The sequence below is a fragment of the Peromyscus leucopus genome, unplaced genomic scaffold (genome assembly GCF_004664715.2).
Source record: "Peromyscus leucopus breed LL Stock unplaced genomic scaffold, UCI_PerLeu_2.1 scaffold_319, whole genome shotgun sequence".
In the NCBI taxonomy this organism is placed as follows: Eukaryota; Metazoa; Chordata; class Mammalia; order Rodentia; family Cricetidae; genus Peromyscus; species Peromyscus leucopus.
In genome coordinates this window covers 1-71,896 of record NW_023505199.1, presented here as the reverse complement: position 1 = coordinate 71,896, position 71,896 = coordinate 1, and the positions used below count along the sequence as shown (strand labels likewise).

General features: G+C 44.4%; 3 long non-coding RNA genes across 3 annotated transcripts; 2 read left to right on the top strand and 1 right to left on the bottom strand.

The window, feature by feature from the left end:
* The first annotated feature begins 36,317 nt into the window (after positions 1-36,317).
* Positions 36,318-45,342, top strand: LOC119087212. Its single transcript, XR_005090651.1, has 4 exons — positions 36,318-36,338; positions 40,376-40,484; positions 41,449-41,498; positions 45,285-45,342. It is a non-coding gene; the product is annotated as an uncharacterized LOC119087212 (long non-coding RNA).
* Positions 45,343-50,354: 5,012 nt separating this feature from the next.
* Positions 50,355-66,636, top strand: LOC119087210. The gene is made up of 2 exons (XR_005090649.1): positions 50,355-50,441; positions 66,578-66,636. It is a non-coding gene; the product is annotated as an uncharacterized LOC119087210 (long non-coding RNA).
* LOC119087211 lies at positions 63,475-64,918 on the bottom strand. Its single transcript, XR_005090650.1, has 2 exons — positions 64,877-64,918; positions 63,475-63,904 (listed from the first exon to the last, which is right to left on the bottom strand). It is a non-coding gene; the product is annotated as an uncharacterized LOC119087211 (long non-coding RNA).
* Positions 66,637-71,896: the final 5,260 nt, after the last annotated feature.

Genomic DNA, 71,896 nt, shown 5'->3' with positions numbered 1-71,896 from the left:
GAGAAATGAGCCACTAAATTTCCCTGTTACATAATATTTGTAGGAGAGGCACTTTCCGTGTGGGCATGCATGAGCTTCATGTGTGTGAGCAAGGCAGGTAAGCTTGTGTTTCAGCTCAGTTTGCTGCACAAGACACACAGACAAACTGCTGGGATTGTGAACCAGTGTCTGCAGGGTAGAACTCTTTGCAGCTCACTTGCCTTAGCAAGCATCAGGGAGACAGAGGGGGGCGGTTCTCTGTGAGTTCGAGGCCAGCCTGGTCTTCAGAGTGAGTTACAGGACAGCCAGGGCTACACAGAGAAACCTGTCTCGAAAAAACCAAAGCACAACAAAGAAAGAAAGAAAGAGAGAAAAGAGAGAAAGAGAGAAAGAGAGAGAGAAATGGGGACACTATGGCACCTAATGAACTCGTATTTGTTTTGCAGCAGCAAGGTTTTATGCATTTCCTGAATGACTTTAGGTGGTGAAGTCTTCAGCAAGGAATAGTATCCTTACTAACAAGGGCTGTAGCATCCTGTTTAACTCCATTTGAGTAGCAATGGAAACTGGGGAAAAGTTAGCCACTATTCTTTTGTTCCTCTATCATTCTGCACATCTCTAATTAAACACTTATTATATCATTATAATTAATCACTGAATTGCACTAGCTTCTGTGGTGATATATTGTGTACCCTGACAAAATTTGCCTGAAGACCAGAGAACAGAACAAGCCACTAGATTAAACATAGAGGCCAGGCAGTGGTGACATACACACTCGGAGGCAGAGATCTGTCTGGATCTCTGTGAGTTCAAGGCCACACTGGGCTACATAAGATTGACTCAGTCTAGAGAAAAACAGATCCAGGTATTGGTGGCACTTGCCTTTAATCCCAGTACTTGGGAAGCCCACATGCCTTTAATCCCAGGAAGTGATGGCTGAGTGGAGAAAGGTATATAAGTCCTGAGGCGACAGGAACTAAAGGCTTTTCAGCAGAGGCATGCCTTTCAGCAGAGACTTTTTCGGGCTAGAGCCTTTTAGGCTGAGGAAGCTCATTCGGCTAGAGGCCTATCTGCTGAAGCTTTTTCAGGCTGAGGAGTCCTAGAGGTAAGACGTAGCTGTTGCTTTGTCTCTCCGATCTTTCAGCGTTTACCCCAATATCTGGTGCCGGTTTTTTATTGAAAGACCATTTTACATTCGAATTACAAGCTTCCTTTATAACTGATACTCTTATTAGAGGTGGTGGTGTCTTTGTTTTCTAAGTGGCCCGATCGATGCCTACATGACATTCACCATTTGTTCGGTTCTTTTTATTTTCTCTTCTTTTTTTTTTTTTTTTATTATTAAGAGATTTTCTATTCATTTTACCTAGTGACCACAGATCCCCCTCTCCTCCCTCATTTATTAGGTTCTTACGTCTACTGAGCAAAAGGAAAGAAAGCAGGTATCTGAATGCTTTGCTTCTATTGGCTGCATTTGTATATAGATTCCCTAGTCAGCTGATGTCTGACTTAGTGTCTCAAGTAGGCAGATGACCTAGTCTTTTGCTCTGTGTGTGTGTTGTGTGTGTGTGTGTGTGTGTGTGTGGCGCCGCAAAAAAAAAAATATTTATTTGAGACAGGGTCTCACTAAGTAGCCTTGGGCAGACCTGGCACTCACCTCAGGAAGTGGTCTCCAAATCAAGAGATCTCTGCTGGTCTCCTTGAGTGCTGAGATTAAGGCGTGGGTGCTACACTACTAAATTTTTTGTTTTTTTTGACAAAGACTGGCCTGGAATGTTCCAAGTAGGCTAGGCTGGCTTGCAAGTAGGCCTCAGGAATTCTCCATCTCCACCCCAGTGTTCACCTAAGGCCGAGGTAACAAGTCCAAGCCACCACTCTTGTTTTGTGTTTTGTTGTTTTGTTGTGTATTTTTATAAGGGCTCCAGGAATTGAACAATTCTGACCCACATGTATGGCAAGCACTTTATCAACTGAGCCCGTTTGCCTCTTAAATCTGTAAAATTAATGTTTGGAGTAGATTGGGCATGTGTTAACCAGGGCTCATTGTGCTTCAGAGTTCTTTTTTTGTTTTCATTTATCTATCTATCTGTCTGTCTGTCTATCTATCTATTTATTTGAGACAGGCTTTCTCGGTGTAGATCTGGCTGTCCTGAACTCCCTTGGTAGACCAGGCTGGCTCGAAGTCACATAGACCCCCTGCCTCTGCCTCCAAGTGCTGGGACTAAAGGCGTGCAGCACCACAGCTAAATTTATTTTTAGTTTTTAAATTCTATGCATGTGTCCGTGTGTAAGCAGCACAGGAGTGCTGCAGGGCTCCACGGAGGCCAGGGTGCAGGATACCCCGAGAGCTGGAGTTACAGGTGCTCCACGGAGGCCAGGGCGTAGGATAACCCGAGAGCTGGAGTTACAGGTGCTCCACGGAGGCCAGGGCGTAGGATACCCCGAGAGCTGGAGTTACAGGTGCTCCACGGAGGCCAGGGCGGAGGAGACCCGAGAGCTGGAGTTACAGGTGCTCCACGGAGGCCAGGGCGTAGATACCTCGAGAGCTGGAGTTACAGGTGGTCATGAGCAACCTGGTGCTGGTGCTGGGAACTGAACTCAGGTCCTCCGGAAGAACAGCGTGCACGTCACCGCTGAGCCATCTCTGCAGCCTGTGCTTCAGCTCAGGCTGGTTTAGAACCCACCATGTAGTCCAAGGCTGTTCGGAAACTTGGGCTTCCTCCACCCACCCTCAGCCTCTTGAGTATTGGAATTACAGATGTGCATCACCACAACTAGTTTGGCTCCAGATTGTTTTTAGCCTACCCATGCAAAGTTAAGGAACATAAAACTGAGCACCTGGAACTCACTCTGGAGACAGGTTGGACTGAAACTCATAACGACCCATCTAGCTCTTAAGTGCTGGGATTAAAGGAGTGTGCTACTACATCTAGCAACTTGTTTCTTTTTAAAAAGACAGTGTCTTGGTGTACATCCAGGAGAGGTTAGAACTTAGAGTTACAGTGTGTGCACTATACATTGTTCAATATCTTTTATATTCTTTTTTTTTCTTAAAAAAGATTTATTTATTAGGTATACTGTTCTGCCCGAGTGCCAGAAACAGGACACCAGAGCTGTGAGCCACCATGTGGTTGCTGGGAAATTGAACTCAGGACCTTTGGAAGAGCAGCCAGTGCTCTTAAGCTCTGAGCCATCTCTCAGCCCTCTTTTATATTTCTATATAAAGAAGAGTGTCCAGGGGAGAGCAGTTTGGAGCACTTGCTCTTACAGAGGGCCCGAGCTTGGTTTCTAGCACCCACATGGTGGCTTACAACCATTCACAAACTCCCAGTTCTTGAGGATCCGATGTCCTCTTCTGACTTCTGCTGGCACCAGGCATGCATACAAGTGCATATACATGCAGACAAGACACACACACACACACAATCAATCTAAAAACATTAAAATTACATTGAAAAGAACATTGCTAGCATCTTTAAGGCAGCAGGTGGAGGGCACCAGCACCCATTCAGCTTGGTGTAGGCCTTAGTACTCGGGAGGCTGAGGCAGGAGGGTCCAGAGTTGGAGGCCAGCAGAAAGCTTCATAGCCAGATCTTGCCTCAGTAAAAATAAAACCGTGCAAAGCAAAAGAACAAGGATCAGATGGAGATGCATGACTTGGCCGGCACATACTGTAGTACAGTCAATTTATGACCGGGGACTGGAGCGATAAACGTGTGGAAGCCGAGACTGTGTCCTGCCTGTAGTGCCCCATCTAAAGGCGCGGGCACAAGCTTGAGGTGGTTCTGCCTGTTCAACGATCTGCTTGGCTTTAAAGGATGTCAGGAAAGGACAGACTGCGGTTAATATTTTCAGTGATTTAGTCTAAATCTCGGCTTCTACCAGGGGTGTCCAACCTTTTGATTGGGACATGATTGTCTCTACAAAGTTCACAATCCAGGTTTTAAAAATAATGGCCAAAACAGAACTCATGTTTAAAGTAAGTTCCTCGGCTTGCATGTGAGATGGACATGCGTACGAGGGAGCCCTTCTAACCTCTCTCTCCTGACAGCAACCCCGTAAGACGCTAACTCAAAAGACACATCATCAAATGCTAGGGATGATCCTGGCCCTGGAGAGGTGGAGATTTGGAGTACTGATTACGAAGATAGGTATTTAACAGAAAGGTTTGGACAACAGGCGTTCCTAAGCACTGCCACGTAGAGGGCTGTGAGGTTGTTGGCGCGTACATCCATCCTGTTTCCTGACCCTCTCCCTCTAGGCTGGGTGGCCCGTGGCTCTGGAATGACCTTTAGGAGCAGAAGGTGAGTCCGGCAGGGGTCCAGAGTTCAAGGGCGTCGTCGTGAGCGGTAGAATTGTCCGCGGCAGAGAGGACTGACCTCCCTGCGGACCCGGAGCAAAAAGCGCTAGGCTCCCCTTTGGGAACCTTCGGCCACCTCCGGAGAGTTTCGGCTCTTTCCGCCAGTTCCCGCTCGCTCGGCTCTTCACTTACCCCGGCCGCTTCCTCTGGCCTTTCGGCGGTCCCGCACGCGGACGCCGGTCCGCGCCCCACCCTTGTCGCCGTTCCTTCTCCGTTTGGCCCCTGACCCGCTCCTTCAACCCTCAGGAACTTCCGGTCTCCCGCAACTCGGGGGGCGCGAACGTGGCGGGAAGGAGGAGCGCCCGCGGGGACCGGTCCTCCCCCGCCGCCTGCCCCGGCGGCCCGCGCCTCCCGCCAAGGGGCCCGGGCTCAGGCCCCCGTCGCGCCCCCTCGCGCAGCTAATCGCGCGCGCAGCGGCGCGCGCGGGCGCATCGGCGTCGCGCCGGCGCGGGCAGCGCCCTGCGCGCCGGGTCGCTAGCTGGCTGGCTGGGGCGCACGCGCACGCGCGGGCTCCGAGGGGGGCGAGCGGGCGGGCGGGCGAGCGAGCGAGCGAGCGGCGCGAGTGCGGGGGCGGGCGAAGAGCGGGCGGGCGAGCGGGCGAGGGTCGCTGTGGATCCGCGGCACTCCGGCCCCAGCCCGCGCCTGCGAGTCTCTGCCGCCGCCGGCGGACGAGGAAGCGGGGAAGGCGGGCGGTGGGGGCGGGGCGGCGCGGCGCGGGCCTTGGGCGAGCTCGGCGGGGGGGAGGAGCGCGGCAGGGAGGCGGCGGCTCCCGGGGACGAGGACAGAGGAGGAGGAGGAGGAGGCTCTTCTTTCTCACCCAGACCAGGAGCGTCCGGGACGCAGAGCCCGGAACTGGGGGGACGCGGCGACTGCGGGGAGCCCGGCTAGGTGAGGCTGAGGGTGTTGGGTGAAGTGGGTGGCGGGGGCCGGAGGTGGAGGGAGGGGGCTCGAGGTGAGGAAAAAGAGGGAAGGAAGGGAAGTTGTTGGGGGTTGGGGTACCGAGAGGAGGGGACCGTGAGCCCTGTGGGACCTGCAGTGTTCAGAGGGCCGAGGGGTTTGCGGGGGTTAATGGGCGCGAGCGGAGCACGGGGGTCCCGAGTTGGGGAGTTTCCAAAGGATAGGCCGGAGAAACAATGGAGCGAGGGAGACTCTGGCGTGAGCGTGTGTGCGGGACTGGATTTAGGGAACTACGTGCGGGATTGAAAAGAATGAAATGATGGGTCATTGGAAATGTGAAGTGCAGCGAATCGGGCGTGTGTAAAGTCTTCTGCCTGGGTGTCGGCGGTCCTTAGGACGCAAGTGCCAGCATGGGACTCGAAGGGTAGAAGGACAGTTTCGGAATTTGAGAAGAAACGGACCAGAAAAGGCAGAGCCATAGGAGTTTGGTCTTGAATTAAAGCTCAGTATAGGATAGGTGCACTAGAGAGGTAGTCGTCTCTCGATTCATCCAAGATGATCGAATTTTTTTTTTTAGAAAGTGGGTTAGTATCAGACTTGGCCCTTGCTAAGGCATGCAAGCCAGTCTTTCAATATTTTTTTGATATTTGTGGTCTATTGTAAGGGAAAGCTGTGATATTTATTCCCGATCAGCTCAGCAGACTGCTGTACATAATGTCTCAGTATTTATTGAAACAGGAGAGGACACGTTACCAGAAATACCTTGCTAGGAGTAAGGTCAGTGATACTGCAGAGTTCAAGGTGTTCGGACTGGAAAGTATTGAATAGCTGTGATTAAAAAATCTAAATTGTTTGTCCTTTGTTAGAACTTCAGTTTCCCACTGAGAAATGTTCATAAACCATCTAATTCTGGTTTTGTGCTTGGGGAAAAGAATTGGGGTTTGTGTTTTGAGAAATTGTTCAGTGATGTGAATTCCTAATGATCAAGCTGCCTCAGTACCTTCCAGTTCCAGTTAAGGTGACTTGGGAATGCTGTGAAAAAGTCTTTTTGAGGTGTGGAATTTGTGTAGCAACCCCCCCCCACACACACTTTGGAGGGTCTTATTCTGTAGCCCAGGCTGGCTTGGAACCAACTATGTTGCTCTTGAAGTGGTACTCTTGCCTCAGACTCCCCAAGTACTGAAATTACAGGTGTGAGCCACTATGCCGGATTTGTGTTTTCTTGATACTTGGATTTTAAGACCGAATCTGATCTAGCACTGACTAGAAAAGACCCTTGGTTTCGAAGCTGTCATTATTATTACATATTCATAGGTGTCTCTGTTAAGCTCTTCATTGTGTGTGATGTTATGTTTTGCTGACTCATCTGAACTAAACATTTCTGGGCATTTATCAGTTTACATTTTCCAGCTATGTTTCTGATAGCAGGCAGTACTAGGCTACCTTATAAATGTCCAAAGATCATGATCTAAATTATACTTTTAAAAATCCCTTCTGGGGGGTGGGGTGGTGGCGCACGCCTGTAATCCCAGCACTCGGAAAGCAGAGGCAGGCGGATCTCTGTGAGTTCTAGGCCAGCCTGGTCTACAGAGCGAGTTCCAGGACAGTTACACCGAGAAACCATGTCTCGGAAAAAAAAAGTTCTGTGTGTGTCAGTGTTTGCGCGTGTGAGTACAGTGCTGCAGAGGCCAGAAGAGGGGCCGGGTTCCCTGAAACTGGAGATACAGTCAGTTTTTGAGCCTCCTGAAGTGGATTCTGGGAACTGAACTCTGATCTTCTGCAAGAACAGTACATGCTCTTCACCACCAGAGCCATTTGTCAGGCCTTTAAATCGTTCTTAAATTAAAAAATATGTCTATATTTTGAGATGATAGCACTCTATATCTGGTCTGTAATTCATAGTAATTGAGTCTGTCTCAGGCTCCAAAGTTCCAGGTTTACACACAAATGAAGCAATCATGCCTGGCTTTTATAGGCTTTTTCTAAAGCCCAGACTCACTGGGAACTCTGATCCTCTTACTCAGCCTCCCAATTGTTAGAATCCCGGGAATGAACTGGTGTATCCCCTTATCCTTTTGGGGAAAAAAAAAAAAGTGCGTGTGTGTGATGCAGGCCAGAAGAGGGTGTCAGATCTTCTGGAGCTGGAGTTACAGGCAGACAGTGAGCTTCCTGATTATGGGAGCCAAACTCCTGTGGAAGATCTCCTAACTGCTAAGCCATCTCTCAGGCTCCTCTCCTCCTGTCTTGGTTGTTGTGAAGCAGTATGAACTGGTGGAAACTTGAGTCGGGTATGACAATAGTGATTTGTTTACTTCTTGCCTTCTGTCTCTCGCCATCCTCTGTCATCCTCTGGTTTTTGGAGATGGTCTTGTAATATAGCCCAGGTTCTCCTTAATCTTTTTGCCTTAACCTCCCAAATGTTGCGATTACAGCATGTACCACCATGTCTGACAGCAAGTGACGCTTCTGCTTAGGACTGGTTTGTAGAATAATTCCATCTGTAGAATTTTTGACGTTTATTGCTTCTTTGGTTTTAAAGTTTCTAGGTCCTGGTTTTAGTGCTAAAACCATGTCACTAAGTTTCATCCTGTGATCACACTTACTTTGCTGTCTAGTCTAGCTGAAGTAGTGTGCAGTGCACGGCACTCACACCTACAGAAGTCAAGATAGCCAGCTGCAGAGCCAGAGCTAATCATCTTGGGAAAACAATTGAAACCTGCTCAGTGCTCAAGTGCTCTCCAAGCACCTGTTGATCCCACAGTTGATGCTGGCATTACTTCTAAATATAGACAGAATACTGTTAGAAACCCAGAATGCATAGAACAGAGGAACAGCTGGGGCCTGAGGGAGGAGCTGGAGGTTACCGTCCAAAACATCAGCATAGTCAGTCCATGGGGAGGCTGATCGGGATACAGAGGCTAGTTAGTAACAGAAGGAGAGGGGAAGGGAGGGGGGAGAAAGGTATCCTCTTTTGCTGAGATTTTATGTATTCAGGTGCTGTACTATATAGTCACTCAATATTGGTATCAGAAGAAATTCATATTAACTACTTTTTAAATTGCTGCTCGTAGTTTCCCGATGCAGAACCACCACATTAAAGCTGGGAATGAAAGAGACAGCATTCATTTGGGCCGCTTTTCTTCTCTTTTAGAAGTACATCTGCTTGTGTCAGTCTCTTATGTCTGCATTCACTTGGGACTGGAAGGAAAAGCCTTCTGTTCAGGGAAGGAGGAGTCCTTCCTTATGTGACTCAGAGACCTTGTAGAAGAGCCCTCGGCCTTAGCTGCTTAGTGTGTGTGCTCAGTGTTATGAGGATGGCCTGTCCATCCCTTTGTACTGAGGTCCTGATTTTTTGGTAAATCATCTGGACTCTAGACAGGGAAACATGACTGGTCACCTTACCACTTTCCTTGATATGTTTTGCCACAAAGGGTTTATTCTTTCTTGGTGGTTTTATTTTTTTTTATTACTGTGGTAAAATATGCTTCTAGGTCAGTCAGGTCTACACAAAGAGACCTCATCTCAAACAAACATACTGCAAATTTTACTATTTTATTGATTAAACCAGAATCAGATTAGAGGACATTATAACCATTTTGAGTGTACAGACCACAGCATTAGTGCTTTCACATGATTGGATACCATCTTGTGAATTTTCTTCTGAAAGGGGAACTCATTGTCAAACAAACAGCAACTCCTCATTCCCTCTGAGCCTCTGTCAACCACCATTCTCCATCTTCCTCCATGAGTTTGACTATTCTGTGTATTTCATAGATAATGAAATCCTGTATAATGCCCCCATGCACGTGTGTGTGTGTGTGTGTGTGTGTGTGTGTACATGCACATGCTCATGTGCACTGGGGATTGAATTTGGGGCCATATGCACTATACCATTGAAGTCCTGGGTTCGGTATGTCTTTGGGCCATTGTGAGTAACATCTACTCAGGTTCTTTCAGTGATATTGCGGAATCAAGCCAGGTATGGTGCCTGTACCTTCAGTCCAGATCTGGAGACGGAGTCCTCAAGGTCAGCTTGGGCTGTAGCACTAGACTGTCTCACAAAACACAACTACAACAACAAAGAATGACCATATGATCCAGCCAATTTTTTTTTCCTTTGAGACCAGGTCTCAAATTTAATATGCAGCTTAGAATGACTTTGAATTCTTGATCCTCCTGTCTCTACTACCCAAGTACTAGGTATAAGCATGTGCCACTCTACCTGGCTTTTTGTTTGTTTGTTTGTTTTTCTTTTTTCGAGACAGGGTTTCCCTGTGTAGCTTTGCGCCTTTCCTGGAACTCACTTGGTAGCCCAGGCTGGCCTCGAACTCACAGAGATCCGCCTGGCCTGCCTCCCGAGTGCTGGGATTAAAAGGCGCCGCCTGCCTGGCTCTACTTGGCTTTTTGTCTGTTTTTTTTATGAGACAAGATCTCACTATGTAGCCCAAACTGGCACGGAGTTCAATATGTAATCTAGGTTGGCTTTGTGTTCATTTGTTTGTTCTAAGACAGGGTCTCCTTGTGGAGCCCTGGCTGCCCGGAGCTCAGTGTGTAGATCAGACTGGCCTCGAACTCACAGAGATCTGCCTGCCTCTGTCCTCATTAGCACTGGGATTAAAGGTGGGAACTACCATGGCAGTCTTCCTGGTTGGTCTTGAACTCAATATTGTCCTCTTATCTTTCCTTGCACAGACATGTGCCATGTGCTTGGCTCTCTGAATTTCATGTTTTGAGGAAGCTTAGTTACTTCTGAATGGGAATTTCATTACCTGCTCACCTGAAGATAGCATTCTACCTTATGTATAAGGGTGCTGCTTACTCACTGACTCTGTCTATATTGGCAGAATGATTTCAAAGAAAATGTTTTGCTCAGTTTTCATCTTTCTAATGTAGAAGGAACCATTTATGCTATACGGATCTTTTTATCCACATATGCAAATATGATGCCATCTTCAGAGTGTTGTATCTGTATAAATAGTGTCCATAGTGTAGAAAATTTCCAGTACACTTGCTTGGGTACACGTTTTTTTTTTTTCTTATTTAAAGAGGTTTTACATGTATCAGTTGCTGGTTACTGTTGATCCCTTTTGTTTACATGTTTATTTTGTTTGCTTGTTTTGAGACAGGGTTGTATCTCTGGTTGTTCTGGAACTTGCTTTGTAGACCAGGTGGCCTCAAACTCACTGATCCCACCTGCCTCTGCCTCCGCCTCCCGAGTGCTGGGATCAAAGCTCTCTCAGACTACTGTTGATGATCTTTTATATCTGGTTCATCATTGAAAATGATCTGACTGCCTGGCATATGCTTGACATTTTTTGTTTAGTTTTGTTTTTGTTGTTAGATAAGGTCTTGCTGTGTAGTCTAGGCTGATCTATCAAGACTGGCTTGGAAACTTGAGGCAATCCTTCTGCCTCAGTATCCTGAGATTACAGACGTTTGCTGCCGTACCCAGCTACTTCAGATATTTGTAATAGCCGGAATGTTGGAGCCGAGCAGGAAGTTGGGTTGAAGTAGTTTGATTCCATTTTCTTTCTTCTCATGGGTACGAGTTGTCACATAACACCAAATATAAAGGTTGAATAGTGATAACAAATGTCCCTTAGGATGGCCTCACCTCCCATTTTATTTTTTTCTAAATGTCCTTTGGAGGTAATTATCTTTACATCTTGCTGTGGTGGTATTGTGTTCACCAAAATATTGTGTACTCTAATAAATTTATCTGGGGTCAGAGAACAGACAGCCACTAGATACAAAGGCTAGAAAATGGTGGCACTCACACCTTTAATCCTAGCATTCCAAGATAGAAATCCCTCTGGATCTCTGTGAGTTCAAGGCCACATTGGAAACAGCCAAGCATGGTGACACACGCCTTTAATCCCAGAAAGCCAGCCTTTAATCCCAGGGAGTGGTGGTAGAAAGCAGGAAGATATATAAGGCGTGAGGGTGAGAAACTAGAAGCATTTTGGCCTGGTTAAGCATTTGGCTGGTTAAGCATGTGGCTGGTTAAGCTTCAGGCTTTTGAGCAGTAATTCAGCTGAGACCCATTCCGGATGAGGACTCAGAGGCCTCCAGTCTGAGGAGACAAGACCAGCTGAGGATCCGGCGAGGTGAGATAGCTGTGACTTGTTCTGTCTCTCATCTACCAGCATGGACCCCAATAACTCGCCTCGGGTTTGATTTTATTAATAAGAACTTTTAAGATTCCTGCTACATCTTGCCTATGATTATTGGGCCTCAAAGTGGCTTTAGGTTCATATGCTGTTTGCCTGGAGCTTTGTGGAAACTTATGAGGCCACACTCACTGTGGAGGGGTCTGTCTGAAGCTCAGGCCAACTTCTTGATAGCTGAATTAGTCCTGAGCTATTTTACATATTTGAGGTTTATAAACCCTTTGTCCTTAGATTGCTGAATAGTGAGGATTCACCAGAGGCCAGCATTACTGTCAGTGATCATGTACAGTATGGCAGCTCGTGGGAGTGGGTTGTGAAGTGTGCTTCATGCTGTACACTTCTGTGGTAAGCCCCAGCCTTTAAGACACTCTTTCAGGGTGAAGATGTAGCTTAGCTTCAAGTTATTTTCTCTAGCCAATGTCCTATGACAAATTTGTGGTTAGGTACAAGTTCATTAGAAGTTTTGGGGCTTTTCACAAGTTGCACGAGGCTTTTTTACTAATCTTAACATTGGATTGCTGGTAAGGTGGAGTTTTCTGACATTACTCAGTCAGCAGAATGACATGATTATTGGCAGTGGAGTGTATATATGTGTGCATTCTTTAGGTAGTCTAAAGAGTGTTGACAGTGAGGAGGAGGTTTAGACCTGAGGATGAGGTAAGACTGTTATATAATGTATTTTCAGTGAGGATATATATTAATGAAAGAACATTTTAAACTTGCAAATCCTGCTGATATGAGTTCTTGTGAGTCTAGGTAGCAGTGAAAACATGGGTTTGTAAAATCTGCTCTGTCTTCTGTGTTGAATACATGGGTCTGTTCGGTGGTAATTGCTTGCTACTGTTGTAAGCCGACTCTTAACCATACAGCACTTCTTTCCCTTCAATTACCCTCTTGGTCTGTGATTATAGCTTGTTGATGTGGTTAGCACACAGCTGGCTCTTGCTGACCAGCTGTTACTCAGATTCTAAATATGCATTAGTGTGTGGCAGAAGTGTTTTTTCTGCTTATTTTGTTTGGTTATACCGTTCTAATCAATTGCCTTTGTAAGCCTACCTGCATATTCTGAACAAAACCTTTAAGGATTTCAGCATGAGGGGCTCTATTATATTTTAATTAATGAGTTAAATTTACTTTTGTGACAGGATCTCACTGTTCAGTCCTAAATGGCCTGGAACTTGCTATGTAGACCAGGTTGGCCTTGAACTCACAGAGATCTGCTGCCTCTGCCTCCTGAGTGCTGGGACTAAAGGTGTGCATCACCACATGCATTGGGTCTGTGGTACTTAATAAAAGTAATGAAATTTGTTTACAGCTGATATGGAAGGACAAGGAGCTGATGTGGTTCTGTGCTGAATGATGGGTGATGCAGAGCCACCATAGGACTAAGTCAGCATTAGCTCAGACCCAGACTTGATGGTAGGTTAGATCCAAACATTTTTCAGAGAGTTTGCCTAATTTCTTGTTGACAGTGCTTGCAATAAGGTTCAGTTGTATAATATTTTTTTTCTTTCTTTTAAAAATAGTTTTATTTATTTTTATTGGATGTGTGTAGGTGTTATACCTGTGCGTGTGTGCATCATGTGCACACACTGCCTGTGGAGGTCAGACAGATTCAGACCCGGGACTGGAGTTCCAGAGGGTTGTGAGCTGCCATGTGTATGCTGGGAACTGAACCTGGTCCTGTCTAAGAGCAACAAGAGCTCTTTGACTGCTGAGCTGACTCTTCAGCCCTTGAAGTCTTGCTCTTATTGGCTGTGTGTAGGTGTTGGCCTGCATGTGTGTCTGTGCACTGCATGTGTGTCTGTGCACTGCATGTGTGTCTGCTCTTGGAGGGCAGAAGAAGCCGTCAGATCCTGGACCTGGAGATGGTTGTGAGCCTCCATGGGGTGCTGGGAACCTAATCTGGGTCCTCTGTAAGAACAGCAAGTGCTCTTAACTGCAGCTCTCTCTCCAGCCCTACATTTTTGATTGGACAATGAACTGAGAACATAGAATTCTTACATATTCTACTGGCACTGTGAAATAGCCAAAGTATATTATTATTTTTTATTATTAATTTTCTTGATAGCTGAAGTTTTTTGTTTTTGTTTTTGAGACAGGATCTTCCCATAGCCCTGGCGTCCTGGAGCTCACTTTGTAGACCAGGCTGGCCTTGAACAGCTTGAACAGTTTTTTTTCCTGCTCTAGCCAATACTGGGGTTATAGGTCTGAGGACTATACCTGGCTTAATTTTTTTTTTTTATTTAATGTGTATGGATATTTTGTCTGCATACAATCTGCACACAATGTCCTTGGAGGCCAGAAGAGGGTATTGAGCTCCTGGGACTGGTGTTACAGAAGGCTGTGAGCTGCCATGTAGGTGTTGGGAACCAAACCTGGGTCCTGTGCAGGAGCAGCCAGTGCTCTCCTTGTGTAGTCAGGGCTGCATGCAAACTTGTGACCCCCTGCCTCAGCCGAAGGTGACAGGAGTGTGACACCTAGAGTGAAGGTCTGTTGAGTGGTGATGTGGTCAGGCCAGTGCTGATGGCACAGTTCACAGTGTTTCTGTCCGCCTCTTACTCATTTTTATGGCCAAGTGCTATTTATTTGATATGGATGACATTTTATCTCTCTTTGACTGTTGGTCATTTTACCTTTGAAATGTGCTTATTATGAAACGTGCTGATGTTCCGGGCATGGTGGTTCATTCCTTTAATCCCAGCACTCAGAGACAGAGGCAGGCAGATCTATCTCTGTGGTTTTTGAGACCAGCCTAATTTACCTAGCAAGCCTGCCAGGCCAGGGATATATAGTGAGATATTGTCTTTTTTTTTTTTTTAAGGGCCAGGCGGTGGTGGCACACGCCTTTAATCCCAGCATTCAGAAGGCAGAGGCAGGCAGATCTCTGTGAGTTCCAGACCAGCCTGGTCTACAGAGTGAGTTCTAGGACAGCCAGGGCTACACAGAGAAACCCTGTTTAAAAAAGAAAATGCTGCTCTCCGCACTCCTGACTTGTGATATTTGAGCACCTGTTTTCAGTCCCCTTGGGGCTATCTGTACCTGAGTGGAATTGATGGGTTGAGTAGGAATTCTGAGATCTTGAGGAGCTGCCGTGTAGTTTCCCACAGACGTACCATTTTATGTTGCACTAGCATGTATGGTGATTTTAATTTCTCCATATCTTCCCCAGCCCTCCTTCTGTCCCACCTCCTGCTTGTTATTGTAGACATCTTAGGTGTGACATGGTATATAGTTGTGTGGGTTTTGTGGGATTTTGTTGGGTTTTTGTTTTGTCTTTTGAGACAGGGTCTCCTGTAGCTCTGTCTGGGTTCAAACTCGTTATTTTATTTTTAGATCTAGTTAGAGATGACTGACTTTCTGATCTTCCAGACTCCACCCAGGTGCTGGGATTCCAGGTGTGTGCCACCTCTGGTTTATGCCGTGTTTGGTACTGAACTCGCAGCCTCATGTACGTTAGACTAGCACTCTCCCAAACTCTGCCTCCAGCCCTAGGTGAGTTTTTCTTTTCCTCTATGGAGGCCACAAAGGTTTCCTAGTGAGATCTGAGCTTGCTTTACCCAGCAGGGCTGCATTAGAGGATTGCTTGACCATGTGTGTGGTTACCATCTGATTGGAAAGGTCTGCACTTGGCTGTGCTAGGGGGAGCTCTTTTGCTCCACCCCTTGGCATTCCTATAAATAGCCCTTAGAAGATACAGGAATTTCTGTTCTCTCCCCTCTATCCTTCTACCTAATATCTCTTATCCCTCTCTCCTCAAGAGTACCCTGGGAAAAAGTGGAGACGGGTTCCCTCACATTCCTCAAAGTTTTTTTCTTTCTTGTTTTATGTTCGATTGTTTTGCCTACATGTATGCATGTGCACCATGTATGTCCTGGTGCCCACAGAGGCCAGAAGGAGGACATTGCATCCCCTAGGACTCAAATTATGAATGGCTGTGAGCTGCCGTGTAGGTGCTTCGAACCAAACCTGGGTCTCTGCAAGAGCAGCCAGAGCTCTGAACCACTGAGCATCTCCGGCCCTCCTAGTTGTGGTCCTGATTTGCATTTCTTTAGTGACTAATGATGTTGAGCATCTTTATAAAAAAAATGTGTATGTGCCTGTGTAAGTTTATGTGTGTCATGTGTGTGCAGCAGTCCATGGAAGGCAGAAGAGGGCACCGGATCCCTGGAACTGAGTTACCCACAGGTGTGAATTGCCATGTGGGTGCTGGGAACTGAACCAGGGTCTTCTGCATAAGTACTCTTTACCACCGTGATATCTAATTTCCCAGCCCATAGTTGAGTATCTTATCATATGTCTTCCTCTTTTTGTATTTTCTTTAGAGGAATGTATATTGAAGTCTTTTGCCCATTTTTAGAATTAATTGATTAATTTTGAGACAGATCTCTGTTACCAAGGCTGGCCTGGTGCTAGGGTTAGACTCCTAGTCTTCCTGTTTCAGGTTCCCTATGACTATTGAACCTCAGTGGCTAGGAACAGTTAGCACCGTTATGCACATTACTGATACTACAGTTATGATTACATTTGCTATCTGTTACCTGCACTGGCAGGAAACAGTGCTTACTTTTTCCAAAGTAGGAGGTAAAGCCACAAAATCTATATTTATTGTCAATTAAAGTTTTAACTGTCAGTGTTGATACTTTGCTTTGCTTTTAATGCCTTAAATCCTCAGTGTCTAAGTCATCTCCAATGCCATTTTATCCGTCAGCTGTCTGGGGGGTCCTAATGCTCTACCCAGGTAGGAATTGTGGGTAAGCAAAGAAGAGCTTTCTGTTTGACATCCTCAAGCCACAGAATGCCAGGTTTGAGGTTGGACTGGGATCCCAAGACTTGTAGCTCTAAGCCCTGAAAGCTTAGGGTCTGCTGCTCTAGTGTTAGATGTTATCAACAGACAGTTTTAGGCAGTCTGCTTGAAGCTTATTGCTCTGGGCTTTTTTTTTTTTTTTTTTTTTTTTTTTTTAAGATTTATTTATTTATTATGTATATAGAAGAGGGCACCAGATCTCATTGTAGATGGTTGTGAGCCACCATGTGGGTGCTGGGAATTGAACTCAGGGCCTCTGGAAGAGCAGTTGGTGCTCTTGACCTCTGAGCCATCTCTCCAGCCCGCTGGGCTTTAACAACCATTAGTGTGGTCACTTGGTAGCTAGTCACAAGCTTCAGCTTCCAGCAGCAGTGTGACGGGCAGCTGACAGCGCGGGAGCAAAGGATGGCGCTGCCCAGTGCGGTAGCTCTTGTATAGGCCTTAGGTGCGGAGCCCTTGGCCCTACAGTGACGTGTTATGACTCAGGCCCAGGATATCTGAACCCTCAGCCTTGGGGTGTCTGAGCTCCTTGGCTCTTTAGAGTTGGTTCTTTGCAAGTCTTCCAGCGACCAGGCCCTGTACTTTCCCTTTTCCTTCGTCTCTGGTGTCCCCGAGGCCTCCGGTCCCTGCCGTTGTCTTTAGCTGCCTCTGACAGGGTCACTGTTGCGTCTTCAGTCTGCTACCACTTGATGCTGCTTGCTGTCCCTTCTTGTCCCCAGCTCAGCTGATGATAAAGGACAAAAGTAGGTTAGACGGGGCTGGGCACTGTGACGAATGCCTTCGATTCCAGAGCTCAGTGGCTAGAGGACATTCAAGGCCAGCCTGGGCTACATAGTGAATCTAAGGCCAGGCTGAACTGTATGAGACCCTAGCTCATTTTTTTTTTTGCGGGGGGGGGGGGGGGGGGGACGGGGGGACGGACGGACACACAAGAGGGCATGGTGATGTAGATGTAGCTCGGGGGTCAAGCACTCGCGCTGCTGTGTGCATGAGGGTCTGGGTTCTGTCCCCAGTAACAGCAGCCGAGAAAGAGGGCAGTGGAAGATCACTTGAGTTGTTTTTTTCTCTCCTCCATGTTTATGTTTATTAGAAACTGACAATCTGTATAAAAACATACCAGACTGGGGCTGGAGAGATGGCTCAGCAGTTAAGAACACTTGTTTGTTCTCCCAAAGGACTCAGTTTGGTCCCAGCACCCATGTGGAGTAGCTCAGTCTGTTGCCCTCTTCTGGCCCCTGTGGGCCTCCATACACACAAAGAAAAAGAAAAAAATCTTTAAAAAAATATTCAAATGGGCTTGATTTGATAGCTCAGGGTTAAGAATATTGACTGCTTTTCTAGAGGATCTGAGTTCGAATCTCCACACCACATGGTAACTCCAGGGGACTCAGTGCCGCCTTCTGTTCCACAGGATCCTGCATGCATGTCGGGCCACATGAGCTCACACAATCACACACATACATACAAAAATAAGACGGGTTGGGGATTTAGCTCAGTGGTAGAGCGCTTGCCTAGCAAGCGCAAGGCCCTGAGTTCGCCTCAGCTCTGACAAAAAATAAATAAATAAAAAAATAAAAATAAAAAACAGTTAAAAAAAAACCCTTTGAAATAGTAATCGTGAGAGACCTTATTGATTAAGATTCCCTCTTCTGCTGCCACAGCCACATCCTTTTCCTCTACCTCTGCCTCATCACTCCCGCAAAAGTTTCCCTTGTCTTGGAGTCAACATCCACAGGTAGGGTATCCATCGGTAGGCTGTCGTCGAATGCATTAATCAAGTGCTGTGTCTCGAATACTCGATTGTTCTTGGCATGCAGGTACTTCCCCGGCTTTAAGGCATGTGTCCATGCTGACGGACATCCATTCTGGTGATTGTTCCATGGCTCTGTGTTCGATTCTTCAGTCCAGTGATTATAGGTTCATGTCTCAGCTTCATCAAGAATCTCACAAGCTTCCTTCTGTTGATGGCGTCTCTCTCTCCATTTTCCAGTTTTTTTGAGTCAATCTTCCTGCCTCAGCCTTTGGAGTGCTGTGATTACAGATGTGCACCAGCCCAGCTGAGAAGACCCTTTTATTGGGCCAAATGTCCTAACAGTAGGAGGCACCCCAGGGAACCGGCTCTATGCTGGCTGGAAGGTTAGCGTTAGCGCCAGGAAGGGCGCGTCAGGTGATAAAGGCATCTACACCAATCAGGGTAGACCCTCGTGTCCATCACACTGCCGTCCCTCACAGAGGGACTTGCTTCAGGGGCGTCGCTTCTTCCAGCCTGGGTGAAAGTAGCTGCGGAGGTCATTTAGAGTCCGCTGAGACCGTGATGATGCAAGCGGATATCTCGACTAGCTTTGTGAAGCACGTGTGGGTGGGATAGTGCCTGTTTAAGCAGCAACCGGCTTGTCAGGTGATAGTGCCTGTCAGGGCAGCCACAGAGAGGTCAGAGCAGCCAGTGCTGGCGTGAGGGCAGCCTCTGTGGCTGCTTGGTTGGTTGTCTTTCCTGAAGTCTGGTGGGGGACAAGGAAGGGTCTAACAGCAGTTAGTCACAGAGACAGCATTACAGTGAACTTGTAGTATTTAACGATGCTCTAACAGTGTTTAACTCTTGCCCAAATATCTCAGGAAGATCATCTAGTCATCATCTAGTTATACTGATAGTTAGACAGTATTTCCTTCATTTTTGTGAAGTCTCCGGGGGAAGTCCACTTTTTATATGGAGTGGTGCTGGTCATTAAGATGCAGTACTCTCCCACTCCTACTTGGTGCTGGAGAACATGGTAGGAAGCACTGTACCAGCTGCCAGCCCTGGGGTACACCATCTTTCTGCTGTTAGGACGGCTCTGTTAGCTGGTCAGAAGACAGAAGAAAGGGGGTCAGAGGAAGTATTAACTTAGACTTTTACTCTGCAGGGAGGATCTTTTGTTTGTTCAACAAAAATAGTCCTTATGTATGTAGTCCATCGCAGCCTCGAACCTAATCCTCCTGCCTCACCTGCCGAGTGCTGGGATTGTGGGAGTGTATCACTGTGCTGGCACAGAACTGAGCCACTGTGGACTGATGACCGTTTCTGACAGGGTTATAGGTAGATGCCCATTTCGTTGTGCCATGATGTAGAGCAGAATATATAGAAAGCGCCACAAGTCTAAATCTGGTGGTCATTGTCTTGGAAAAATGATGAAGTTGTATCCGTTCAGCAACTAGCGACTCTTCTGACCTCCTTTGATGCTCTCCTCCCTGTGTTACCCAGCTGTGTCCTGAACTCTCCTCCACCAGCCTCCAGACCGATCGCCTTCTGTGATCTGTGCCTGCAGTGCCACGGGACTGAATGGGTTTATTTTGTATGTAGGTATTTTAATCTGCTTATTTGACTGCAGGTTGTATACTCTCTTTTGAAATTATTACATATTAATTAATTAATAATTGTGTATGTGTATGGTGGCTTGGGGATGTCACAGGCAACTTTCAAGAGTGAGTTCTCTTTCCATCGTGTGGAGCCCAGGGATCAAACTTAGGTTTTCGGGGTTTGGTAGCAAGTATCCTTGAGCTGTCTTACAACCCACCCCTGTGTTTTTGAGGCAGAGTCTTGTTGTTCAGCCCTGGCTGTCGTGGTACTTGCTCTGGTCTGCCAGGCTGGATTCGAACCTGAGGCAGTGCTGTTCCTATTGCCGGGACTGCAGGTGACGCCACCACACTGTTGTATCTGTACATACTGTAACAAACAATACATCTTGTTATCTCTGTTACCTGTAATGAGATGCACTATTTATGTACTACTGGAAAATGGAAACAGGCTTAAATGAATAGTTTGATGAAGGACTCCTAATATAGCTGAAAAAGTATAAAAAGGTGAATCAAGCCAGGCATGCTGGTACACATCTGTACTCCTAGCAGTCAGCAGGTGGAGGCAACAAGATTGTGAATTCCAGGCCAATATAGACTCCATAGCAAGATCCTGACTCCAAAAAAAAGAAGCAGACCAAAAGATAAGCCAGTAGTAAACCTGATAATCAGGAATGCACAGAGGTGACTAGTGTTTTAGCTGTGCTTGTGAAAGCCACGGAAAGGAAAACCTTTTGGGGGGAATATGAACTAGTTTTCAGTTTGAATTTACACAAACTGCAGGCTATCAAAATCTCAAATGGAGACTTTACATTGGAAGTTGTTTCAGTGGGGCTGAAGAGGTGGTTTAACAATTAAGAGCCCTGGCTGCACTTCCGGAGAACACTGGTTCAGATCTCAGCAACCACATGGCCGGCCACTCAGAAACAGCCATCACTCCCGTTTCAGGAATCCTGTCTTAGTTACTTTTCTGTTACTGTGAAGAAAAACACCATCGCCAAGGCAGCTTATAAAAGCAGGCATTTGTCTGGGGCTTGCTTACAGTTTCAGGGGGTGAGTCCGTGACTGTCATGGAGAGGACCACGGCGGCAGGCAGCAGCAGGCTTGGCACTGGAGCAGTAGCTGAGAGCGTACATCTGATCCACAGGCACAAGGGAGACAGGATAGACCCGCTGGGCCTGGTGTGGGTTGGTTTTTTCTGAGACGTCTCTGTAGCCCTGGCTGCCTTGGAACTCACTCTGTAGCCCAGGCTGGCCTGGAACTCAGAGATCCACCTGCTTCTGCCCTGAGTGCTGGGATTAAAGGCGTGCGCCACTATCACCATCCTGGTGCGGGGGTTTTGAAACCTCAAAGCCTTCCACTAGTGACACTCCTCCAGCAAGGCCACACTTCCAATCCTTGCCCAAATAGTTTCACCAACTAGGAACCAACCATTCAAATATATAAGCCCATGGGGGTCAATCTCATTCAAACCACCACAGATCCCATACCTTCTCTGGCCATTGTGGGTACCAGGCACACAGTGGTACCCAGGTACACAAGCAGGCAAAGCACCTCTACACATTAAAAAAAAAATAGCGAGCTGTTTCAGGGTTAGGGATGCAGCTCAGCTGGTAGACTGCTTGTCAGCTTTCATGAGGCTCTGGATTTGACCCAAAACGAAGCAGACATCTGGAGTGGCGGCACACCTGTCTAGCCTTTTCAGGGTGGGACTGGAGCGGAATATCCTTGGCTATGTATCGAGTTCAAGGCAAGTCTAGAATACATGATAGCCTGTCTTTAGACAAAAATTGTTTTAAGAGTCTAGTACCCCCACTCTTAGGCATTTAATTTAAAAAAATTATTTATTATGTATACAGTGTTCTGTGTGTATCCTTGCATGCCAGAAGAGGGCACCAGATCTTATTTAAGATGGTTGTGAGCCACCATGAGGGTGCTGGGAATTGAACTCAGGTCCTCTGGAAGACCAGCCAGTGCTCTTAACCTCTGAGCTGAGCTATCTGACCTTCTAGCCCACATGTAATACATTTTGTGTATCTTTTTTTCTGTTTAAATTTTCTTTTTCTGGATTAGTAGTGTCCCAGGAACTTGGATCACATACATAGCAATAATACATTGTGAGCTGTGTGTGATTTTCAAGAGATGTTGAGCTATTAAAAAGGGGGCTGGAAAGATGGCTTAGAGGTTAAGAGCACTTATGTTCTCTTTCAGGGGATGTGAGTTTGGTTCCCAGCACTCAAATCAGTCAGCTCACAACCACGTGGAACTTCAGCTCCTGGGAATTCCAGAAATGCTCTCTTCTGGCCTCCATGCACACCACACACAAATACATAAAAATAGGGCCTGGAGCCCGGGCGCAGTGGTGGCTCACGCCTTTAATCTCAGCACTCAGGAGGCAGAGGCAGGCAGATCTCTGTGAGTTTGAGGCCAGCCTGGTCTACAGAGTGAGTTCCAGGACAGTCACAAAACTACAGAGAAAAACCTGTCTCGAAAAACTTAACCTGGAGAGATGGCTCAGTGGTTAAGAGCACTGGCTGCTCTTGCAGAATACCTGTGTTCATTTCCCAGCACCCACATGGCAACTCACAACTGTCTATAATCCCAGTTCCAGGGGATGAGATGCTTTCTTTTGACCTCCTTGGACACATGGTGTACAAATGAACATTTGAGCAAAAAACTCATATACATTAGTGGTCAAAAGTATTTTTGTGACAACATGAAAATTATACTAAATTTAAACACCAGCATTACTAAAATAATTTTTTGTGTGTATGTATATGTATGTATGTGTTCTTGTGCCTGTGCACATGTGTGTGCATGTTGGGTATCTTCCTCAGCTGCTTTTCATCTTATCTCTTAAGCTTAAATTTTATTTTAAACATTTTTTATGTGTCTGGGTGTTTTGCCCACATATATCTTTCTGCATGTGTGCCTAGTGACCATGGAGTCCAGAAGACTGAACGCTGGCCCTCTGCAGGAGCTGCAAATGCTTTCACTGAGGAGCCAGCTCTCATGGATTTTCAGTGGACCTGGTGCTTGCCAATTTGGTTAAGACTGGCTGGCTAATAAGCCCTGGGATTCTAGTCACCACCTCTCTCAGCGCGGAGATTATGGTGTAACTAGAGTTTCCCTGCCTGGCCACAGTCAGGACAAATCTTTGTCACCCCAGTCCCACAGCCGCTCAGACCCAACCAAGTAAACACAGAGACTTATATTGCTTACAAACTGTATGGCTGTGGCAGGCTTCTTGCTAACTGTTCTTATAACTTAAATTAATCCATTTCCATAAATCTATACCTTGCCACGGGCTCGTGGCTTACCGGCATCTTCACATGCTGCTTGTCATGGCGGCGGCGGCGGCTGGCAGTGACTCCTTCTGCCTTCCTGTTCTTTCTTTTCTCCTCTCTGTTCCCGCCTATACTTCCTGCCTAGCCACTGGCCAATCAGTATTTTATTTATTGACCAATCAAAGCAACACATTTGCCATACAGAACATCCCCAGCATTACGGTGTGAGCTTCCATGCCCTGTTTTGTTTTGTTCCCACACGGGTTCTGACAGATGGAACTTAGTCCTCAGGTTTGCGTGGCAGACCCTTCTGACCGGGCCGTTTCTCCAGCACTGAGAGTCTAGCCATCCTTTTCATTTTTGTGTTGCCACTGTGGCCACTTTACAGTGCAACAGCATGTGGTCATGACTTAGAATGCTAAAACAATTACCGGCTTGTTATTTATAGAAAAGTAGGCTGGCATCTAGTCTAGTTCATCATAATGGTTTCATAGTATACATGTATTAAGATGAGCATTATATTAAAATGCCAGCAATCTATCATGCTTGATGCTTTCCACATTTACACACGTACATTATTTAATTTATATAGTCTCTCTCTCTCTGTACATATGTGTGCATCCACGTGTGGAGGTTAGTTTCTGGTGTCATGCCTTCTGAGACAAGGACTCTAAATGGAACTCAATGATTAGGTTAGGTTGGTTGTCCAGGGATCTGCTTGTCTCTGCTTCCCCAGTGTTGGGAATATAAGCACAGGCCTTTTCACATGGGCTCTAGGTATCCAGTTCAGGCCCCATGATTGCATAGCAAATACTTCACCAGCTGAGCTGTCTCCCCTGTTGTTATTTGGTTTGGCTCTTTTGGGGGGCCGCCACCCAGTTCCCAATAAATCACACACCTCCCAGCTGGGCTTTTTTTTTTTTTTTTTTTTTTTTTTTTCCAAGACAGGGTTTCTCAGTGTAGCTTTGCGACTTTCTTGGATCTCGCTCTGTAGCCCAGGCTGGCCTTGAACGCACAGAGATCCGCCTGCCTCTGCCTCCTGAGTGCTGGGATTAAAGGCGTGCGCCACCACTGCTCAGCCAGGCTTGTTCTTAATTGTGCATGCCTGGCCTTAGCTTGGCTTGTTTCTTGCCAGCTTTTCTTAACTTTAAATTATCCTGTCTCTCTTTTGCCTCTGGGCTTTTACCTTTCTTATTTCTGTGTACCTTTCTTTTTTTTTTTTTTCTTTCTTTCTTTCTTTTTTTTTTTTTAAAAAGATTTATTTATTATGTATACAGTGTTCTGCCTGCAGCCAGAAGAGGGCACCAGATCTCATTACAGATGGTTGTGAGGCACAATGTGGTTGCTGGGAATTGAACTCAGGACCTCTGGAAGAGCAGCCAGTGCTCTTAACCTCTGAGCCGTCTCTCCAGCCCCTGTATACCTTTCTTAATTTCTTACTCCGTGGCTTGCTGTGTAGCTGGGTGGCTGGTCCTTATGTTCTCCTCCTTCCTCTCTGGTTCCTCCTCCTTTTTCTCCTCCCAGATTTCTCCTTCTATTGATCTTCTCTGCCTGCCAGCCCCACCCATTTCTCTCTCCTACCTCACTATTTGCCACTCAGCTCTTTGTTAGACCATCAGGTTTTAGACAGGCATAGTAACACAGCTTCACAGAGTTAAATGCAACATAAACAAAAGTAACACACCTTAAAATAATATTCCACAACACTCCCCAGCCACTACATAATTGTTAATAACATGCCTAATGTTAGACATTTACGTATTAGTGTCAAAATTCAAACCTAGAGGTCTGAATTCAAAGTCTGTTCATTCCTATTGATCACACCGTAGTGTAAATATTTCTATATTCATCTTTCAAAAAGAGCCTTGGGACTGAGGAGATGGCCCAGTAGTTAAGAGCACTTGCTGCTTTTGCAGAGGACCTGAGTTTAGTTTTACTAGCCCCATAGCAGGCAGCTCCCACACTGCCTCTAACTCCAGCTCCAAGGGATTCAGTGCCCACTTCTGTTCCCAACCCACATGCATGCATACACACATAGAAATAAATACAACACTTAAGAGCAAGCTCAGACCATGGCTCACTCCCATCCACCCTCCCTCTCTCCCCACCTCCTTTCTCTTGACTGGGTCTCACTGTGTTGTCCAGGCTGCCGTCCCAAATCTTGATCCTCCTGCCTCACCTTCCTGAATGCTAACATTACAGATGTGAGCAGTTACACCCAGTTAATATTGATATTAAAGCATGGGAGCATTTTAAATTAATTACAGGTAGCATGGTGAAAGATGCCTGTAGTCCCTGCTACAGGGAGGCTGAGGCAGAAGAATTGCTTGAGTCCAAGAACATGAGGCTGGCCTGGGCAGCATAGCCCTGCCTCATCTCAGAAAGAAAAGAAAATTACCTTTATGTCTGTAAGCCCTTTTCTTGGAGGTGGAGGCAGGAGAATATGGAATTTAAAGTCATCCTTGGCAACATAGCAAGTTGAGGAACAGCCTAAGACCCTGTCTCAAAAGCAAAAACAGGGACTGGAGAGATGGCTTGGTGATTAAGAGCACTAGCTGCTTTTCCAGAGGACCTGGAATTCCCAGCACCCATAAGGTTCCTCACAGCTGTCTGTAACTCCAGTTCCAAGGGATCTGACACCCTCATGAAGATACATGCAGGCAAAACACAAATGTATATGAAATAATTAAAAAATGAATTTTAGAAAAGCAGAAACAAAGAAATAACGACTAAGTATAGATCTATTTAACCCAGCTGGCAAGGGAAAATACTCACTGGATGTAAAGGCATATTAGTCCATGTTTTTTTTTGAGACAGGGTTTATCTGTGTAGCCCTGGCTGTCCTGAAACTCACCTGTAGACCAGGCTGGTCTCTGTCTCAGAACTGCCTGCCTCCCGAGTGCTGGGACTAAAGGCGTGCGCTGCCACCACTACCTGGCAGTTTTTAAATGTTTTGAAAAGAGTCTAATGTAGCTGAGGTTAATATTGACCTTCCAGGTCTTCTGCCTTCGCCTCCTGAGTGTTGGGCTTCTAGGCTGGCACCACCATGGGCCTCTGCTGTTTCTGGTATTTTTTCCTTCAGTGCCGGATCAAGCCAGGCTCATTTGCATTCTGGATAAGCACTCTACCATTGAGCTATGCCCAGCCTTTTACATTTAAAAAATTTTATATGTATATTGTTTTGCCTCACTGAATGTGTATACGCCTTACTGCATGCCTCCCCCCCTAGATAAGTGAATTTCTCTCCGTATGTTTGAACCACAGGATGGTCATACAGCAAGCTGAGTTCCCAAGCCACGCCCGGATACATAGCAGTTAGACAAGTTGACTCATGAGCCTAGTGTCTACCTCCCTAGCATGAGATTCTCGAGATCCAAACCCTGAGGAGCCTCTGCACCATCTAGAATCCCTTCCATAAACCCAGACACTTCAACTTTTTAGAGACAAAAGAACTCATCATGCCAATGTCGCTCAGGTTGGCTCTAGAGTACTTCACGTACACATGCTCCCTCCATTCCCCGACATAGCCTCAAAGCAGTCCTTACAGTCTAAAGTTAATTTTATCTGAAACATTACAATCTATTCAAGACGAAGAGCAAAAGGGACAAAGCTATAATATGTATGGCGCGCTCTCTAGCTGAGATCACTAGCCTAATGACTGAGTTTGGACATTGCCAAGACAGCCTTAGTCATGTATCTGGACAAAAGCTCTTATGACATGCCGAATGCTTTACTATTCAAGAGGCAGATTATGCATAACTGAAAAAACAACGAAATAAACCATATTACAAAATCTATTACTCTGATAATATCCTTCGACTAGCTAACCTATTGCCCTGCAAGCAGCACACGCCCGAATTCCACCCTACTCTTTGCAATAAAGCATTGCTACTTAAAAATACATTTAAAACTTCAGACCCAGGCTAAGCATAAAGGATAGGTACTGCTACGTCATGAAGTATTGCATCTTAAAGTTCTAGTAAACTCTGAAAGACAGAAGCATAGCTGCCAGTCGTGAGCATCCTAGCACAGTAAGCCTATACGAGTGAAACCGCTCAAACAACAACAACTCCACAAGAAATATCAAAGCAAACCGACCCCACCCACATTTGATGTGTAAACTGAAGAGCGTTTCAGTTTTGCAACGTCTTATGGTTTCAATAAACTGATGGTGTTCCGAACATAGACTGCCATTGGCACGTTACCGGCTAGTGCTTACACTGCTTTCCCCGCCTGACAAGCGCTTGAAATGCGGTGGATTAGGCATAGCCGCCAAGCTCTCCTATCTGCCTTTTCATAAACCAGCATCTCGAGAACAGAACAGTCTCTTAGTAGTTGCGCGATGAGTCATTTCTTGGATGGACTGGAGAGAGGCTTAAGACTAGACCCATATATCTGCCCTTAAGAAAATCTTCACTCCCACCCTCCAACCAGTCAGGTTGAGTCTGTCTCTACTTCCACACTCAATCATGATGTGGAACACATCTACCACCCACACAAGAACCTACATAAGATTTAAATCCTAAAACACAATCCAATCTCTACTCATCAAAGTATTGATGCGACTACTTCAAAGGAACCTCATTCATTAGACTTACAATAAATATCTTATCCTACTAAAATAATTAAGTATAATGTCGTTTTTGCTTCACCAAGCCGAGAACCCATTTGACTGTCTAGGAAAAAGTAATATTTACAAGCTTATATTAACCCCTTTAATTAAACGCTGCCTGGAAGTAATTCACGGCTGGAGCTGTAACGTGACCAGCAGATGAAAAGCCACAAGACGCCCTCCTCAAGAGTTAATTGCTCTGCTTGGAGCAATGCATCCAACACCAGTGCTGCAGGAAGCCAGCTCCTTACTCATGCGGATGAGGCCTACCACTTTGCCTCGCGCTCTATCTCCTCTCTCCCCCGACAGGTCTCCCTATTTTCTTCTGAATGCTCGTTGTAGTCCTTTCCTGCACAGTCAGGCATACTTTAATTAAACCCTCCTTTGTGCAGTCGAAAGAAGCGCTTTCTTCAAGATCTGTCTTGTTTGGTTTTTTTATTTTCTTCTCGATTCGACTTTGTTTGTTTTTCCCGAAGACAAGGGCTATTCTCTTTGTATCGCAAGTCCTGGACCAACAAAAATACCATCACTGCTCCAGTCTACACGTCCATTGAATGCAAATAAGTATGTATTAAAGCTCGTGCACCACCACTCCAAAATGTATACCAAACGTACAGAAATAAGAGAAAGGCCCTAAGAAGTAAAGGCCCTAAGCTCTCTCGCTCCCAAACAAACCACAGTATCAACTACAATGGCGTTTAAAAAGCAGTTCAGACCCAGAGCGACAGATATCTTCACTGTTGGAAGCTGTCGGTTCGTCAAACATAAGGCACGCTAGGTCTTACCCTGAGCATTACTTAATGGAAACCAGACTGTGCTCGCTTATCAATGACCAACACTCATCATTACTGATCGTATACAGATGTCGTATAACAATAAACTTAACTTCAATGCTCCTGCGTTTTTACTTGTATCAAGGGAATACTCTTCAACACCCACGAGAGACGAGACGTACGTAGTGATGCGACTCAGTTTTTGTTTTTATGTTTTTTTTTATGATGTTCCTTCTTGCCCTCTTAAGTCTTTTATTGATTTTCCTTTGTTGTCTTGGGTTTTCAGACCCAGTGGTTTCATCCTCATGATATTTATCCCCATGTCACTGAGAGAAGGAAGTCAAATGTCCTTTCTACTCCTGTGCATCAAGTTTCCTCTACACGCAGGCCTGAGCCTTGCGATGAAAAGCTTCCCAAGTATACTCCCGTCCACTGGATCTCGCCCCCTACCCCACACTTCTCGAGATGCTCGAGCGGAATCAGAAAGTGCAAATACACCAGCACAACTACACCCATACACATCAGATTTTTTTGTAAACTAGAAAAATATCATTCATTTGATCAATAACATCTATTGAAAAGAGAAAAAAACTGATCTCTATAAGATAAAACTAACACTAGAAGAGATAATTTCGTTTTAGACTAACTGCCTGTGAACTTTACAACATTAAACCTTATAAGCTTATGTTTTTCAGCCAATGCAATAGTCGAATGTGCCCATGCCTCGTGTCAAATACCATGCTCCCCCCGCGACTCAGAGGCAGAGTGCAGGCGGAGCCATCTCGTCGACCCGTGCCCCTCGTCCGAGCCATGACACAAGAGTGAGCGCCACAACCACTTGCAGATCCTCTCCTGTCTAGCACTATGCCCAGGAGCGTCACAGACAACCTTGTCACTCAGAACAAACAAACAATAAGTAGCTGTACGGCTATACCTCACGGAAACTCGTCACCGGAGTGTTCTGGCACTTGCAACAATATGCATCAAGATTCCAAGGGGAAGTCCCATTGTACATAAAAAGGAAGAAAGGTATATCAGAAAGTAAATGTGATAGTATGCGGAAAGAAACGATAATGCATAATTATGGAAAGCTGAGTACAGAGTGTAGTTAGTTGAAATTTACATAAAGATATTATGGGTTTAGCGTAAGGCACACCTTCAGACTGAGGACTAGTAAGCTTAACACTCGAGCGTGAGCTCAATCACCTGGTCAGAACTTGCCAATTTATCATAGTCGCCAATTGATTAATGCAATTGTTTTCTCATTCTAAAGTATGTGAGTGGCTCTGTGAACTCTCATTCCTCAAATACGCCCTTCCTAACCCCTGTTCTACACTCATGGAGTGTCAGTCATTTGTTTGAGCCCACACATAATAAATATACAGGTTTTGACTGATCATTGGGTGATAGCTTCGCCTCTCATCTACTAGACATCTTTGCAGCAGAACTTCCACTGACCTAACTTACATGATACTTTCCACCCCAGCGACCTATCCACATATAGTGGCCGCCCAATGCCTTCAATTCACGTGTGGCAAGTATATGGAGCTCATCGATGTATGTAAGCTAATGCCGCGTGTTGCTGCTGCCCAGACCCCCGGACGTGAGTACTGTCTCTACTCCTTGATGTGTAATCCTAACACTAGTTGCTGGCAGTATATTACATAAGAGCCTCCACGAGCAAAAAACGATCGAGGCTTTCCCTTAGGGATGTACTACGACGTATGCATCTAGTGATGTCTGCTTCTCTCCGAAGTAGCAAGCTGGGCTAATAAGACTCTGTCTCAAAAAAGGGCTAAACGTGTCACGAAACACTGGTGAGTAACCCAGAAAGAAAAGGAAAAAGGAACCAAGAAAAGAAAGAGAAGGCTGAGAGATGTGATTGAGTTTCTCAGAGGTTAAATGCATCTGTTACTACAATATAATCTCAAAAAGACCACGACAATTGTCACTGCTTACTTAATTACCCCTAGCATAGCTCCATAATCACCTAGCCAATATTAGTAGTAAGTAGTTCTTATTATTTTCTTCACTAGAACCCTCTCACATGAGAGATCTAAGACATGTTACTGCTCTTGCTCCTGTCACTTAACGATAACCTGACAAGAAGAATTCTGATGCCTCGATGAAAGTGAAGCAAGAAATTCACTAAACTAGTTTAAAGAAATCATAACACAATCTAGTAATTTTCAATGTTATAATATAATTAAACATACATGATCATATTGATCAACCACAGATTTAATCATCAAATAGACAGAATGATTCACTACCGAAGCATGTTTCGACGCGACAATAGCTTATAATGTGTGTCTTCTGTATCATTATTATTTTTTATGACACTCGGAGAAAAACTTGACCATTCTAGGAAAGTTACAGAAACCGAAAGGTAAGTATCTCTCCGTGCACGAGATTCTTTAGCTATAATGTAGCGTGTTGTGACCACTGGGGAACTCAATGGGGAGTCCCAATTCTAAGACTGTCCATTGGCCTCACGTCTTACCACAGGCCCTGTATAAGAATTAAGGCATACACCAAAGGCACAGGGTGGAATAAAGTTGATCGGTAGTATAACGAGAGTGCAAGTTTTTTCTGCTGAAGCGCTCGTCCTAACGGCCAGCTCTGCCCTGAATCCCAGCAAGACTCAAAAAGTAACGCCAAACATAATTTAGCCCATAATAAATTACTTAATATTCTTAGTGTACTCGATGCGACGATTCTTAGGAATTCTTTTGAATTAAAGACATCGTAATATGATATTGCAATGACATGCAGATTAATTGTAACATTGGTTTAAAGCATCTGGGCCGAATGAATTCTATATAAGAATTCGTTTACTAACTTAGACTTAATCCCTATTAGTAAGTTTGTTAGAGAGCGAGATGATTAAACTCATAGTCATTGCCATAGATGAGCATATGTTAGGGAGGCGCGGTGGGAGCTGGCTTCCTGCATTGTGCTTCATGTTCCTAGACAGGAAATGGAGTAAGAGAACGCTTCCAGGTTTTGTTCCTTTTTAGCTTTCTTTCCGGGTTTGCTACCCTGGCAAAATGGAAGATAGAGACATGAGTATCAAGAGATTATACATGAGGAAGCAAAACAGGTGGCTATGGACCCTATTATCATGATGCCGAGGAGCGCCGAGCAAATCATCAGGAGTGTATAGAAAAGGAACCCTTTTCTCACATGCCCCTTCCCTTCGATACATTGGCCATTCACATGACCCGTTTGTGTGGCATAGGTGTCTTGCTCATCTTAATTTTCCTTATGTTCTTTAATTCAAAACAGAATTCCATAGATTGAGGGCTTCACAGATTAAATATGGTGGAAATGCTTTTAATGTTGATTTGAAAGTTCAGAAACCTCAAAAGAAAATAATGTACCAGAGCTACTTGTAGTTTTGAAAGCTGTAATTTCATTGTGGTAGTAAATAGTAGTAGCAGAAGAGAAGATTATCACTCAATACTAAAGTTCTTGCATCAACTAGCAGTTCTGTGACAGTGTTTCCTTCTTTATTGTATTTTATTTATTTATTTATATTATTTTTAAAGATTATTTATTGTGTATACAGTGTTCTGCCTGCAGGCCAGAAGAGGCACCAGATCTCATTACAGGTGGTTGTGAGCCACCATGTGGGTGCTGCTGGAATTGAACCCAGGTCCTCTGGAAGAGCAATCAGTGCACTTAACCCCTGAGCCATCTCTCCAGCCCTTGCTTTTTTTTTCCTTTCTTCCTTCCTTCCTGTCCCCCCCCCCTTTTTGAGACAGAGTCTATGTAGCCCAGGCTATACTAGAACACTCTCTCTGTAGACCAGGCTGCCTTGAACTCAGAAATCTGCCGCACTAGTGGATTAAAGTTGTGCAGCACACCCCCTGCAGACAGGAGCTTTCTTATGTGCACGTATACTTGCACAGTAGACCCCCAGCTCCTGCTTTTCCAGTAGTTGGTGTGAAGAGACAGCTCCACTCACAGTTTCGTGCTTATTCTCCAAATGGCAGGAGAAGGAGGGGTCTAAGGCGCATTGAGAAGGAGAGCCAAGTTATAACCGCACTTGCCACTGCTTACTTCTGCACCTTCTGACCATGTGTACCGCCGTGTAGCTTACCTCTGCTGTGTCCCCTCGGCCATACATCTGTCCTTCTACCCTCCCTCCTTTCCTCTCTACCCCTCCCTCCCTTCTACCTCCTCCTTCTTTCCCTTTCTTCCTTCCTTCTGTCTGTCCCTTCCCCCTTTGCTGTCTTCCTTCAGTCCCCCTCTTTCCCTTCCCTTCCCTCCATCTTGTCATCCAGTGCTAGGGAGACAGAGGCAAGTGGCTTTCTGGCGCTCACTGTCCAGCCGGCCTAGTGTAGTTGGAGCCTCAGACCAGGGAGACTGTTGAACGGAGAGGCGTTGGCTGTCACAAGCCAGGTGTGTGCAGTTACGCAGTAGCCACTTCTGCAGGAGTTTCTATCTGTTCAGACATTTATTTTCAGTTTTAAAAAATTTGTATTTGTTTGCATATTTTATCTGTGTGTGAGTATGTGGGTAGGGGGACATGTGCATGATAAAGCTTCCACGTTGGAGCGCAGAGGAAACTTGGCAGGAGTCGATTTTCTCCTCTTACTGTTTGAGTCCCAGGGACCCAGCTCAGGTCATCAGGCTTGGCAGCAAGGCCTTCACCTACGTAGTCATCTTGTGGCTCTTTGAGTTCCCCTTTTACTTTTCAGAAGGAGTAGAATAAAAAATGAAGATGATGAGTGATGGCCGCCTTTCCAGGTCATGTGACGGGCTTCCAGACTCCTTATCTCTAACTTTACCTATTTAATTGCAGCTTGCCTTTTCTTGCCTATCTTGACCATGGTAAAATGTTAATCATATTGTTCTCCATCTTGCTGAATATCTGTGTAATGAATATCCGTGAGTAGCAAGAAGCTGTGGTATGCCAGGTACTGTTAGACTAATGGAACCTTGAGAGTGAAGTATCCAGTACAGCAGCAGTGTTGTTACGTGAAAACTCTGGACTCCCTTGTTCTGCAGTAGGACTCAGGCTGTCACCTCTGGACAAGGAATAGTACCGTAACTGACTTCCTCATCTTTTCATGAATGAAAAATTAAGCAAGCCTCAGGTTGGAGTGTAGCTCAGTGGTAGAGCTTTTGCTCAGCATGCAGGAACCTTGAGTTTGATTGCCCCGCATTACAGATATGGGGAAGGATTCTCAGAGACGATAATCCCATTCTTCACCTCACTTTGTCAAGGAAATAATTGACATTGTTTGCATTCATGGAAATGATGTAAGCAGTCTAAATTAAAGATACAAATTTAATAGCTTCCTGAGAATCTTCTAAACTTATCCACATCTGAGCCAGATCTTCTGTATACTTAAGTTTGCTATAAGCAGTGTAGAATTGAGGGTGGGCAGGCCTTGCAGTGAAGAGAAATCTGTTAATAAAATTCCCTTTCAGTACTTCAGACAGCCTCTGTATACTTATAATGTTAGCTTTGGTAAACTTCTTAGGATTGAGTCCAAGGTGGTGGACTTTTAGTAATCTCTACTCTATAAGTTGTGTCGTGGGGGTCTATTGCCATAGTTTATTATTATTATTATTATTTATTTATTTTGAGACAGGCTCTCACTGTGTAACCCTGGCTGGCTTGGGACTCACTGTGTGGACCAGCTGGCTTCAAACTCAGAAGATTCACTTACCTCTACCTCTTGAATGCTGCATTAAAGATGTGCACTTATCAAGCCTGGCTGTTGTATGTTTTTAGTTCTGTACAGTTTGAAGCTAATCCTTTTTAAAAAAAATATTTATTTATTTATTATGTATACAATGTTCTGCCTGCATGTATGCCTACAGGCTGAAGAGGGCACCAGATCTCATTACAGATGTTGTGAGCCACCATGTGGTTGCTGGGAATTGAACTCAGGACCTCTGGAAGAGCTCTTAACCTCTGAGCCACCTCTCCAGCCCGATAAGCTAATTCTTAGTTACTCTCATATTAAGACAGTTTTTGTCTTCTTTTTTTTTTTTTTTTTTTTTTTTTTTTAAAGACAGTGTCTCACTGTGTAGCCTGTCTGGCCCGAACTTGCTTTGTAGACCAGGCTGGCCCGGAACTCACAAAAAATCTGCCTGCTTCTGCCTTCCAAGCGCTGGAATCAAAGGCCTGCACTATCAGACCCAGATCAGAGACAGGATCTTCCATTGGCCTGGAGCTCACTGATGAGGCTAGGCTAGCTGGCCAGCAAGCTCCAGGATCTGCCTGTCTCTGCCTCCCCTGGGCTAGAATTACAAACACAAACATGCCTGCTTTTTAAAAATGAGTTGGAATTAGAAGCTGGCTCAGTGGTTAAGAGCACTGGCTGCTTTTCCAGAGACCCGGTTCAATTCCAGCATCCACACGGCAGCTCACAACTGTGTGACTCTAGTTGCAGGGACCAGCACACTCTTCTGACTTGCAGCGTTGAGCTGTCTCCCCAGTGTACTAGGACCTTCAAAAATAGACCCTGTATTTAAACTATTCCAATTTTATCAATTAGGATTTGTTCCCTTTCATTCCTTCCCACTTCCCCCTTTCCTGCATTCACCCCATCTAGTGGTGGGATTACAGACATGCTTTACCACACCCAGTTTGCTTTGTACATAGTAGTTTTATGTTAATCGGCATTCTGGATAAACTCAAATAATATGGAAATTAATTTGGGGAGCTGAGTGCATTTGTTTTCTCCGAAGTTTGTGTTTGCTGGTGTGTTGTGAAGCAAACAGCTGAAAGCTCGTAATCCTCCTCTAGTAGAAACTATAAATTGCTGTTTTGATCCAATTGTTCCCTCTCCTGAAAGACTGGTGGTTTGAGTCCCAACCATAAGTAGATGATTGATGTCTTCTGCCATCTCCTCTCTCTCTCTCTCTCTCTCTCTCTCTCTCTCTCTCTCTCTCTCACACACACACACACACACGCACACGCACACGCACACGCACACGCACACACAGTACTGTGGTAATTCAGGTGCTTCGGTAATTTACTGATTATGTAGTCACAGTTTAGTAAAAACAACACCACCACCTGATTAAACTTATTAAATTTAATAGCCTTTATTAAATTTTGCCAAAAGCTAGACTTTATTTTTAATCATTCACATTAAGTCACTCCTTCCAGGTTTGGTTTGGTTTACCCTGCTATTGAGTATGTTTCATTTGCTGAACACAAGGCTTGGATATGGTGTTAGTAAAACTTGGATACATGGCTTCATCACATGTTAAATCTGGACATCAGTCAGTGAATGTATTCATGAAGCTCACAGTCTAAGAATATGTGCATGGCGTCTAGAAGACAGAAATTACGTTTGTTACTAGTTACAGATGCTTCAGTCTCCACTCACAATATCATAGGGAGCTACTTGCTTACATAACATTTTTAGGGGTAGCTTATAAATTAAGGGAGGATAATTAAAGAGATTAAAGACTATAGGATACTCTTAATACAGTTGGCATATTGCTAGTTTCCTCAAAACCTACTTTAAAAAAACAAACAGTTAAGAGCACTTGCTGCTCTTGCAAAGGACCTAGGTTTGGTTCCAGTACCTGCATGGCAGCTTACAACTGTCTAAGACTCCATTTCTAGGACATTCAGAGCCCCTCTGCACTCTGCAGGTACCAGGCATATGTGGTACATATACATATATATATGCAGGCAAGCACTCATACCCATAAATTCTTCTTTTTTGAGACAAAGGTCTCACTATGTATCTCTGGTTATGCTGGAACTTTACCCTACAGACCAGGCTGTCCTTGAACTCACCCAGATCCACCTGCCTCTGTCTCCTGAGTTCTGGGATTAAAGTGTGTGTTACCATGCCTCGTAAAAATAAATAAATTTAAAAAATTTCATTTTATGACCAACTCAAAATATAGTTACATATGAGCTATCTATGTAATTGAATTTTCTAAGTAGTAACTAAATTATTAAAAATTACATGAAAAAGTAGCTATTTTTGATCTTTTTGTCTTGAATGAATAAAATAACATAGATTGTATCAGGTTTGAATATATTTCTTTGTATTCTTTCAGATTCATCAGGATTCATTTTTGATTTGCAGTCCAATACTGTACTGCCAGGGAGGAACTTTGAGAACATGAAGGAGAAGGTAAATTAATTACCCTGGATATTAAGTTTGAATACCATAGAAAATTTATTAATAAGCAGTGACTCACAAATGCATTATGAAAATGAAATCTGCCAGCGTAGTGGCACATACCTTTAATTCCAGCACTCAGGAGGCAGAGTCAGGTGGATTTCTGTGAAGCTAGAAATCTGGTCTACATAGTAAGTTCCAAGCTAACCAGGGATAGTGATGCCTGTCTCAAAAAAGAGAAGATGAGATCCTATAACAAAACAGAATGCCACTATACAATCAAGGGTAACTGCCACCATGGTTCTGAGGAACCAGTTTATTTATTTTATTTTATTTTTTATTTAAATTTATCTATTTTATGTGCATTGGTGTTTTACCCACGTTATGTCTGTGAGGGGTCAGATCTTGGAGTTACAAACTGTTAGCTGCCATGTGGATGCTGGAATTGAACCTGGTCCTCTGGTAGAGCAGTTTGCTCTTAACCACTGAGCCATCACTCCAGCCCGGAACCAGTTATTAAAAATGTGCAAAGGTGATTTTTTTTTTTTTTCCAAGACAGAGTTTCTCTGTAAACAGCCCTGGCTGTCCTGGAACTCACTCTGTAGACCAGGCTGGCCTCCACCTCACAGAGATCCACCTGCCTCTGCTCCTGAGTGCTGGGTTAAAGTGTGCGCCGCCGCCCGCCGCCGCCGCCGCCGCCGCCGCCGCGCCCGCCGCCGCCGCGCGCCGCCGCCGCCGCCGCCGCCACCATCCAATTCAAAGATGATTTTATTGGATATCTCCATATGTATTGTTCTGAATTCTTTGAAGACATTCAGTTTTTAATGCTTTTACTAATATTTATATGATTGAGAAGGCATCTATTTTTTTTGTTTATTTTTTTGAGACATAGTCTCTCTATTGTAGCCCTGGTTGGCCTAGAACTTGGTATGTAGACCAGGCTAGCATTGAACTCATAGAAGTACTGACTGTATACCTCCTGAGTGCTGGGATTAAAGGTATGTGCCCCCACATCTGTCTCAGAGACAGAATTTTTAGTGGTGGTTTTTCTTTTTTTTTTTTTTGTTTTTTTTTTCGAGGCAGGTTTCTTCATGTATTTTGTACCTATCCTGGAATCTCCTCTGTAGACCAGCTGGGGCCCTCAACTCACAGAATCTGCCTGGCTCTGCCTCCCGATGCTGGATTAAAAGCGTGCGCCACTGCCGCACACCCAGCATGTTTTTTTTTTTTAATTTAACAGATATTAATTATACATGGTAATTGGCTAGGGTATAAAGGTCAAAACCAAATCCATATCTAAAATTTGATGACAATGTTGTCTTTGAGGATGTCAGTGTGTACTTGTGATTTGACAAAAAAACGTCTTTGTCCACTGAAAGGATGTACAGTGACTTCCTAGTAGCCAATAAGCTCATAACTCCTAGATCTTGATTTCTACTGTTTTCTATCAAAAACACCCTTGCACTTCCTTAAGAAATAATTAGTTATACATTGTACAGTAAGACAAATAAAATTGAAAAGGAAGAAAATACAATTATCTACACAGAAAAATCCATGAAAACAAAAGAACAGGACAGATGAGTTTCTCAGTGAAGCTAGGCATGGTGCTGCATGCCTGTAATCTCAGCATTGGAAGGCTGAAGTGGGGTAAGCTGAGTTTGAGGCAGCCTGTGCTTCGTAGTAAAAGACCCTGATTCAGCCAAAACAGAACAAAACAAAAAAAGAGATCATTGTAATTGCTAGATGTAAAATAGATACATGATAATAAAATATTTGGGGCCGATAGACAGCTCAGTTCTTTAAAATTGCTTTGGATTTATTTTATTGTATGTGTGTTTTGTCTCATGTATACATGTGTTCCGTGTGTGTGCCTGATATCCGAGGAGGTCAGAGGAGAGCGTCACATAAAGAGAAAGCTGGGTGTAGTAGTACACTCTTGTAATAAGTGGACCCCTGGAGTTTGCTGGCCAGCCAGCCCAGCCCAGGCAGTAAGGGACCCTGTCTCAAAAGAAAAACAGTGGGCCAGGAGGTGGCCCATGCGCCTTTAGTCCCAGCACTCGGAGGCAGAGGGAGGTGATCTCTGTGAGTTCGAGGCCAGCCTCGGCTACAGAGGGAGTTCCAGGAAAGGTGCAAAGCTACACAGAGAAACCTTGTCTCGAAAAACCAGAAAAAAAAGAAAAGAAAAACACTGGACACCTGAGCTTGTCCTCTGACCTCTGCACACATGTCATGCACATGTTCTTGCATGCACATGTGTATATGAATATTTAGTTAGTATAAACAATATGTTTTTAGTTAAAACACCTATGGAAAAAGTGACGAAATTGTAATATCTGCCGGGCGTGGGACACACGCCTTTAGTCCCAGCACTCGGGAGCAGAGGCAGAGCTATGAGTTTGCGGAGTGAGTCCCAAGCCAGCCAAGGCTACACAGTGAGACCCTGTCTCAAACAAACAACACAAAACAATTGCTACATCCATTTGACAGAGCAGTGTGGCATTATCAGAGAAGTACTGATTCAGGTCCCATGCCACCAGAAATCTAGTAGACAGAAGACATGGCCTTCATCGCCCCCAGTGTTGTTCTAGGCACTAAGGACTCAGCAGCAGACAGACGTAAGACTGTGCTCTAGGTTTGGAGCTGCAGTGAGTAACAATAAACTAACAAAGTTATATAATATAAAATAGCTTATATTACGTATGGAGATATACACACATCATGAAAATGCAAATATATTGAAATGAAATCATATTCTGGAGTAGGAATTTCTGGAAAACTAGGATTTAGTAGATGTCCATTGGGCTTTCTTTGCATTGTTTTGTTTTATTAAGCTGGGTTATTACCAGTTCGTTATGTTTATACGCCCAAAATAGCTTATAATAACTCAGTATCTCTGTACGTTATCTCTGTAGACTTTATACAGCTAATTGACACAAAGTAAGAGTGTTTGAATAGTGCTATATAAACATCTGAGTTGCTCTGGTGAGAGCCCCTGCTTTGCGGCCTGAGGACTTGAATTCAGGTCCCACAGAGTCCACGCACACTGCATAGACCTGTGGCCCCAGCACTGGAGGCAGAGACAGGAGCATCGTTGGTGCCACTGCTGCCAGCCTCACCCCAGCTTCAGTGAGAGACTGTCTCAAGGGAATGAGTGGAGAGTTCTAGAGTAGAACCGCCAATGGCCTCTGGCTTCTACAAGGTGCATGGGACCTTATACCCACGTACATCTGTTCATACACACCACACTCACACAGACATAACACAGACATTAAAAAAAAAAAAAACAAAAACAAAAACCTAAGTTGTTAGGGTGAGTGGTTCATTAAATTTCTAATATAGTATGCTTACAGTGAAGAACCATTGATGGAAATTTTTATTTTATTTTTTAAATTATTTGTTTTATGTACATTGGTGTTTTGCCTGTATGTATATCTGTGGGAGGGTGTTGAATCCCCTGGAACAGGATTTGCAGACAGTTAAGAGCTGCCATGTGGTGCTGGGAATTGAACCCAGGTCCTCTGGAAAAGGAGGCAGTGCTCTTAACCCACTGAGCCACATCTCCAGCCCCTACTTGATGATAAACTAATAGCTGGCACGTAAATAAAACTACAGTTAAGTAATACCACATCTTTTTGTTGTTTGAGACAAGATTTCTCTGTTTAACAGTCCTGGCTGTCTGGAACTTACTTGGTAGCCCAGGCTGGCCTCGAACTCACAGAGATCAGCCTGCTTCCACCTACCAAGTGCTGGGATTAAAGGTGTGCACCACCAGTGCTCAGCACTGTAAATGCTTTATTCACTGACCATCTGAATGGTGCCCTTCTATTTCTAAAAAGTTTCTGCCTTTTTAAATTTTGAAATTAAGTTTTCATGTGTGTTATCATTTTTCTGTTTATTATTCCCGGTGCGATGGTTGTGTGTGTTCTTACTGACATACAGAGTGATAATATTGCTGAGAGTAAAACGACACTGTTATTCTCCCTGACACCCTTCAGCTGGCCCAGTGACCTACTCATGTTAGAATTAAATGACCCTGTCATCTTTTGCAGATAAACGCAGTGCGTGCAATAGTTCCTAATAAGAGCAACAATGAAATCATCCTGGTTCTGCAGCACTTCGATAATTGTGTGGACAAAACAGTACAAGCATTCATGGAAGGTAATTCTGTCTCGAGTTTAGACTTCGGAACCTGAGCCGTAGTGTACAGTCTGATGACAGTACTGTCATCTTGTGTTACTGTGAGGGCCAGTAAGAGGCAAACTCAGAAAACTCCTTTGTTATTAAAAGTGTTCTCTACTAGTGTTTAAGAAATCAGACCAAGTGTGGTGACGCATTCTGTAACCCCAGAATTGGAGCGGGTAAGGCAAGAGGACTGTGACTTGGGGCCAGCTTCGCTTATATAGTGGGTTACAGCCAGTCTCTTACTATATAGTGAGGACCCCCCTGCCCCAAACAAACTGTGCAGCTGATGGCATAAGGGATTTGATGGAACTGGACAAAGTAATTTAAGTGGCTATTGCAAAGGGGTAACTCAGTGGCCCAGGAACAGATGACCAATTCCAGCACAAACTCACTGTGATTCAGTTTGGTTCTGGCAGGTGACTCAAGTGTATGAGTGCAGTTTCCTTATGTTTTCTCTATGTTCGATAGAAAACGAAAGCCTTGTTCGCTCCTTAGATCTGTAGAGTTAATAGTGTTTTAAACTCTTAAGCTGTCTTGCCTGTGAGCAGAGTGTGTCAGATCAAGGCTCTCTGCTGCGTTTTCCTGGATTTGCAAGGATAGGAAAAACAGGTCCAAGTCTACAGAGCATTTCCCTATCGTCACGTTTTCTTTATAATGTTAGGGTTTGAGTCTGGTGTCGGGTGTAGCCCTTCCCAAACACCACAGTCAAGACGGTATGTAACATGGAGGGGAGAAGACAACACACTTAGGTGAAGACAGTCTTTGTGTTCAGACCAAGATGTTTCGATAAAGAATCTTAAATGACCAGGAGACCTCAGTGTAGCTGAAACATGACAGGGTTGTCTTCTCACCACAGTAACCAGCAGTTAGGGAATGCACTGATTCCTCCTTGACCTTGTGTGTGGCACAAGAGGAAATCTCTGTTTGATTTCTTTTTCAGGTAGTGCCAGTGAAGTACTCAAAGAATGGATAGTAACAGGCAAGAAAAAGGTAAACATGAATTACATGTAAGATCATGATATTGGTATTGTTTTTTTCAAATGAGGCTTAGGGGCTGGCAAGATGGCTTAGCAGGTAAGAGTAGCATACTGCTCTTGCCTCTAGAGGACCTGGGTGCAGTTCCTGGCTCCACATGGCAGCTACCATGTTAGACTCCAGGTCCAGGGGATCTGGACCTCTTTGACCTCCACAAGCATTAGGTGCACATAAGTATAAGATGGCAAAGCACCCCACATAAATTTAAAAAGGTTTTAAAAGCCGGGCGGTGGTGGCATACACCTTTAAGACACTCAGGAGGCAGAGCCAGGTGATCTCTATGAGTTTGAGGCCAGCCTGGTCTACAGATGAAATCCAGGACAGGCATCAAAACTACACAAGAAACCCTGTCTGAAAAACAAACAAACAAAAAACTTGTAGGCTGGACAGATGGCTCAGAGGTTAAGAGCACTGGCTGCTCTCCCAGAGGTGCTGAGTCAATTCCCAGCACCCACATGGTGGCTCACAACGATCTGTAATGAGATCTGGTGCCTTCTTCTGGCCTGCAGCATACATGCAAGCAGAACACTGTATACATAATAAACAAATAAATCTTTTTTTTTTAAAAAAAAAAAAAGGTTTTAAAGAATATTAGGTAATATTAAGAGCTTCTTTGGAGGTTCCAGCAGAGGAGCATTGTGGCTGGAGGGGACGACACCTGCCTAGCTAGCCAGATCAGCCAAATCTACTCTGGTGATCTCTGAATAAGATGTCACAGCCAGCTCATCCATATAGTCCGTAATATTTGAAAGAAGAAGTTTACATATGTCTTCTGTTACCGTCTCAAAAATGCTGTTTTTGACAATGAGACCCTGCTGTTTCAGAGTATCACAGTGTTCCCCTGTGGTTGAGCGGGAAGCGTTGTTTGCAGGTGCAGGCCTGGGAGTGCTCTAGGCTAGAGTAGAAGCAGGCGGTGTGTGTGTTGTGTGTGTGTTGTGTGTGTGTGTGTGTGGTGTGTAGAGAGAGAGAGAGAGAGAGAGAGAGAGAGAGAGAGAGAGAGAGAGCGCAACGCCTCTGGGGAAGTGACTGGTTGCCAGCAGGATTTGTTTCCTAGATTAGCTGAAACAGTTGAGATTTTCAGGTCAGACAACTGTGTTATAGTCCGAGTAGTAGAGAGTTTGACTTAAAGCCAGATGGCAGCTTTTGCTTCCATAAACACTTCATCCTTCTATCGATATTAATTATTGTTTGTATGTTTGCCTGTGCATGCTCCCAGAGTCAGGGTAGCTGTGGGGTCAGTTCTCTCTTTCACCTTCACGTGCTCTCGGGGCAGGAGTTCAGGTTGCCGGACTCGACTGTCACGTGTCCTGCCCCCGCCGCTGTCTTACCAGCCCGTATTTTGCTTCTCGGGCTATGTGCCTCCTGAGACATCTGATGTTACATGTTAAAGACTGGAAGGCACTGGGCTTCAGAGCCAGTCAGAGCAGTCAGAACTAGATTTCTGTCCTGGTCTGCTTCATCTGGTCTTGTGAGCTGAGGGTATTGTTTAACTTTAGTTTGCTCATCTATAAAGTAGGAAAATGTGGATATGGTGGCACATACCTGTGATCCTAGCACTTAGAAGACTGAGACAGGAGGGTCAGGAGTTCAAGGCCATGTGGTCTACACAACCCTGTCTGGGGGGAAAAGGACAATAAAAGTAAAATCATACTGTAATCCTAATACATACATATCTCATTATAACGCCTGACATAGTCGTTCTTAGTCCCTTACTTATATCCATTTAAAATCAAATCGCTTCCTTCACGGAATACTAGTTGGGTTCAGATTCTTGCCACAGCTCTGTGCCCCAGGGCTTCCTTTAAGGATGCTGAAGTGTGGATTTTAATTAAGTACCAACTCTGTTAGGAGTATTCTTCATTTAAGTTAGTGTTGTTTCTGAAATGCTTTCTTTTACATTTCATTATTGTGCTGTACATGTAAGTGTAGGTGTGTAAGTGCCACATACAGAGTACAGCTCCGACTGAATTCAGGCTGCCAGGCTGTGTGGAAGAGCCTTTACCCACTGAGGGGTCTTGCCAGCCCTGAAATGATTTCTTGACCAAGCCAGCTTTGGCTTTATTAACCTTGAGAATTTTTCCAGAGGCACGTACACTGTTGAGGTTCTCATGAAGCTTCCTGTGCCTCTGCTGTTCATATTTGTTTCGCTGATTTCACCCAGCATACATACTTTGAGTTCAAGAAGACACCAGTGTCGTAATTCATTGACCTCAGAATAAATGATTAACAACACAAGACAAGCGCGTGGTTGCAAAGGTGTGAGTGTGGCCTGCTCTGGTAGAAGAGAGTAGATGCGGTCTGCTACTTCCCGATGCTTGACTCCGTTACACCAAGTCTCGGACTAGCCTAGTGAGACGTGATTGTGCGCTGCTGCTACGCACATGTGTGAAATGACGTGGGAGAAAACAAGGCCACGTTCAGGAGCTGTCCTGCTGGACAGGGCCCTCCAAAGGCCTGGCGGGGGAACTGCCTGGTTTACCCGTCAGCCTTAGGAGTAGAGCTGAGTGTTGCGGCGCAACAGAGACGAAGACCTTTTTATTCCCACGGCTCAGGTTTCCAAGGTATAAATGTAATACCTGGAATAGCCTCACCTCGCCTCTTTTCCCCAGTCAGTCAGTGTTATCAGTTTGTTGTTTGTTTGTTCATTGTTTATTTAGGTTTGGTTTTTGGCATTGGGATCAAACCTAGGGCCTTATGCATGCTAGGCAAGTGCTCTACCACTGAGCTACAGCCCCAAGCTCTTATTAATTTTCATAGAGCTTCCAAGATGCTTTACTCACATAACAATTACAAATACATACTTTCTTCTTTGCATGTTCCGTGTAACAGAACCTGGAATGTGTAAGTCCCCCACTGACCTATATTTGCATGGCTTCTCCATCCTTATTAATATTAATGTAACAGTCCTGTGATGAATCATCTTGTCTACACTTGTCAGTCCTGGCCAGGATAAATTGCTAGTATTAGAATTGCTGGTTGAAAGGTGTGTGCATCTGTAACTTTCAAAAGCATTACTAGATTTTCACTCACACTAATGTTTATGAAAATGTCTGTTTATTTCCAGAGCAGTCACAGCTGTCTGTTGAGTAGAACATTAAACTTTATGTCATTGAACTCTTTGGCCTTTGCTAGTCTAGTAGCTGAAAACTGTTCTGCAGTGCGGGTTACATTATTTGTCAATTATTGGACTGAGGTTATGCTTCATTAAATTATTTTAGATTATATTTTTCTCTATGGTTATTGTGGCTATTTAGAGCTTGTTTATATTTTACTTTCAAAATGTTACACTTTTTTTTTTTTTTTTTACTTTTTGTAACTTTTTATTTTGCTTAAGATAGGTTTTGCAGGGCTGGAGAGATGGCTCAGCGGTTAAGAGCACTTACTGCTCTTCCAGAGGACCTGGGTTCAATTCCCAGCACCTGCATGGCAGCTCACACTGTAACTCCACGATCTGACACTGTCTCACAGACATACATATAGGCAAAATAGCAATGCACATAAAATAAAAATAAATAAAAAGATAGATTTTGCTATGAACAGTCTTTGAGTTCATTCAAAATGTAGTTTTACATAGTAAAGTATTTTGTCATTAGTTCAGCATAAACAAATTATCTTCAATTTCTAGAAGAAGGTGTACAAAATTGTAACACTGACTTGTTTTGTAGCTGGGGTTAGTAACCTCTTGATTGTGTTGGAGGGTCTGCTTTTTCTTTTCTTTTTTCAAATCTTTGATAACCTTAGAACAAAAAGAAGAAAAGCAAACCAAAACCTGCATCAGAAGCAAATAGCAGTGCCCAGACTCCAGTAAGTCGGTGCCCACTCAGGAGGATCAGCCTGCATCTTCAGAGAAAGGGCGTTAACGTTACCATGTTAACGGTGCATCAATGATGCCGAGTCTGTGGACTCACTCAGTGAAGGTTTGGAGACACTTTCAATAGATGCCAGAGAATTGGAAGATCCTGAGTTTGCCACACCAGATACACTGGAACAGAACCGGTGAGTTTTTTGGGTTTTGTTTGTTTGTTCAAGACAGGTTTTAGGAAGTTAATTCACTCAAAAATGGGTGGGAGGGTCTCCTAGTTTGAGACACTTATCATTACATTTAGTATAATTGGTCTTTACTTTATAGTATTAATAACTTACTAAAGACCTTAAAAGTAGAATTCTTGTCCCTTGTCTCAAAATTTTCTCTAAAATATATAGTACTAATACTTCTGACATTGAATAACAGAGGGTGCCTTTTTTAAAGATCTTTTAAAATGCTGATAGTATGACGTTGTTCTCAGGATGTCTAAGGAATGTTACTCAAAGACTCTATTCTCCAGCACAGATCCTGTCCAAGAAAGGATATAGTGTTTAGAGCACAGTGTGGCTGAATTAGTTGAGCAGTCTTTAGTTCAGAAAGAACATAGTAAAATATTGTAGGAATATGTCATATCAATTGCAATAATAGCTTTCTTAACAACTAGATTTTTGTGATCTTTTAAAGATTTCTTATTAGTCCTGTATTGTTTCTTTTTAAAGTTGTTTTATAGATTGATTTATTTTGTATGTATGAGTGTTTTGCCTGCATGTATATCTGTGCACCACATGTGTGCCTGGTGCCCGTGGAGCCAGAGGAGGGTGTGAATCCCCTAGACTGGAATTACAAATGGTTGTGAGCTGCCATGTAAAGTGCTGGGAAACTGAATCTATGTTTCTTCTAGAGCAGCAGTGTTCTTAACTGTGGAGCCATCTCTGCAGCCTCCCTACATTTGGTTTCTGGTTAAGAATTAAGTTAGCTAATAGTTAGAAATCATATATTTTGTACATTTGTTTGTTAACAGTTTGATAAGGCTGAGGAGACTGTTTCTCTTTTAAAAATAACTTGTTTGGAAGCCAGGCACAGTGGCTCATGCCTTTAATCCCAGCACTTGAGAGGCAGAGCCCTCTTCTGGCCTCGGGGGGCACTGCTTGCATGTGCCTATACAGATACACATGCAGGCAAAAACCCTTACACACAAAATAATAAAACGATTAAATATATAACTTACTTACATTTTATAAAATTACTTGTTATTAATCTTGTTCCCTTTGCTTTAGTATAATCAGGTTTCATAAAGGGAACACTAGTGTGAGAATTTTATTCTGCTTTTTAGCTGTTCTTTTATTGGTTAATTCACACTTTTTTTTAAAAAATAGATACAGAGAAAAGAAATATTATACATGACTGCAAACAAACCAAACCACAGATAACCAGGGCATTCCGGCTCATTGTGCACAGACTCTCTTCATTTTCCAGTCCGTCTCTCTCTGTTCGCTAAAGCTTTTAAATTATCTTTCCCGAGACATTATGAAACTTTTTTCTTCATTGCAGCTCATGGAGCTAACAGCCTTTTTAATGGGCATGGCTTCGTCTAACGTGTTTTTATCTGCTTTCTTTCTGTACTGAATGTGGCTTAGGTAACTCACCCCACACTGTGCTCCAAACCCCTGTCCTCTGTCTTGGACAGGATCTGTGCTGGAGAATGGTGTCTCTGACTTTGAGCCCAAATCTTTGACTGCACACACTATTCCGAATGCCAGCAATCCCGGAATGCTGCCAAATCTCACTCGCGGACCACCACAGGAGCCCAGGTTTCAAGTCTGGGAGTGGAGAATGTTCCACTGTCTTCTACCAATAAAAAGCTAGGTAAGTCCAAGACCCACTTGGGAGAGAAAAAAACAACTTTTGACTGTTGCTCCTGTAGCTGGAGTCCCAGAAGGCCTCAGGTGATCTTCCGTCTGTGCTGTGGTCCCTGCCTGTGTCTTGACACAGCAACAGGGACTTTTGTGTGAGTCGCAGGCAAATTCTCCGCCAGGTGCGAGCACTGACCTGTTCCCCTGCTCACCACTGCAGCTTTTGCTTCCTTCCTGTTTGTTCTCCTGGTGGAGCTAACAGGAGAAGCCTGTGTCTGACAGGGCACGTTCACTGCTCTCCCAGCTCCGTGCTCCTCCTCAAGTCCAGCGGAGCGTGTCCTCTGAAGTACATGTATTGATGCGTGGTAGCTCTGGACATTTTGTTTTGGTTGTGAGCCTAGCCTTTAACGGCTGAGCCATCTCTCCAGCCCGACATTTTTTTTAAAGTTTATTATTTTCTTTTTTTATAGTTTATTTTTATTTTATGTGCAAGGATGTTTCACCTGCATGTATGTCTGTGTGAGGTGTCAGGTCTCCCGGAACTGGAGTTACAGATAGTTGTAGCCGCCATGTGGGTGCTGGGAATTGAACCCGGTCCCCTGGAAGAGCAGCCAGTGTTCTTAACTACTGAGCCTTCTCTCCAGCCCCAGCTCTTAGCTTTTAAAATATGACTATTATAATCATTTTGGCAGGGAGCTGTAGTGCTTAGAACTCAGGAGCCTGAGGAAGGAAGACCACAGCTTCTAGACTAAAGCAGTTGGCCTTATCTCAACAACAGCAGATAGTTCTTAGCACCAACTAGGAATAATTTTATGTGTGTGTGTATTTTGTTTGTTTTGAGGTAGAGTCTCACTGTGTAGCTCTGTCTGACCTGGAATTCTCTTTGTAGACCAGGCTGGTCTCAAATTCACAGAAATCCACCTGCCTCTGCCTCCGCAGAGCTGGATTCAAGGTGTGCACCATCACACCCAACAACTTGTGTTTTCTTATATGTTATATTAAATTCTTTAAATGAACAGTTAGTTATTAGAGAGCCTATCTGTACTTCATACATCTAAGCTTGGTGGTCCACTCAAGTGAACAGGGAGAAGTATAGAGGACCATCGTAAGTTGTAGCTATTTATTTATTAACTTATTTATTCCATATGAGCTACGTTTTAAAACTTTTATTTACTTATTTTGTTTGTTTTCAAGACAGGGTTTCTCTGTGTAACAGTACTGGTTAGTCTGGAACTTGCTCTGCAGACCAGGCTGGCCTTCAGCTCACAGAGATCCACCTGCCTCTGCCTCCTGAGTGCTGGGATTAAAGGCGTGCGCTGCCGCCGCCACCACCACCCGGCCAGCATTTATTTACTTACTTACTTATTCATTCATTCATTCATTCATTCAGAGGGTGTGGGAGAGCAGCTCCCACATTTATTTACCCCAGGGACTCTTGAGGAATGAGGGATGAGAGACTCAGTTAGAAATAGAGGGGAGAGAAACAGAAAACACAGGACAGACTCGGTGGGCCTGGATCATTTTGAAAGTTCAGTTGAGTTTTGAAATGTCTTCTCTATCTCTATTTAACATGTGTCTGTATTTGTCTGATAGTTGTTTGATATCTCCCTCAAACACGTATTCTTTTATGGTACTAGGATTAAGCCCAGGGCATGCCAGGCAAACACTACCACTGACCTGAGTCCCAGCTTAAAATGCTTTTAATTTATTTTATGTGTGTGGTTGGTTTGCCTGCATATATGTCTGTGACCCATTTGTATGCTTAGTACCCATGGTGGCCAGAGGAGAGCTCACGATCCTCTGAAACTGGAGTTACAGACAAGCTGCCATGTGGGTGCTGGGAGTCAAACCTGGGTCCTCTGGAAAGCAGGCAGTGCTCTAACCACTGAGCCATCTTCCAGCCCAATCCTCAGCTTTGGATGAATGTCTTTCACGCTTGCTTCTAGCACATGTCATTTCTGCATCTGTTTCTGGTGATCTTCTATTCATAGGCGATCATGTTTTATATTTAAAATATATATTTTCTATTTTATATGCCTGATGATTATTTTAATGGAATCCAAATATTGTACATTTTTCTTTGTTGATTCCTAGATATTTTAATTTCTTTCAATATTCTGTGTCTGTTCTGTGACTCAGTTATGTGAAAGCCTTGTGAAGCTTCTGAGTCTTGTGAGATTAGATGAGAGCAACCTTGAGACTAGAGCTCATTTTGCTTCATTCTTGGGGCAGCTCCGTCCAGGCAGCCTGCTGTGTGTGCCGTGAGGTTTTTCTGTGTCCCTAGTGTGTGCAAGCTGGCCTGGCCTGGGTGAGGCCTGGCCGTCGTCCACTCCTCTGCTGACTTGGGGGTGTCCTCGTGTGTGTGTGTGTGTGTGTGTGTGTTGTGGTGTGGTGTGTGTGTGTATGTGTGTGCGCACTGGCTGGTGCCAAGACTTGTAGGATCTGTCTACCTGTTACTGCTTCATTGTTGGGTAGGTTTCTGTGTGCTCCATCTTGAGAACTCTAGCCTTGGCCTCCCTGTCTGTTTAGTTGAGGAGCCTGCCAGGCGTGGGGTTTCTTCTCCCTGTGTTGCAGTTTAGAAACTGCGGACGGTAAGGTGGGGCAGGCGGAGGCCTCGCTTCACTTGTCTCGGCGTTTCCGGGGAAGGACTGTCTGTCTGCTGTCCATTGCTGTGGAGCCATTATTCCACACACTTCTTCTGTGTTATGTGTCAGTTAATATGGGAGGGTAAACCCACTTCTTGTTACTTCATTTCATTAGGATACTTAATTTAAAAAAATAACAAAATTTGGCCAGGCAGTGGTGGAGCACGCTTTAATCCCAGCACTCGGGAGGCAGAGGCAGGTGGATCTCTCTGAGTTCGAGGCCAGCCTGGGCTACAGAGGGAATTTCCAGGAAGGTGCAAAGCTACACAGAGAAACTCTGTCTCGAAAAACAAACAAACAAAAAAACCCAAAAAAGAAAAATTTGAAAAACAGTTTCTTTTCTTGGAAAGGATGATCATTTGACTTATAGTCTTAGTACATAAGATGTTTACTTAAAACGTTCAAATCCAACTTTTAATTTACACGGTCCTTTTAAAATAATGTTTTTTCTCGCTCCAAGGTTCTAATATTGAGAAGTCTGTGAAAGACCTCCAGCGCTGCACAGTATCTCTGCGCGATATCGAGTTGTAGTTAAAGAAGAGATGGATGCATCCATTAAGAAGATGAAACAAGCCTTTGCTGAACTGCAGAGCTGGTAAGAGAAGTTGCAATTTGACCTGTGGTGAGTGCGGCGTTCGTTATAAATACGGTCAGCCATTCACCAGCTTCTTTAACCCCTGTAACTACACAGTGGGGAAACTTACACATCTGTGGTGTGTTTGACGTTCTGCCGCAGGGTGGGGTTGAGCAGCGAACTCCTCACAGTGCTCTAGAAATGGGCTGAATGGTAATATGTTCTGGAAAAGGACAAATAATTATAGAATAGGGTCTATCCATTGAGCCAGCAGTATAATGACTGACACACTGCTAGATGAAAACTGAAGTAGAAACCAGTATGCTGGGTCACCCTGTAGTCACAGCACTCGGGAGGCTGGGCAGGAGGATCACCACAGTTTCCAGGCCAGCCTGGCCACACGCAAGATCTCATTTTAAAACAAAAACTAACAAACAAACTGAAACATGTAAAGTAGAAAATGCCTGTTTTTATGTTTTTCATCTTATCTCACCCTAATAATCTCGTCTGTGCCCTGTTAATCATTCATTTACTTTTGATCTTGTGGTTTTTCAGTTGTGGTCTGGATTCTTTTTTTTTCCTGGACTTATTTATTTTTGTTTTGTTTTGTTTTTGTTTTTGTTTTTTCGAGACAGGGTTTCTCTGTGTAGTTTTGGTGCCTGTCCTGGAACTCACTCTGTAGACCAGGCTGGCCTCGAACTCACAGAGATCCGCCTGCCTCTGCCTCCGAGTGCTGGGATTAAAGTGTGCGCCACTGCCATCTGGCTTGGACTCATTTCTTAAAATGCACTAGTTTGTATTCTGTTGGGGAAGAAGCAGGTTTGGTACAGGGATTTGAAAATACTGTGTGTGTGTGTGTGTGTGTGTGTGTGTGTGTGTGTGTGTGTGTGAGTGAGTGTGTGAACTTGGAGCATGTGTGGAGATCAGAGGACGACTTCAGGTGTTGGTGCAGTGGTCCTCTTCTTCCACTTGGTGAAACTGGTCTCGCTGTTTGTCCTGCAGTACACCAGGCTGGCTGGTCAAGAACTTGCAGAGTTCTCTTGTCTCTGCCTCCCATGTTACCATGGGAACCCTGGGCTTATGACAGGTGCTGCCCATGTCTGACTGTCTGGTTCTGGAGAGTCAGACAGAGGTGCTCACACTTATGTTGTGAGTGCTTTGTCCCTGAGCCAGCTCCCTTGAAAAGACTTTGTGTGTGTGTGGAGGGGAGTGTGGTGTGTGCGTGTGAGTGTGTGGGTGCATGTGGAGGCTAGAACAGGGCAGTATGTGTAATGGTGTCACTGAAACATTGCCTTCGGACAGGAGCTCTGGCTGGTCACTAGTTTGCTGCCTTTTTTTTTTTTTTAAAGATTTATTTATTGTGTATACAGTGTTCTGTACTGCATGTGTGTCTGCCACACCAGAAGTGGGCACCAGATCTCATTACAGATGGTTGTAGCCACCATGTGGGTGCTGGGAATTGAACTCAGGACCTCTGGAAGAGCAGCCAGTGCTCTTAACTTCTGAGCCATCTCTCCAGCCCCCAACTTCCTTTTATACTAGGTGGCTGGCCAGCTAGCTCTCAGAATCCACCTTCTTCACCCCTACCCTCAATGCGGGTTACACCACCTGTGCAGCCGTGCTTAGTCTCTTGTGTGGTGCTGGGGACTCAAACCCAGGCCCTGATGTTTCAGAGAGAGCACTCTTACCCACTGAGCTGCCTCCCCAGGCCCCAAAAAACACTTCCTCCCTCCTCCCTCCCTCCCTTCATTCATTCTTTTATTTATTTGGTTTTCAAGACAGGGTTTTCTGTGTAGTCCTAGCTATCCTGGAACTCACTCTGTAGATCAGGCTGGCCTTGAACTCTCAGAGATCCGCCTGCCTCTGCCTCCCCAGTGCTGGGATTAAAACTACTTCCTGACTAAGAAAAACACTTAAAAAAAAAATTTATTTATTTATTTATTATGTATACAGTATTCTGCCTGCATATATGCTTGCAGGTCAGAAGAGGGCACCGGATCTCATTACAGATGGTGTGAGCCACCATGTGGTTGCTGGGAATTGAACTCAGGACCTCTGGGAGAGCAGCCATGCTCTTAACCGCTGAGCCATCTCTCCAGCCCAGAAAACACTTTTTAAAAAAACATTTAAGGCCGGGCGGTGGTGGCGCACGCCTTTAATCCCAGCACTCGGGAGCAGAGCCAGGTGGATCTCTGTGAGTTCGAGGCCAGCCTGGCTACCAAGTGAGTTCCAGGAAAGGCGCAAAGCTACACGGAGAAACCCTGTCTCGAAAAACCAAAAAAAAAAAAAAAAAAAAAAAAAAAAAAAAAAAACATTTAACACTGAACCTCAGTACTTTCCGATTCTAATTTGCATTATGAACTAAAGGGGGAACTGTAGATGTAACCAATCGTCTTATTAAAATAAGAAACACAGAGCCAATGTAAAAAGAGAAGCCGAGAGGTCAGAGCTCAGAGATAAAATCTTAACCTCCTGCAGTGCCTCTAGCTTCCCAAAAGAGAGCTACTTCCTGTTTGTCTGTCTTTAAATAGTCTTTCTGTCTGCCTTCTCATTGGTTGTAAACCCAAACACATGACTGCCTCGTCACTGCCTGTAAGTACCGCCCTCCAGGTCTTAAAGGCGTATGTCTCCAACACTGGCTGTATCCCTGAACACACGAGATCTACCTAGCTCTTCTAACCACCATGCTCTTGCTATGGCTCTAATAGCTCTGACCCCAGGGCAACTTTATTTATTAACATACAATTAAAATCACATTTCAGTACAAATAAAATATCACCATAGGGAACTTATATTTTTTCATCAAATGTGTTTGATTGTTGAATCCTTCTTGGGAAGAAATTTATGCTGGTATATTAAAGCTGTTTAATTAGATATTAAGGTGGTATGTGTTTAACATAGCTCTTTTCTGGGTAATTGTATTTATTCGGTTATTTTGTTTCTCTGTTTTTTTTGGTGTTTTGAGACAGGGTTTCTCTGTGTAGAACTGGCTGTCCTGGAACTTGCTCTGTAGACCATCCTGACCTCGAATTTAGAGATTGTCTTGCTTCTGTCTTCTGTGTGCTGGGATTTAAAAACATGCACCACCACTGCTAGCTAGGAGTTGTATTTTCAAGGGATGCTTTTTTTTTTTTTTTTTTTTTTTGATTTTCGAGACAGGGTTTCTCTGCGTAGCTTTGCGCCTTTCCTGGAACTCACTTGGTAGCCCAGGCTGGCCTCGAACTCACAGAGATCCGCCTGGCTCTGCCTCCCGAGTGCTGGGACTAAAGGCGTGCGCCACCACCGCCGGCTTCAAGGGATGCTTTTTAAAGAATGGTTTGGACAAATTTTCAAAAACGCCAAGAAGGACTGCAGGACGGCTCAGCAGGTGCTTACCTCCGAGCCTGACTACCTGAGTCGGAGCTCTAGGACTTACATGGTGGAAGGAGAGAATTATCTCCCTAAAGCTGTTCTCTGACTGTACAAGTATGCATGGCATGCACTTCCCACCTCCCTACCCACAGACACACAAATAAATATAATTTTAAAAAAGAAACTATCAGGGAGTCAGGCCATTAGGGACTTAAGGGTTTAGGCCTGTCCATCTCCTTATGTAGGAACCACTCTCGTTCATAGTGAGTGATGAGAAGAGCCTTTGCTTTTCCACAGTTGTCAATGGCCATGGCTGTCCCTAGGTTTGCCTGACCACATCTCTTTGTTCCCTGTGTGCCAAAGTAGATGGAGGCCTGGCAGAGAGGATTGTGATTGTGGGTTCCCTCAGTCCTCCTTGTCTCTGGATTGAAAAAAGAGTGAGGTAATAAAAATGAAACAAACTCTTCCAAAACATTGTCCTATAACCAAAAAGTACTCGTGTGTTTGTGTTTGAGGAGAGGTTTTCCTATATAGTCCAGGCTGGTTTCAAAACCTGTGGTCCTTGTGCTCAGCCTTCTAAGTGCTTTTAAAGCCTGTGCCACTTGCCCAGCTCCAGGAAAGTAAGACAGCTGGTTCACCTCCTAGTCTAACTTCCCTGGAGCCCCGGTTTCTGCCTCTCGGTTTTGTGTCGTGTCCTCTTTCTTGATGTACATCTTGCTCCTGCCAATCGCTCGCTGTCTCCAAACTCAGACTCCTCTTTCCGTGTGAATTGGTGCCACTGTTCCGCTTGATGTGTTGTCGTCGGTGACTCTAGCTGAGTCCAGCCAGGTCCCCACACTGATTTTGCTGTGACTTCTAGGAACCGATGTAGCCTGTTCTGAACATCTGCAAGGATGAAATGCCGTGTTTCTTGTATAGATTATTACACTTTAGTGGCATATTTGGAAAAACAGAGCTAAGGATAGTTTATCACAACTTTGCTTTGATAGGTCTCTAGTCTCTTAAGATCATCCAGTTTACTGCTTACCCAGCCACAGGACCTGATTCCATTCAGCAAGCCTAAGCCAGGAAACACACCTCTGAGAGAGATTGTGAGTTCCTGCTGTCTTGGAACGCAGCCAGGAGAGCGCTCCTTCAATAAACACAGGTGAAATGGTTTCCTCCTGGAACTGTGTTTAGTTATTGATCAAACAGGCCAACAACCAGGCCAGTGAGCTTGAGGACAGAGATTCCTGCCCTTTCCTGCTGGGCCCTTAGGCTCAGGAAGCGTTAAAAGCTGCCTTCTCCCATGCACCTGTAGTCAGGTTGTAATGGTTGTTAGTTCAGGGTGTGATGGGCAGGCCAGCCAACTGCATTTGGCACCAGACAGCTTGGAGTAAATGCCAGTTAGAAAGTCACGTTTGTGTCTATTATAGTGTCAAAGAAAGATCAACGATTCTAACAGATTGGCAACAAATAAGATTGTAAAGCTGACCCATACCTGAAGGAAAGTAAAATCAGAATCCTGGTTTCTAAATTTAAAGTCTGTCCTTCCTTAAGATGGCTTCAGTAATAATCATTTTTAGACCCAGGTTTACTTTTCTTTTAATCAATAAAATTTACATTGTGAGAGTAGTTACTTGGCTTAAGTTTAAGACTATTAAGGAAGCAGGATGTAGAGTAAATGCATCCTGGAAGGTGTGGTGTGTGGTGGAAGATTGTCATTCAGTGTGTTGGCTACAAAAAGCCAACAGAAGATATGCTAGGGTTCCTTTTTGAATAAAAATAAAGTTTTAGTTTTATGAAACCCCAACATTCAAAAGGTCTCTTAACCATCTGTGAAAATTACTATTAGAACACTGGCTGTCCTTGTCTCCTTCTATCTCTGTGACAACACTGGCCAAACCAAGCTGGGGGAAAAGATGATTTGCTTTAATCGCCCAGTTCACAGTTCTTCTCTGGGAGAAGCCAGTGCAGAATGGAAGTAGGCAACTATGCAGAGTCACTGATTACAGACGGGCTCACGGTTCACATTTAGCCACCCTTCTTATACAACCCTGGACCACCTGCCCAGGGGCAGTATGGCCCACAGTGGGCTGGCCCCTCCATCAGTTGGCAGTCAAGAAAATGCCTTCAGACATCCACAGGCCAGTCTGATGGAGGCTGCTCCTCAGTGAGATCTTTTTCCAGGGATCTCATTGACAAAACTAACTAGCTCAAATAAATATATGATACCACAAGATGCAGATCCAATATTTGAATCTCTGTGTATTCTGACCCAGTAACCTTCATTTCATACACTCTTGATGACTTATTCCCGTATTTAAGCTTTGGAAGGCTAGACATATTTGATACACGTCGCATATATTTTTCCATCCTCAGACGAACGGCTGTAGCATATAAACTAGGAATAGGATTTAGACCTCTGTCATTGTACAACAGGGTTGGAATGAGGGGTTTTAAGTTTAAAAAATGAAGTTTAAGGCCAGCAAGATGGTTCCATGAGTAAAGACACTTGCCATCAAGCTGACAGTTTGAATTCAGTCCCTGGGTCCTACACGGTGTAAGAAGCCAACCAACTTGAGAGTTGTCCTCTGACCTCCACATGCATAATGCATAAAAAACAATAAATGCACAAGGAGAAACACCCCATCAAAATGGTCAGCATTCTTTGGTTTTTCTAAGTCAGGTCTTAAATCACTCCTGGGTTTTCTTGGGGGGGGTGCAGTTTAAGACAGGGTCTGACTATATAGCCCTGCCTGATTTGGAAGTAGAACAGGCTGGCCTTGAACTCATATAGATCCTTATGCTCTGCCTCTCAAGTACTGGGAATAAAAACATGTGCCACCATGCCCAGCTGAGGCCACTGTCATTAAAGTCACAGCTTGGAGTCTTGTGATGAGGTATTCTTTCGGTTATATCTGGGGTGGGGGGACACGTAGTATTCAGAATAAGGAGCTGAGGTTGGTAGTAAGTACCTGTAATACCAGCATTCAGAGGCTGAGATAGGAGGATCATTTGACTCTAGGAGTTGAAGACCAGCCTGGGCAACAGAGCAAGACCTCATCTAAATGAATAAGAGTAAGGTGGGGTGGCGATAATTAATAAATCTTTGGAAGGAGTGACTCATTACCAGAACTGGGAGGAAGCAGGACAGTTTCTGTTGGTAGAAGGTAGACGTGGGGCACTGCATTGAGGAAAGACCCGAGGCCTGCAGAAGGGCGAGGAAGAGCTAGAGGAGAGGACCAAAGAGAAGAGCAAAGTCAGGACTAAATGAATAGAGCATTTGCTCGAGGATCTGTGTTTAGTCTCTCCTTAAGAAAACAGAATGGACCATGAGGTGGGGGCGCATGCCTTTAATCCAGCACTCAGGAGGCAGAGCCAGGCGGATCTCTGAGTTCAAAGCCAGCCTGGTCTAGAGAGCGAGATCCAGTGGAGCCAGAGCTGTACAGAGAAACCCTTCTCAAAAGACCAAAAGGATGCAGCTCAGGTCTAGAGTGCTTGGCTAACATGCAGAGACCAAGAGTTTAATCCCAACACTGTGTATGTATATATAAAAACAGGCATAGTGGCGCAGGTCTGTAATCCTGGCACTTGGTGGATGGAGGCAGGAAGATCGTCATTGGATACATAGCAACTTGAAAACCAGCCTGGGTCATAGGGGACCCTCAAGTTGGGTTGAAGAGCTGGAGAGATGGCTCAGAAGTTGCACTTGTTGCTCCTGCAGAGGACCAGGGTTCAGTTCCAACGCACCTATGATGGTTCACAACCACCATAACTCTAGTTACAGGGGACCCGGTGTCCTCCCTCTTCTGACCTCTGCAGCACCGGGCATGCACGTGATACACAGACACACTTGCCGTCAAACAATCATACACAAAGAATAAAATAAATAAATTAAAAAACATTTGTGGCTTGGTGGGCTGACTCAGAAGGTAAAACCACTTGTTGCCAAGTCTGAGCTCACTCCCAGGACCCAAATAGTGTGAGCAGAGAACTAAGGCCCATAAGTCAACCTCTGATTTCATGTGTGCCACGGCCACACACATACACAAACTAAATAAATACAATAAAATTTAAAGATTACATTATTCCCTCTTGTTTTTTTTTTACTACATTGCCCATAATTATATTTTTTTTAGAATAGAAGTCATAATTTTTCTGTCTTAACAGATAATTTGTATTTTCTATGAAATCCAAAAGTTATTCCTGGTATTAATACTTACCCACTGCAAAATACATATAAAACACTTTGATTTTCTGTGTCTTCACAAGGGTCCCTGTTTGCTTCCCTTTACTAGTTCACACATTCTCCTGTTTCTGGAGCCTTCAATGTGGACGTCATTGTTCCATAAAGAAGTTGCACGAAATACAAATGGTGGTCTCAAATGAAAATCCAGGCAGTCCCTCCAGCCTGTTGACACTCCAGCCATTTCCTAGCTAGAGACCTAGCCGCAGACTTCTTGGTAGTATAGACTACAGCTGCTTATTTCCCATGGCAGATCTATAAAAATAAAATACAACCATTCAGTCATGTGTCTTGCTGTGTAGCCCAGGCTGGCCTCAAACTGGTCCTCCTCAGACCTTGAGTACTGTAATTGATACAGTGTGAACAACTTTGGCTGGTTTTGAACCCATTGAGAAAGAGTGGAAAGGAAAATTGAAACTTTTTTCTTTTCTTTTTTGGTTTTTTTTTTTTTTGTTTTTTTTTGGTTTTCGAGACAGGGTTTCCCTGTGTAGCTTTGTGCCTTTCCTGGAACTCGCTTGGTAGCCCAAGCTGGCCTTGAACTCACAGAGATCCGCCTGGCTCTGCCTCCCGAGTGCTGGGATTAAAGGCGTGCGCCGCCGCCGCCGCCGCCGCGCCGCCGCCGCCGCCGCCGCCGCCGCCCCGCCGCCGCCGCCGCCGCCGCCCACCGCCACCGCCGCCGCCCAGCTGAAAGCTGAAACTTTTAAAAGCTGTGTCTGAGAATTGAAATATAAAATCAGCTGGCCATGGTGGCACATGCTTGTAAACCCTGAAGTCAGGAGGCTGAAACAGAAGGGTTGCTGTGAATTTCAAGGCTAACCAGAATAACATAGCCAAACTCTTATCTGAAAAAATAAAAGGGTGGAGAGATGGCTCAGTGGTTAAAAGTGTTTCCTGGCCTTGTCGAGGACCAGAGTTCAGTGCCTCCACCTGCAGTGAGGTGCTCACAACTGTCTGTACCTCCAGCTCCAGGTACTGGATGCTCTCTTCTGGCCCCCACAGCCACCCATACACATGTATATCCTCTCTCTGTCTGTCTCTCTGTCTCTCTGTCTCTGTCTCTCTGTCTTTCTCTCTCTCTCTCTCACACACACACATACACACACACACACACACACATACACACACAGGAATAAGAAAATTTTAGCTAATGAAAAGAAAGCAAGAAAGTAAAGAAACATGGAAGTCCTGTCCACATGCTCTGTAAAAGCCTCCATAGGAAAAGAACCATTAGAATTTCACAATTGTGAGGTTTACTGTACGTTAGTTCCAGAGTTTGGTTTTGCTGCAGTTGGTCTGCTCAGCGGCTCTCACTCCCTAGATGGTCCATTTTGTTCTGAGCACAGGAGAATGAATGTTCTCCAGTAAAGTCAGTGCTAGGGATTTGAGGCTTGGAAACGCTATTCATTCTCCGCTAATAAAACTACTGGGGGCTAGAAAGATGGCTCAGCAACTAAGAGCATTGGTTGCTTTCCCAGCAGATCCAGAGTCAATTCCCAGCACCCGTACAGATGATTCCATACTGGATTCATCTGTGAATCGTCTGTAATTCCAGTCCTAGGGGATCTTAAGCTCTCTTGTGCCCTCTAAGGGCACCAGCCACTCAAGTGGTCCGCAGACACACATGCAGGCAAAACGCCCATGTAACTGTTGCTGGGCACGGTGGCGTACACCTTTGGTCCTAGCAGAGGCAGGAGGATCTTGCCAGTTTGAGGTCAGTCTGGTTTGCATAGTAAGCTCTAGGACAGCCAGCCGTATGTAGAGAGACCCTGTTTCAATAAATAAATAAATAATAAAAACCACTACTGATATTTCTCTTTTAATTCCCATTTGCTTTAAAATGGGAAGAACAAAGTCTTAAAAGGGAAAAAAGGATTGTTTTTATTGGCTTTGTTTCAGTTTCTGCTTTGATTTGCAGATGTATTAGAGTAAATGTGTTTTAGTTTTGAGCAAATAAATCAAGTAAAAATATTACCTGAGAATATTACTAAGTGGTTTATTATTATCGTTTATAATAAACAGTGTTATCCTTTACATAATTAGCTGTAGAATTACCACAGTTGTATTTAAAATACTGTTTTTCTAATGCAAAACCATAAACAAGTGATAATTATTTTTGGTACTGAGGAACTACTGAAGGCAAGGCTAGACTCAAAATGAATAGTTTCATGTTAGGGATGTCAATCAAAACCTTGCTTGAAATGACAGGCACAGAATGTATCTCAGAGACGCCAGTGGTGATGCTGCAGTAGCAGCTACTCAGCAATAACTTACGTGAAGCTTTAGAGTAAGTTAGGGCAGTTTGCCAATGCTACAAGAGTCCTGGGGGTGGGGGTGGGGGAGGTAGAGACCACCAGCTGCGGTGTTCCCTGGTAAGAGTGACCAGTCTTGCGACGCATATTTCTTGACTAAAGAAAGATGCAGAAATGATCTACACCAGCTGGGTGGTGGTGGTGGTGGTGGTGGTGGTGTGGTGGTGGTGGTGGTGGTGGTGGTGGTGGTGGTGCATGCCTTTAATCCCACACTTGGGAGGCAAAGGCATAAGCAGTCAGATTTCTAAGTTCAAGGTCTCTAGAGCGAGTTCCAGGACAGCCAGAGCTACAGAGAGAAACACTGTCTCCAAAAAAAAAAAAAAGAAAGAAAGAAAAAGAAAAATTGTGCACTGTGTAAGGGCTCAAGCTTCATAAGACCAAGTCTTTCCAAGCAGCGTGCAGCATCGTTGAGCAAATTGCATTAGCCGTTTCACAGCCTCCCCAATGCTGTGTGGCAGACTGCCATTGAGGAGAGCCTGAGGAAAGCTTAGTGCCTGAGGTGTTGGGGTGAGCAAGGTCATGGAAAGTCTGACAGCCTGAATGAGCCTTTTATCATTCTCTGAGAGCTCATTCTGATATCTAATGCATTTATGATATCTGAGAATATTCACACCATGGGCAATGGATCTCGGCCACATTTACTACTGGGACCATGTTTAGCTCAAGCAACATATAGAAACTCTAGTTAAATTCTGTTTTAGAAAGTTGAATTACAGTAAATTATTGTCTTTAATTGTTAAAAAAAAAAAGCCTCTTCTATTATCCGATACCTAACCTTTCTGAGGTTCTGATTTTAACTTTCTACTCTCTGTTTATGTTGTGTAAACATAGTTCTCCAACTTTCTATGATGAAAACTTTCAAAAAAAAAAAAAGAACACAGAAAATTTACAAAGATAAAACAGTGGTCTATATTGGCTATGTGTATTTGTTGGTAGGACTATTTGGAAATCACAGAGGTCATAACAGTCTGCCCTGAGTTCTTTGCTCTAAAATGAATGACCTAAGAAGAGCGCATTCTTTACAGCCATAAAGCCATCGATTGTGTCAGGAGCTTTTAGTGAGAGGTGTTACTAACTTTAATGTTTATTTTCATATCCTAAAAGAGTTGCAGAATCTTTAATGAGAAGTTACAAATACTGATCAAGCTCTGTTTTCCATTCCCGTTTACTCTGAGCCAATGCCAAGATAGTTCAGTAGATGTTGCCGTGGCAACATGACAAACAAAAAGAAGTAATTGCTCCTTTTCATTGGTCTTTGAAATGCATTTATGTGTTTGTGTGTGTGGAGAGTGTATGTGTGCACATACATGTGGAAGCCAGGAAGCAACCTCAAGATTCATCCTCAGGAATCCCATCCATCTTTTTTAAAAAATGTTTTAGATTTATTTTATGTGTATGAATATTTGCCTGCATGTACGTCTGGTGCCTGTGGAGATCAGAAGAGGGCATTGGATCTCCTGCATAGTTATGAACCATCATGTGGGTTCGGGGAATTGAACCTGGGTCCTCTGCAAAAGCAGCCTGTGCTCTTATTCTCCGAGTCATCTCTCCAGCCCCCATCCACCTTCTTTTGTTTTTGTATGTATGTATGTATGTATGTATGTATGTATGTATGTATGTATGTTTTTGATTGGGGAGGTTGTTTTGTTTTTGAGACATGGTCTCAATATGTAGCCTTTGCTAGCCTGGTACATGCTGTGTAGACCATGCTGGCCTTGAGCTCATAGAAGTCTGCTTGCCTCTGCCTCCCGAGCACTATGACTAAAGGTATGCACCGCCACACTCAGCTTTATCCACCTCTTTTTGAGGAAGGGTCTCTCACTGGCTCTCATAGAGCTCACTAATTAAGCTAGATTGGCTGACCAACAAGCCCCAGGCATCTACTAATGCTTGTCTCCCCAGCCTGGAGTTAGAAGTGTGTGTTACCAGCACTTGGACCTGGATTCTGTGGGGTAAATACAGGTCCTCAGACTTGGATGACAAGGCCTTTACTAAATTTTTATTGGTCTTTGATAGAAAATGTAAAAGTTTTTTGTTTTTGTTTTTGTTTTCTTTTCGAGACAGGGTTTCTCTGTGTAGTTTTGGAGCCTGTCCTGGATCTTGCTCTGTAGACCAGGCTGACCTCGAACTCACAGAGATCCCCGCCTGGCGCTGCCTTCCAAGTGCTGGGATTAAAGGCATGCACCACCGCCACCTGGCTGTAAAAGAACTTTTTAATGTTGTCAGTTACATGGATTAAACACATTCGTGATTAATAATGGATTGGTGTCTCATTAAGGAAAGAAACCAAAGCACTTGTCCTTAGTGTCACTTAATCAAGAGTGAGCCCAAGGGAGCTGGAGCGATGAATCCAGGGTTCCTTCAGGGGACCCAGGTTTGATTTCCAGCCCCCTCATAGTGGCTCACTTCTGCCTGTAACTCCTGTTCCAGGGTCTGATGTCATCTTCTGACCTCCACAGTCATCAGGCACACATGTGACAACCAGACATACATACAAGGCAAAACATTCATATAATAAGAGTATATAAAACGAGGTGTGTGTATGTGTGTCTGTCCCTAAGAGGGCTTTGCTCTCTTCTGTTGAACAGTACAGAAAGCATCACATGCAGAAGAAATAAAGGATACTTTACAGAAATCTTTTTTTAAAAGAGTTTTACAAGGGATTGAGTCATTGACACCAGCTCACCCAGATGACAGACGGTATTACAAATGTCATTGTGTGTAATCAGACAGTAACCAAATATGTTCAACATTATCCATGAATATGTTCAACATTTATGGTGGATATCTATAAGATTGCTTTCAGCCTCTGCATTTGCTGCTCTCAGCAAATGATACACATGCATTACTCCAGGTCAGGTGAGTGAAAGAATTAATAGTTTAAGATTACAGTGATGCATTAACTTAGGTTGTAAAGGTGACTACTGGAAGCCCAGGCTAGTAAAGTTGGGTGTCACATTCTTCTCCTAAAGGCAAGTTAAAAAACAAACAGACTGGGTAGGCAGCAAGCTCTCAGTCTAAAGTCTTAAGTGACCTGGAGGTGTATTATTAATCTGGCTCTGAAGTCCAGCAAAAGTTCAAGTCTCTTAGAATGAAAGAGATTTTCTTAATACTGAATTGCTAGTCAATGTACTATTTTTTGTGCTTACCAGTGAATCAGTCAGAAACCAATGAATAGCATTCATTGTTACAGTGGAAAGAATGTCATCACAATTTACTCCCTCATATTTCCACAAGAAAGGTTGATAGTGTCATTATAGAACTGGATTTGCTGAAAAACATCCTGCACAACTCTTCTTTACACAGTGAAGACCATGAGATGTGAAACGCTCATTTTCTGAAATCTTTAATGAATATTTTCTAAGCTTTTTGAAAGGCAAAGACTTTGTCATCTCCAGGCACAGAGTGTCTTAAGATGAACTGGTAATGGGACGGTGGCAGCGTCAAGCTGGAGGCCTGGCAGTTTTCTGTCCCGGTTATGGCTTTGGGGTATTCCAAAGGCTTCTGGGGTTCTCAAGCACACTGCCAAGGTGGGGAGTGTTTCACAGCAGAGTGTGGCCACCTCAGGATCGCCATTTTTTCTCTTCAGTCTGGTGCTGTTGGATTAATTTGCCCCCAAAATTTGTTTAGTTACAAGTGTGTTTATTAGTGTGCTTAATCATCAGACTGGCGTTCTCTGGCACTTTTCTGTGAAGGATTTGTTCCTTGAGGAACGACCCTGCTCTGCACATTAGTGTCTTTCTCACAGCTGTAGTCTTGGTATTAACAACTTTTTACTAACATAATTACATAGTGAGGTAAATTGAATGTGTGTGTGTGTGTGTGTGTGTGTGTGTGTGTGTGTGTGTGTGTGTAATCGCCTTTACAATCAGAAAGAAGAGTAGAATTTCTGTTAACATTAGAGCCATACACTGGTTGGTTGGTTAGTTGGTTTTTCTTTTTTCTTTTTTTTTTTTTTTGGGGGGGTGGGGAGTTCAAGACAGGGTTTCTCTGTGTAGCTTTGTGACTTTCCTGGAACTCAACTCTGTAGCCCAGGCTGACCTCGAACTCACAGAGATCCGCCTGGCTCTGCCTCCCAAGTGCTGGGATTAAAGGCATGCGCCACCACTGCCCAGCTTGGTTGGTTTTTTAAGACAGGGTTTCTCCGTGTTGCTCTAGCTATCCTGGAATTCAGTCTGCAGGCCAGGCTGGCCTTGAACTCAGAGATCCTCCTGCTTCTGCCTCCAGAGTGCTGAGAATAAAGGCATGTGTCGCCACACTTTATTGAGAAGGAGAAATCTCCATTTGATGGAATGACTCAGATAGTGAAGGGTCACCACACCTGACAGCCTGAGCTAGGACCCACACAGTGGCAGAAGAGAGTGAAACTCCTGTCCGCTGATTCTGACGGTCTATATACACATACACATGTAAATCAATAACTATGAATAACTAAACTGAGGATTAATAACACACACCTGTGTAGCATGAATCTTAAAAGTTCTTATTAATAAAAATCAAACCCGAGGCCAGTTATTGGGGTCAGTGCTGGTAGATCAGAGAGACAGAACAAACCCCAGCTTCCTCACCTTGCCAGATCCTCAGCTGGTCTTGTTTTTTCAGACTGGAGGCCTCTGAGTCCTCTTCTAGAATGGGTCTCAGCTGAACTGTGCTGCTAGAAGCCTGAAAGCTTAACCAGCCAAATGCTTAACCAAGCCAAATGAGTCTAGTTTCTGGTCCTCACGCCGTATGTACCTTTCTGCTTTCTACCATCACTCCCTGGGATTAAAGGCTTGCTTTCTGGGATTAATGGCATGATGAGTGACCATGCCTGTCTGTATCCTTGAACACATGGATTTCTGCCTCTGGAATGCTAGCATTAAAGGCGTGTGCTACCACTGCCTATCCTTTATGTTTAATATTGTGGCTATTCTGTCTCTGACCCCAGATAAGTTTATTAGCATGTACAATATTTGGAGGAATACAATACCACACACCTGTAATCCCAGCACTTGGGATGCTGAAACCAAAGAATAATGAGTTCAAGGTCAGCCTAAATGACATCAAGACTTTGTCTTACAAAAACAAGATCTGGGAGTGTGTTAGCCCAGCACATACAAGGCTCCATGCCCCCCTTAGCTCTGCAGGAAACGAACAGGAAGTCAGAAATAGAGTGCTTGCCCCACTTACACAAGGCCCTTGGTCTACAACACAGAGGAAGGGAAAAATCTATAAGAAACTTCTAATTCCATCTTTTCTGATTATCACTAAATTTTGTATCAGAAACCAAGCCGGGCGGTGGTGGCGCACGCCTTTAATCCCAGCACTCGGGAGGCAGAGCCAGGCGGATCACTGTGAGTTCGAGGCCAGCCTGGGCTACCAAGTGAGCTCCAGGAAAGGCGCAAAACTACGCAGAGAAACCCTGTCTCGAAAAACAAAAAACAAAAAACAAAAAAACAAAACAAAACAAAAAAAAATTTGTATCAGAAACCAGCTTGGACTATTCGTATGCTAAGGATTATAGTGCCGTTGAACTGGATGCAACAGTACAGTGTTCACATGTGGAATATATAGATCCTAATCTTGAACAACTTTCTATGGCCTGGTAAAATTAGAAGCAAAGTTTTCAAATTGTATAAACCAAGTTCAGTGCACATCTTAATCCCAGTATTTGAGAGGCTGAGGCCAGCCTGGTCTACATAGAGTTCCAGACCAGTTAAGGATACACAGTGAGACCATATATTTTTAAAAGATAAACCAAAGTATAAGAGTTATGGAAATAATTTCCATAAGTACTTGCACTAGCATAACTGAGAAATTTTGTGTGACTTGATACTGCCATCTGCTGGATCTAACCTGGATTTCTAATGCCTTGCTCGCTGTATTCCATGGAACAAGTGGAGTGGGATCCATTTATTTTCTTGAGAATCTTTAAATATTCTTGTTGTGAGCCGGCGGTGGTGGCGCACGCCTTTAATCCCAGCACTCGGGAGGCAGAGCCAGGCGGATCTCTGTGAGTTCGAGGCCAGCCTGGGCTACCAAGTGAGCTCCAGGAAAGGCGCAAAGCTACACAGAGAAACCCTGTCTCGAAAAACAAAAAAAACAAAAAAACAAAAAAATATTCTTTGTTGTGAATACAAGGTTGGACTTTCATGTGGTCCATACATTGTTTCTTAGCAGTATGCTTTATGAACAAATATGCTAGTCTTTCCCCCTTATTAATTATATACTATTTTGGTATTTGAGTTTCTCATCTAACCCTTTTTTCTTTATCATTTTTTTTCCCCTAGTTTAATGGATCGAGAAGTGGCATTGCTTGCTGAAATGGACAAAGTGAAAGCTGAAGCAAGTAAGACAATTGATATTTAAAGCTATTACTGAGCCAGGGGCATGGTGGCACATGCCCTTAATGCTAGCACTTGGAAAGCAGAGATGGGCCAATCTCGGTGTTTAAGGACAGCCTGGTTTACATAGTGACTTGAAAAAAACTATTATCAATACAAACAATAGGTTGCTGCCTCTCTGTCAGAGTTTAGAATGAACATTTATAGTTAGAGTTTATGTATTAAGTGCTAAAAAAAAATGAGTTTATGAATTTAATTAGTCATTTTTTAGCAGTTGTATTGTGCTGACATATTACTTCTTGGTAAGAATCTTTTACCTTTTTTCCCCAGATTTTTAGCATTCTCAATGTAGAATTTTTTTTTTAAAGATTTATTTCTTTATTATATATATACAGTGTTCTGTCTTGCAGGCCAGAAGAGGGCACCAGATCTCATTGTAGATGGTTGTGAGCCACCATGTGGTTGCTGGGAATTGAACTCAGGACCTCTGGAAGAGCAGCCAGTGCTCTTAACCTCTGAGCCATCTCTCCAGCCCCTCAATGTAGAATTAATCTACAAATACTGTGTCATGGCGTTGCTGCCATAGCATCGACCTTAGGAAAATAAAGCGCCTGCAGGTGCCTGGGCTTCCTTTTGTTTCCCTTTTCTTTCTAGTGAGTAGATGGTTCTCTGGGTTTTGTTTTGTTGTTTTGTTTTTGATAAAGCTAAAACATTAGGATATTCAGAGGATACGTCACCACACCTCCTACAGTTGAGTGTGTTCTTGTCATATGCTGTCAGGGAATTTCTTTCTTTTTTCCATTTAGGATAATTCTCATTCAGTGTCTGTAATCAGCGAGTAGGGGAGGGGCATTCAAGATGCCATGAATACTTATTAAAATAGACTCTGGAGGAATGAAGTCTAACTTGGGTCATTTGTGTGGTTGTGGTTTTGAGTGCAGGTGTACAGCACAGTGTGGAGGTCATGAGAAAGCTTTAAGGAATTGGTTCTTTCTTCCGCCATGGGATTCAGGATCGGCCTCAGGTTGTCGGGTTTGCATGGCCGGTGCTTCACCCTCTGAGCCATTCCACTGGGCCGCGGTGGGTTGATCTTTATGCGTTGAACACCACACTTACTTAGGGAGGTTTTTTTCTTTTTTTTAAGATTTATTTATTATGTACAGGAAAGAGGGTGCCAGATCTCATTACAGATGGCTGTGAGCCACCGTGTGGTTGCTGGGAATTGAACTCAGGACCTCTGGAAGAGCAGTTTGGTGCTCTTAACCTCTGAGCCATCTCTCCAGCCCAGAAGGTTGTTTCTTTTAACCTAACCTCAAACTAGTAAGAATAGGGATACTACAGTAGGTTATTTGTGCCTGTGACCACAGCCATAGGAAGAAAGAGACACCTTGAAAACACTGAGCAGAGGTTAGTCGGGTCCCTGTTAAGGGACATGTTGAGAATGGAGCAGGGCTTCTGTCTCCTGTTTCTCAGAAATGAGATTGCATGTGCATGAGACAGTGCATCTTGCGGTCTCTGAATTTCACAGCTACAGCCTGCCTGTTCTTGTCCTTTGAATCTTTCACAAGATCAAGGTTCAGATAAACTAAACTAGCGAGAGACACAGTCCTTACTTTTGAGGAGAGGGTCCTTTTTAAAAATAGATCTTTCAGGAGCTGGAGCAATGGGTCAGCAGTTGAGAACACTGGCTGCTCTTGTGGGAGACCTGTGCTCTCTTCCCTGGCCCCACCTGTAAACTCCAGTTCCAGGTGATCTGATGCCCTCTTCTGCCCACCATGGGCACCAGGCATGCACAGGGTGAACAGACAGACCTTCTCAAGCAAAACATTCTATTCTTTCTTTTTTTTAAGATTTATTTATTTATTTTATGTATATAAATGCTCTATCTGCATATATACCTTTATTCTGGAAGAGGGCATCAGATCCCACTATAGGTGGTTGTGAGCCACTGTGTGGTTACTGGGAATTGTTCAGGACCTCTGGAAGAACAGCAGTGCTCTTAACCACTGAGCCATCTCACTAGTCCTAGGCAAAACATTCATACATAAATATATATACCTACAAACAAGTGTGTGTGTGTGTGTGTGTGTGTGTGTGTGTGTGTGTGTGTGTGTGTGTCTTTTAGGGAGTTAGGAAGATGGCTTAGTCTGTAAGGTTCTTGTTGTTCTAGCACGAACATGCGTTAGAAGCACCAGTAGCCTCATTAAAAGCTGGGCATGATGGCACACATCTGTAACCCCAGCTCTGGAGAAGAGGAAACAGATGCCTGGAACTTATTGGCCAGGCAATGTAGCCAGTTGGTGCGGCCTGGATCCCAATGAGAGACCCTGTGTCAAACAGTGAGTTGGAAGGTGGCTGGAGAGGTGAGCTGTGGGGTAAGGAAGTGCTTGCTGCACAAGCAGGAGGCACTGAGTTCAGACCCCGGTACCCACCTGAAAGCTGAGTGTGGGGCCTGGGTCTGGAGCCCAGGACTGGGCACAGAGTCAAGTAGAAGGGCGCACTGTCCCAGCCAGTCTAGCTAAAACATGAGCTCCATAAATAAATGTATATATTTATGCTCCATCACATGGGTGCCTTGTGCCCAGGGAGGCCAGAAGAAGGCCTCAGATCTCTGGAACTGGAATTACAGAGTAAGCCATGATATGGGTGCTGGGACTAAAACCTGGGTCTTCTGCAACCAGCCAGTGTTCTTAACTGCTGAGCCATTTTTTCAGCCCTAATTTGGTTTTCCAAGTCATATGATGTGTATGGAAGTGTTTATTGAGGGACTGGAGAGAGAGCTCAATGGTTAAGAGCACTGGTTGCTCTTCCAGAGGACCCGGGTTCAATTCCTAGCACTGACATGCACCTTGTCTCCCAGTAACTTCAGTTCCAGGGTTCCCAGGCCCCCTTCTGACCTCTTGAGGCACTGCATGCACATGGTACACAGGCATGTATGCAGGCTAAACACTCCCATGTATAAAACTAAATTTAAAAAATTGAAATCCTTACTAAATGTATTTTCTCCATCTTGAAATCTATAATTTTGCATTAAAAATCCCAGAATGCTGGAGGTTGAGAACTGAGGTTGATGTGAATGGCAAGTGAGCGTTCATCTTGGGAGCCAGACCAACAGATCTTTTGTAGCTGTGAGAAGGCCAGTGTTGGGCTGGAGAGCTGGCTTGGCGCTTCAGAGCGCTTGATCTTGACAAAGACCAGAGCTCATTCCCAGCACCCACAGGACGGCTCACAGCTGACTGGAGCTCCAGTTCCAGGGCAATATGAGCTCCATCTTCTGGTCTCCGGAGGCACTAGGCACACGTTTTCCACAGGCATACATGTGGGCAAACCCTCATATGCGTACAAACAAACCCAGACAGAAAGAAGGAGTGAGAGGAAGTGTTGGCTTGGGAGACGGCTCAGTCACCGGCTCAGTTATCAAGGGGAGAGGGCTCAGTCACCAGCGGGAGACGGCTCAGTCACCAGCGGGAGACGGCTCAGTCACCAGCGGGAGACGGCTCAGTCACCATCAGCAAGCACAGGGACTTGAGTTCGGGCTCCAGAACCACATTACAAACTGCTGTAGTGGCACATGCTATGACACCCTGTCACCCACTGGCAGCCCATGTCACCTACCCATTGACTTCTAGGCCAATGAGGGACCTTGAGGAAAAAAGTGGTTGGCCTCTCAGTGGTGACACACACCTGTAATCCCAGCACTGGGGAGGCAGAGGCAGGCAGATCTGAGTTCAAGGCCAGCCTGGGCTACAGAATGAGTTCCAGGATAGCCAGGGCTACACAGAAAAATCCTATCTGGAAAAGAACCAAAAAAGGAAAAAGAAGAGAAAAAGAAGTGGTTGGTGTCTGGAACGACACCCAAGGTTCTCATCTGGCCTCCCTGTGCACGGGCATTGTGCCTGGCTTTCTTAAGGTCTCGGGATTTAACCAGATCTTCATGTTTACCAGGCAAGCGCTTCATTGGCTGAGCTCTTGTGTGTGGTGTCGGTTAGGTGTGGAGTGACTGCATATGGTGGTGACCTAAGTAAATGTGTTACTCTTCTCCTGAGAAGTAAGAAGTCCAGAGAGAGGTCAACCACCGTTAGCAGGGCCTCTCTAACATGACATTGGGGACCTGCTCCTCTGTCCTCTAACTTCGCCATCCTTACAGTGTGTTCTGCTCCGAAGATAACACATAAGGATTCAGGAAGGGAGGAGTAAACATTACAGGATTCTTTCCACTGCTTTAAACTAGAGCCTCCCGGTATGCCCCACCCTGGGGTCTCTGCTCGTACCTGTGGCTGAACACTGAACTATTGAATACATTGGTTTTTACCTAAGAACATTGGTATTCAACATTTTTATTTTGGTTTGGTTTAATTTGGTTTGACTTCTTAAGACAGGGTCTTGCTGTGTAGCGAGGCCAGCCTGGAACTCAGTATGTGGCCCAGGTTAGCCTTGAAATCACAATCCTTCCGCGGTTGCCCAAATGTTCAGATTGCAGGCATGAGTCAGCATACCGGCTTAACATTGCCCTTTTGAGAGGAAGACAAGGAGAAGGTGCATGTATGTTCACTTGACTAACAGACTTTGCCACAGTTCTCTGCTTCAGCTGCCAGTGACCCTCTTTATTTCAAAATAAACACATCTTTGGGGGCTGGAGAGATGGCTCAGCAGTTAAGAGCACTGGCTGCTCTTGCAAAGGACATGGCTCTAATTCCCAGCACCCACATGTGGCTCACAACTGTCTGTTAATTCCAGTTCCAAGGAATGCAGTGACTCTTGGGGCCTCTGAGAGCATGAGCGTAGTGCACAGACATACGTGTTTATGTTTGTAAAGTAAAAAGCTAAAAAGTATTTATTAAGTAAGTGGAATAAATATATCCCCAGTTTTCTCTCCATGGCAAAGCCTCCGAAACCTAATGGTTAGTCCCTTTGTCTGAAAGGCCACATCCTCTGAATACCTAAAGCTCTCATCAGGCCCTGATACAGTGTGTCGTGGATTGGGTCCATAAACTAAAACAAGAGAAAATGTCCCTTCCCTTCCTCTGTGTTACATTGATAGGAGGAGGAGGAGGAGGAGGAGGAAGAAGAAGAAGATAATTACAGTAAAAATTCTCACTTAGAAAAACAATAATCAGGGGCTGGAGAGATGGCTCAGTGGTTAAGAGCACTGTCTGCTCTCTTCCAGAGGACCCAGGTTCAATTCCCAGCACCCACATGGCAGCTCACAACTGTCTGTAACTCCAGTTCCAGGGAATTCAACTTGCTCACACAGACATGAAGGAA